At 32.6% G+C, this 70,860-nt stretch overlaps 2 protein-coding genes, 2 long non-coding RNA genes and 1 pseudogene across 6 annotated transcripts; 1 reads left to right on the top strand and 4 right to left on the bottom strand.

Annotated features, from left to right (window-relative positions):
- Positions 1-34,884: 34,884 nt before the first annotated feature.
- LOC149884391 (uncharacterized) lies at positions 34,885-37,244 on the bottom strand. Its single transcript, XM_090099194.1, has one exon. The coding sequence runs from the start codon at positions 36,733-36,735 to the stop codon at positions 34,993-34,995; it is 1,743 nt and encodes a 580-aa protein (XP_089955320.1). The 5' UTR covers positions 36,736-37,244; the 3' UTR covers positions 34,885-34,992.
- Positions 37,245-42,415: 5,171 nt separating this feature from the next.
- On the bottom strand, positions 42,416-47,425 carry LOC145195034 (uncharacterized; annotated as a pseudogene). The gene is made up of 3 exons (XR_016456030.1): positions 46,583-47,425; positions 46,200-46,458; positions 42,416-45,276 (listed from the first exon to the last, which is right to left on the bottom strand). The product of XR_016456030.1 is annotated as an uncharacterized LOC145195034 (transcript).
- Positions 47,426-47,847: 422 nt separating this feature from the next.
- Positions 47,848-49,463, bottom strand: LOC149884390 (uncharacterized). Its single transcript, XR_016455740.1, has 2 exons — positions 49,201-49,463; positions 47,848-48,923 (listed from the first exon to the last, which is right to left on the bottom strand). It is a non-coding gene; the product is annotated as an uncharacterized LOC149884390 (long non-coding RNA).
- LOC149884388 (uncharacterized) lies at positions 48,426-62,860 on the top strand. Of its 2 annotated transcripts, none has more exons than XR_016455738.1 (3): positions 48,426-48,542; positions 62,222-62,338; positions 62,453-62,860. It is a non-coding gene; the product is annotated as an uncharacterized LOC149884388 (long non-coding RNA). The 2 variants fall into 2 exon arrangements; XR_016455739.1 differs by lacking the exon at positions 48,426-48,542 and adding an exon at positions 61,888-62,015 and having other exon boundaries at positions 62,453-62,781.
- LOC149884389 (uncharacterized) lies at positions 53,390-54,514 on the bottom strand. The gene has a single exon (XM_090098391.1). The coding sequence runs from the start codon at positions 54,512-54,514 to the stop codon at positions 54,158-54,160; it is 357 nt and encodes a 118-aa protein (XP_089954517.1). The 3' UTR covers positions 53,390-54,157.
- Positions 62,861-70,860: the final 8,000 nt, after the last annotated feature.

Genomic DNA, 70,860 nt, shown 5'->3' with positions numbered 1-70,860 from the left:
CCCTAACCCTAACCCTAACCCTAACCCTAACCCTAACCCTAACCCTAACCCTAACCCTAACCCTAACCCTAACCCTAACCCTAACCCTAACCCTAACCCTAACCCTAACCCTAACCCTAACCCTAACCCTAACCCTAACCCTAACCCTAACCCTAACCCTAACCCTAACCCTAACCCTAACCCTAACCCTAACCCTAACCCTAACCCTAACCCTAACCCTAACCCTAACCCTAACCCTAACCCTAACCCTAACCCTAACCCTAACCCTAACCCTAACCCTAACCCTAACCCTAACCCTAACCCTAACCCTAACCCTAACCCTAACCCTAACCCTAACCCTAACCCTAACCCTAACCCTAACCCTAACCCTAACCCTAACCCTAACCCTAACCCTAACCCTAACCCTAACCCTAACCCTAACCCTAACCCTAACCCTAACCCTAACCCTAACCCTAACCCTAACCCTAACCCTAACCCTAACCCTAACCCTAACCCTAACCCTAACCCTAACCCTAACCCTAACCCTAACCCTAACCCTAACCCTAACCCTAACCCTAACCCTAACCCTAACCCTAACCCTAACCCTAACCCTAACCCTAACCCTAACCCTAACCCTAACCCTAACCCTAACCCTAACCCTAACCCTAACCCTAACCCTAACCCTAACCCTAACCCTAACCCTAACCCTAACCCTAACCCTAACCCTAACCCTAACCCTAACCCTAACCCTAACCCTAACCCTAACCCTAACCCTAACCCTAACCCTAACCCTAACCCTAACCCTAACCCTAACCCTAACCCTAACCCTAACCCTAACCCTAACCCTAACCCTAACCCTAACCCTAACCCTAACCCTAACCCTAACCCTAACCCTAACCCTAACCCTAACCCTAACCCTAACCCTAACCCTAACCCTAACCCTAACCCTAACCCTAACCCTAACCCTAACCCTAACCCTAACCCTAACCCTAACCCTAACCCTAACCCTAACCCTAACCCTAACCCTAACCCTAACCCTAACCCTAACCCTAACCCTAACCCTAACCCTAACCCTAACCCTAACCCTAACCCTAACCCTAACCCTAACCCTAACCCTAACCCTAACCCTAACCCTAACCCTAACCCTAACCCTAACCCTAACCCTAACCCTAACCCTAACCCTAACCCTAACCCTAACCCTAACCCTAACCCTAACCCTAACCCTAACCCTAACCCTAACCCTAACCCTAACCCTAACCCTAACCCTAACCCTAACCCTAACCCTAACCCTAACCCTAACCCTAACCCTAACCCTAACCCTAACCCTAACCCTAACCCTAACCCTAACCCTAACCCTAACCCTAACCCTAACCCTAACCCTAACCCTAACCCTAACCCTAACCCTAACCCTAACCCTAACCCTAACCCTAACCCTAACCCTAACCCTAACCCTAACCCTAACCCTAACCCTAACCCTAACCCTAACCCTAACCCTAACCCTAACCCTAACCCTAACCCTAACCCTAACCCTAACCCTAACCCTAACCCTAACCCTAACCCTAACCCTAACCCTAACCCTAACCCTAACCCTAACCCTAACCCTAACCCTAACCCTAACCCTAACCCTAACCCTAACCCTAACCCTAACCCTAACCCTAACCCTAACCCTAACCCTAACCCTAACCCTAACCCTAACCCTAACCCTAACCCTAACCCTAACCCTAACCCTAACCCTAACCCTAACCCTAACCCTAACCCTAACCCTAACCCTAACCCTAACCCTAACCCTAACCCTAACCCTAACCCTAACCCTAACCCTAACCCTAACCCTAACCCTAACCCTAACCCTAACCCTAACCCTAACCCTAACCCTAACCCTAACCCTAACCCTAACCCTAACCCTAACCCTAACCCTAACCCTAACCCTAACCCTAACCCTAACCCTAACCCTAACCCTAACCCTAACCCTAACCCTAACCCTAACCCTAACCCTAACCCTAACCCTAACCCTAACCCTAACCCTAACCCTAACCCTAACCCTAACCCTAACCCTAACCCTAACCCTAACCCTAACCCTAACCCTAACCCTAACCCTAACCCTAACCCTAACCCTAACCCTAACCCTAACCCTAACCCTAACCCTAACCCTAACCCTAACCCTAACCCTAACCCTAACCCTAACCCTAACCCTAACCCTAACCCTAACCCTAACCCTAACCCTAACCCTAACCCTAACCCTAACCCTAACCCTAACCCTAACCCTAACCCTAACCCTAACCCTAACCCTAACCCTAACCCTAACCCTAACCCTAACCCTAACCCTAACCCTAACCCTAACCCTAACCCTAACCCTAACCCTAACCCTAACCCTAACCCTAACCCTAACCCTAACCCTAACCCTAACCCTAACCCTAACCCTAACCCTAACCCTAACCCTAACCCTAACCCTAACCCTAACCCTAACCCTAACCCTAACCCTAACCCTAACCCTAACCCTAACCCTAACCCTAACCCTAACCCTAACCCTAACCCTAACCCTAACCCTAACCCTAACCCTAACCCTAACCCTAACCCTAACCCTAACCCTAACCCTAACCCTAACCCTAACCCTAACCCTAACCCTAACCCTAACCCTAACCCTAACCCTAACCCTAACCCTAACCCTAACCCTAACCCTAACCCTAACCCTAACCCTAACCCTAACCCTAACCCTAACCCTAACCCTAACCCTAACCCTAACCCTAACCCTAACCCTAACCCTAACCCTAACCCTAACCCTAACCCTAACCCTAACCCTAACCCTAACCCTAACCCTAACCCTAACCCTAACCCTAACCCTAACCCTAACCCTAACCCTAACCCTAACCCTAACCCTAACCCTAACCCTAACCCTAACCCTAACCCTAACCCTAACCCTAACCCTAACCCTAACCCTAACCCTAACCCTAACCCTAACCCTAACCCTAACCCTAACCCTAACCCTAACCCTAACCCTAACCCTAACCCTAACCCTAACCCTAACCCTAACCCTAACCCTAACCCTAACCCTAACCCTAACCCTAACCCTAACCCTAACCCTAACCCTAACCCTAACCCTAACCCTAACCCTAACCCTAACCCTAACCCTAACCCTAACCCTAACCCTAACCCTAACCCTAACCCTAACCCTAACCCTAACCCTAACCCTAACCCTAACCCTAACCCTAACCCTAACCCTAACCCTAACCCTAACCCTAACCCTAACCCTAACCCTAACCCTAACCCTAACCCTAACCCTAACCCTAACCCTAACCCTAACCCTAACCCTAACCCTAACCCTAACCCTAACCCTAACCCTAACCCTAACCCTAACCCTAACCCTAACCCTAACCCTAACCCTAACCCTAACCCTAACCCTAACCCTAACCCTAACCCTAACCCTAACCCTAACCCTAACCCTAACCCTAACCCTAACCCTAACCCTAACCCTAACCCTAACCCTAACCCTAACCCTAACCCTAACCCTAACCCTAACCCTAACCCTAACCCTAACCCTAACCCTAACCCTAACCCTAACCCTAACCCTAACCCTAACCCTAACCCTAACCCTAACCCTAACCCTAACCCTAACCCTAACCCTAACCCTAACCCTAACCCTAACCCTAACCCTAACCCTAACCCTAACCCTAACCCTAACCCTAACCCTAACCCTAACCCTAACCCTAACCCTAACCCTAACCCTAACCCTAACCCTAACCCTAACCCTAACCCTAACCCTAACCCTAACCCTAACCCTAACCCTAACCCTAACCCTAACCCTAACCCTAACCCTAACCCTAACCCTAACCCTAACCCTAACCCTAACCCTAACCCTAACCCTAACCCTAACCCTAACCCTAACCCTAACCCTAACCCTAACCCTAACCCTAACCCTAACCCTAACCCTAACCCTAACCCTAACCCTAACCCTAACCCTAACCCTAACCCTAACCCTAACCCTAACCCTAACCCTAACCCTAACCCTAACCCTAACCCTAACCCTAACCCTAACCCTAACCCTAACCCTAACCCTAACCCTAACCCTAACCCTAACCCTAACCCTAACCCTAACCCTAACCCTAACCCTAACCCTAACCCTAACCCTAACCCTAACCCTAACCCTAACCCTAACCCTAACCCTAACCCTAACCCTAACCCTAACCCTAACCCTAACCCTAACCCTAACCCTAACCCTAACCCTAACCCTAACCCTAACCCTAACCCTAACCCTAACCCTAACCCTAACCCTAACCCTAACCCTAACCCTAACCCTAACCCTAACCCTAACCCTAACCCTAACCCTAACCCTAACCCTAAACCCTAACCCTAACCCTAACCCTAACCCTAACCCTAACCCTAACCCTAACCCTAACCCTAACCCTAACCCTAACCCTAACCCTAACCCTAACCCTAACCCTAACCCTAACCCTAACCCTAACAGGTATCCATGTAGTAAAGTACAATCAAATAAACGATAACTGATTTAATGAGCCATTCGCAGTTTCACAGTACAAGTGCTTATACTTAGACATGCATGGCTTAATCTTTGAGACAAGCATATGACTACTGGCAGGATCAACCAGGTAACTATCGTCAAGAGCGCGCGGCAAAGCCGTCGCTCTTTGGCAAATAGCGGACAAAACGATGAAAGCGCCTGAGCGCCTCTTCGTTTTTGCCGTATTCGTCCGTAAACCGATATGTGTTTAACATCGAAGCACAGCAGAGTCGTCGCAAACGCGAACGCTTGTGCAGCTCTCTGCGCTCATTCAGTTTGCCCGTCAGTGGCAATTCTAACAGGGAACAGGGACTACGTCTCGGTGCGGTGTAAACACGAAGCTCACACCGACGAGGAACAATCGACCTGAACCACGCTAGAAAAGAGAATCTATTCGATCTCTCGCCGCTAAACGCATTCTGGCAAGCCCATACAACGCACAACGCCAATTGCAGAGGACGAATAATACTTCCTCTGGACTCTCGAGTCACTTAAACCGCACGACACCAACGCATCTAGAACCGTCCGCCGAAAAAGCACTGTCAAACGTCTCAACAGCGACAACGGAGCGCTTCTAATGCTTTACACCAACACCAGAGAAGCTACCAGCAAACTGCTAGAGCTGTGCTGCGTTTGCTCTCGTCTTCTCCATGAACATTCAATTTTTAATGGGACAAGAGTTTAAGTTTTTAAAAAGAGTCCGACTTGTTTGCAAAACGTCCAAGAAACATTTGCAAAGTCACAAAAATCGTAGAAAACGCTAAGTCAGTTAAGAAAACGTGTTCGCCTATAAAAATGCTCAGTTACTTAAGAAGATGCATGCTCGGTTAAAATATCGCTAGGCAACTCAAGAAATTCCTCTTTCGATAGTAAAAAGGCTCGTGCGGTTAAAAAAAGTGTTCGTTTAATAAAGTGTTCTTTCGCCTAACAAAATAACCCTAACGGTTAAAAAAACTCTTAAAAAGTTCCTCGCTCGGTTTAGAAAATACTCAGCCTTGCTCGATTAAAAAAAAACGCTTGTGCGGTTAAATTTACAAGTGTTCTGTTAAAAAAAAAAACCTGTAACCCTAACCCTAACCCTAACCCTAACCCTAACCCTAACCCTAACCCTAACCCTAACCCTAACCCTAACCCTAACCCTAACCCTAACCCTAACCCTAACCCTAACCCTAACCCTAACTAACCCTAACCCTAACCCTAACCCTAACCCTAACCCTAACCCTAACCCTAACCCTAACCCTAACCCTAACCCTAACCCTAACCCTAACCCTAACCCTAACCCTAACCCTAACCCTAACCCTAACCCTAACCCTAACCCTAACCCTAACCCTAACCCTAACCCTAACCCTAACCCTAACCCTAACCCTAACCCTAACCCTAACCCTAACCCTAACCCTAACCCTAACCCTAACCCTAACCCTAACCCTAACCCTAACCCTAACCCTAACCCTAACCCTAACCCTAACCCTAACCCTAACCCTAACCCTAACCCTAACCCTAACCCTAACTATAGTTGCGTCACCCTGTGGTATTGTATCGGGGGTGATGATCAGGGTGATGAATGATGAATGGTCTAATTTGGTTGTTTAAGTGATTTTAACCAATAGGTATTGTTATACATGTAATGAAACCACTAATCCTTACGTTTATATTTGTCAATTTTGTCTTTTATGTCCTTTATTTCAGGTTTGAAAAAAGGGGCACTGGCATCTGGGGTACGTTAGGGCTAAGGTCAATATTTTCTTTTCTCCGTTTTCTCTGGCGTTTTTTCTCCGTTACTGTGGTTTTTCGGTCTAACATTCCTCTAAACCATCAAATTCCGCCAAGATCTGATTAGGTTTAGGACTATCTTTTGACTTTCGAAGAATCCAAGTTAGTACTACTGTACATATGTGAACGTTCATAGTCGTTTAAAAGTGTGATTTCTGATCAATATGCTGTATTTGTATCTCGGGAACTATAAGTCCTTTTCAGTTCATTTTTTTTTTGTTTTAAAGATTTATTTGTACTGATAAACATATTGGGGAATGGATGTCAATGCAGGTCAAAATCTTGCTCAGTGACCCTAATCCTTTTTGGGGCATAGTGGTATCGGGGGGACGATTTTCAAAAATTATTTGCGGCAGTTTGAATTGTTAGTTTTCATAGTTGCACGTTTCCTTTTGTGTCCGTTTGTATGAATTACTCTAAACCATCTTTGATTGCCTTCTTTTAGCGTTTGTTCAGCTGGAATCGTCGATCGAAATTCCCCCCTCTGCCTTGCACCTGGGGTGACATGAGTGGTTTTGGACTAAAAGTCAGTTGTTTTTTTATCGGAATAGAAATTTTGAAAAATCTTGTGTCCGATTTTTCATTTTTGTTTGAACTTGCGAGTTTAGTTGTTAAAACCTTGATTAAAGCGTTTTTCTGTCCTATAATGACGTTGCAAGTTTTCAGCAGGATTAGTGTTTTATTTCGCAGTTTTGAATATGCTCAACTGATGGGAGCTGTGCATTTTATGTTTTTATCAGTTAGTTGACTTCATTGTCATCTTGCTATGATTGCATTTTAGGTAGAAAGGGTAGTTTTGTGTAAAAATGCTAAAACGGTATCTGGGGTGATTGGGATTTTTAATTTTTTTTTGGCTTCTCATTGTCAGCATATTTGCAAGCGGAAGAGCTCTGCGCAAGTGTAGAATGTCTTAGCCTTTGTATCTACGAGATTCGCTTTGCAAATAGAGCTACCGTTCTCAAATAATCACACTAATCCTTTTTGAATCACCCCAGATACCGTTACGAAAAGCGTGATAATTCGAAGCGTTACCTGTGACCTGTTTTGACTGTAAATATATTGGCTTTAAATTTGGCTGAGTTTTCTGTTTCAACGTTTTGTATTCGTCGTTGATGCGTACAATTATTACTTTTGTAGTGATTAAGTAAGGCCTATTTTTAAAGCTTTTAGAGCTTCCTAAAGTTGACTAAATGAACGTAAAAGTGCAACATTTGATCGACGTTCTTTGGCCCCAAATCGTTTTGTTTACAACCTGTTTGGTGCCAATTGATAGCTTATCTGTATCCTTGTCATCACTTTTTAGCTTGGGTCTTAGCTTTGTCGTTTTTACCATTACTAATTTTTACAAATTTGGCTCTTTGGTGATGCGTTTTGTACCCCCCTCTCTATGTTTTTCAATCCTAAACTTTATATTAAACCGTTTTTCATGATTATCTTACCAGTTTGGCATAGTTTTTTCCAAACGCGACATGTTTTTAAAATTTTTCCCAACCCCCCGTCTTTTACCCCCTGAGCGGATTAGCTCGATCGCACTATATTTCAAAATTTTCGAAAAAATTTTTCTTTTCACATCTGTAAGAGACAGGTTGCACACCTGCATTTTCTTTTCGTCGACTATTTCTTCCGTTTTTTTAGATTTTTGTTAAATGTTTCTTTAACTTCTTCTGTTTTTTAAACAAAACCTTTAAATATGGCTTCTTTTTGTTTACATAATAATAGTTTTTCCGATATATAATACCTTTTCTTCCCATTTTAGGCGCGAGCTTCGAGAGAAGAGAAACAGTAGTTCTTAGGTTATCTTTTAGAAAAACGATATTAACAAAATGTAAGTTACCGCTGTTGAACTTCGACTTTTTACCATGCAGCACCTAGTAGGGTAGGCCAGGGAAGGCGACGGTGGCTTATTATGGCATTGCACTTCGCCTATGGTTCCTTTTCAGGAATACGCCACCACTTTCCCAAATAGTGCTTATCTAGAACGGGCATGGTAACGAACGTTGTTTCAACAGCAAAACCGCAAATGTAATTTTAATGTAACTTTAATGTAGTCGGTAAAAGTAAATAGTGTCATCATATGGGACAAACATTATTTTGCGTTTTTAGTTAAAACATGGCTGAAGAGTTTAAATGCAAAGTATGTTCCAGCACTGCTCTAGGTAACGTTTTCCAACTGCGTGGCAGATGTCTTAACTGCCATAATGAAAGTCTTTTTTCATACTTAAACAGACTTAACCGCTCAAAAATTGAGGAAGGGTGTCAAGATCCTACTTTGTTAAAGCGCTATTTAGCGTCACAGATCATTGCCCTCAAAAAGTCGAAAGGAATCACAGTTGACAAAAACAACTTAATATCCTCTAGTGAAGAAGAAAGTGCGGAGGATGAGAAAGACGAGGACTTTATTCCAGATACGCCGTCTGCTAAGGAGGTTTCGTCTCTTACCGTTAAAAAGTTACCTGTAAATTTGAGGTCTAAAAAATCTGTTCAATGTTCTTCTACCTCTGTAACTTCTGCGAAAGACTCGACTGCCTTGTCTCCTGAACACACTCAGCTCTCTACGGCAGGCAAGCATCCTTCACAACCATCTTCTCCTTCTGATAGTGAAGATTCCTCGAGTTCTTCTGCTTCTCCTCCCCATAGTACTCAAACTCAAAAAAATACCTCAGAACTTTTTACACCCGCTCCTTCACCAACAAAATCTGTAAGAAAGCGGAAACTTTACTCTTCTCCGACCCAAACGCACCATTGCGCTAAAGTTTCCAGGGTCTCAAGAAAGCGTTCCCGGTCTCCTAGTTTGTCCTTGTCTCAATCATCACGTTCGCCTTCTCCTTTAAGAAAAACGGATGAGCAACAAAGAAACAGGACGCTGTTCAATCAAAACTGGATTGGGGATTTGCAGTTCTTTCCGACTGAAGCATTCTCTATTAAGTTTAAAGATGGACTCAATGAAAACGAAAAAAAAGTATGTCTAAGTGAACTCAAGATCCGCCAGGATGAAATAATAAGAAACTTGAAAAAAGTGTTTTCCAACAAAGATCGGGTATGGTTTGTATGTTGCTTGCTTCTAATAAAAGATAACCTTTTTTCATTTTCAAAAGAATAGCGTAATACGTATTTTTTTTAGGTTGTGTATCACCTAACGCCTGAGGGAAAACCAAACTATAGAGTCAAGTGCCCCAAAGCCGGTTGCATAGCTAGATCGTCACGATTGGCTCGACATCTTCAAGAAAAACATAAAATCTCACGAGAAAACAGTGCTTTAACTGTTTCATATTTTGTGAGAATGTTCAAGTTTCTAACTCGAGTTGTTAGAGACATCCATCATCCTTACATGTGTGAAATATGTAAACTCTTTTATGACCGATTAGACAACCATTTGGTTAGTATTCATGGACTGGACCGAAACAGGTAAGTTGTTAAACCTTAGTGTGATTGCTACAATTGCCAGTTGAAAACTCAAATGTTCTTGATTTTTAGTGAAAGTTTTAAAAACTTGTATCGCGATATGAAAGAGAAAACGATGCAATTCATTGAAGATAACTCAAAAGAAGTTGCTGACGAAAGTGACGATAGCGATGGTAATTTTTAATTTTTTTTTTTTAAACTTTGTTCATACAAATCTTTTTACAGTTTTAGACATGACTTTGTTCATGAATAGACCTGAAGTAAAACTCCATTTCTTTTGATACAGATAACTTAACTCGGAAGCAGAAGAGTCTTGCAAAAAAGCTGGGTCTTCTAAAAAAGAAACAAACACCTTTCGTTAAACAATGTGATGTGATTGGTAAGTAAATAATGCGTCTTGTATTGTTGAGAGTAAAACCAAAGCTGTTAAACTTATCTGGTCGTGTAACATTTTGCTTCAGAGTCATATCCTTTGAATGATAGTCCGCAGCCTGGGTTCTCCGGTACCGTGACTGAAAATTTAAAGAACAGACTTGGGCTTTTAAAGCAGTGTGATTCGGAAAAGATCTACAAGAGTAAGTTTTTGCCATTTTTTGTAAATACCAATGTAACCTGAAGTAATGTAAACTCCCTCAGCTTTTTCGTATTGTGTTGCTTAACAATCAATTTCAGATTTGTCGCCTTTAAATGAAAATCCTCAACCTGGATTCTCCAATGATATGACTCAGAATGTTGAGAAATTGCTAAAGCAATTAAAAAAGTCTACTTCGGAGAACAAATCTACAGGTAACCTTTATTATGATCAACGTTAATGCCATGTTCTTTTTTCTTTGTCATTAAAAACCAAAGTTTTTACCTTTAACAGGAAAAGTCTGCGTTTGGGACAAAGAAAGCTCCCCAGTAAAGTCGCAACCAATGAAAGAGATGTTAAATAAAGATTATAAGAAGGGTTTTTCTGTCAGAGGTATCCTAATGTTTATCTTTATAAATCTCTATTTTCACAAAAGCCTTTATTACAGCATCACAATTTTTCGCTTATGTATTTGCAGCAAAAGAATCGACTGCACCAATGGTTGCGAGGGAAAGCATTCTTCTCAATGCTAAACAGTTGTCCTTTACTGAGAAAAGACAGTACAATATTTCAAACGTACCTTTCTTGTTTTACTATTCTAATGCATCGAGCGTTTTAGAAGACTTTAGAAGATGGTTAACCAAAGTTAAAATGCAGAGTAAAGAAAACGCAGCTGCACACGTCAACAATGTGAATTTCATTTGGATAAAAATTGATCCATCGCAAAAGGTTTTACCCAAGTGTCTGTTTGTTGATCCAAACTTGTTGTCTGATTACTACGCTGCTCCTCTAATTAGAATAATGAAAGAACAACAGCGTCTACCTTACGAGGAGCAATCAAGCCATATTCAGCCAAAGACGCTTGCCACCAAGTTAGGTTCTCTAAAACTTTACTTTACCTTTCTGATAACCAGGCGAATTTTTGCTGGTATGAACTTCACAGATCTGGAAATGGCTAAAGCTAAGATCAAAGAACTTTTGGACACCCTAAAACCATTTGTCAGGCAACGTGAAGAAGACCTGAAAATTTACAAAAAAAGTAATGTCTTGACGCCATCTCTTATTGTGAGATACTTTAACAGCAAGCACGTAGCTGATATCCGTTCGCGTCTGATGAACACTGATTTTGTGCCCTCAATACTTGAAGTCGTTGATGTCAGAGATTATTTAATGATAATGATTTGCTTGATGAATGCTACAAGAGCCTCAAACTTAATTAGCATGACTATCGGTGACGTCGAGAAGGCATACCAAGACGAAAACTATCCGGATGCCTTTTGTATTCTTTCAACGCGCTACAAAACGTCTATGCTTTACGGTGCCAAAATTATTGTTGTCGACCAGCCTTTGAAGAATGAGCTCGAGGTCTTCATCAAAAACTATCTTCCTGTTTTGGTTAAGTCAAGGGAAAGCAAAGAAAAGACTTCAAAAAATATATTTCAAACCAACAGAAAATCTTCTATTTCCCATTCCGCAATATCTAACGGAATGACGAACTCCTTTAAAAAGGCTAACGTTTTTGAGAGTTGCAAAGGTTCGATGTCTAGTGCAAGAGTTTGTCCGACACGCATTAGAATGTCAGTGGCGACCGAGATGTGTGGAATAGGTGATGAAAAACTGGAGGAGTTTGCCAGAGTAAGCTTTTTAAAACTTACCACTTAATAAAAACATCTTTTTTACATGCAATAAATGCTTTTATTAAATCGTTTCTCATTTAGCATTTCATGAAAAACAAGAACACCACCACACAGAAGTTTTACATGGCTCATTTTGCAAATCGTCTGGCAACCTCCATTAGCTTGCGAGTCGGAAAGCAGTTCTCCGTTCTCCGTCTTACGAGTCAACCATCCTCGAAAGATGTGAAGCACTGGCTCGAAAAAAATTCAAAAAAAATCAGAGAAGAGTTTCGGGAGGAGTATAATGACGAGGAGTTGATCAACTATATCAAAGCCAGTCACTATGCTCCTCAGTCTGCTGAGTTTTCTTCAGAAGAGGGTAAGGAAACATTTTCTAAGGCTGTTAATTTAAAATTCATTTACAATTAGTTCAGTATGTAATGTTTGTTAACTATACCTTTAAACTAGAAGTGGACTTTGGTATAGAAGCCACCGCTCAAGGAGAAGCCAACATCAAAATCATTGATGTTGGTTTAGAAAACAAAACTGAGCCTGAGAATGATGAAGGAGAACAAGTTCAAAGGGAAGTGAGTGCTTTAAATGAAGAGAGCTGTAATGAAACAGCAGTGCTTGATAGTAAAAGTAGACCATTACCAGCACCTGCAGAGATGCCGCTTGATGACTTAGTGCTTAAAGGTTGGTTAATAAAAATCAAACAGTTTTGGGTTAGTTACACAAAACTTTTTAAAAAATTAGTCTAGTTTCTTTTTTTTGCAGAGGTAGAACAACCAACGTTTGAAGATCTTAATAGTGAAAGGAGCAATGAGGCTCATCAAACAAGAGACGATATTTTAAGAGGTATAATCAAGAAGTTTCTAAAAACTTAAAAATTCTTGCTTAAACAAAAAATCAAAGCTTAAAACCTTTATAAACTTTTATTTCCTAGAATTTGAAGCAAGCTCAACCAAAGATTGGTATTCATCAAGAGCGTCTAAGCATTCTCGCTCCATGTTGCTCGCTGTGGCATTAACCGGCCACAGAATAATCATTTCTGGGGACATAACCAAAGCTGAATGGGATCATGCTTGCCTTGAGCGAGACCAATCGTTGCTTTCTCTCTTTCAAAAAATGGAATGGCAGGACATTCGCTGCATTTTAAGAAACATGGTCAAAAAGTACCAAAAGGAAGTTGATCACGCAAGTTTTCATACTTTTATTGCGGAAGCCATGGCTTTATTGCGAATTTTATCAAAACAACAGTGATTGTAAATTGTTTAAATTAGCGTCTTGATATCTAATAACGTTTTTGTCTTGCAGTTTTGAATCTGTTTTTGTTTGAGAATACCTAATAATGTTCATTGTAACCATGAGATGTTGCAAAGTGATCAGCTTAACTTACAATTTTAGTTTTTCAAAAGCATTTTAAAATCAGCGACGGCCTTTTATTTAGTTAAGCAGCTTTGTTTTGTTAAATGTTTAAGTAATTTTAATGGAGTATTTTTTAAACCATTTGTCTAATGTCCATGTTTGATTTTTTGTCATTGTTGTTGTTGTTTCTTTGTTGCATTATTTTTAAATGAAACTTACACCATACACACAATTAGAGCAATAGAGTTATTGAACATGTTTAGTTTATGAAGGAAATGTTTCATGCTTTTTCATAGTTCATTTAAAAACATGTCCAAAGAGTATTGTTGCAAATTATGCAAATGCGTTGTTGTTGGCAACTCCTTCCAGCTTCGCGGAAGATGCCTAAAGTGCATCAACGAAAAACTGGAAGACCAATTTAGAGACCAGTTCATCAAAAAAATAATGTCTTTAAAAGATGACTGGATAAAGAGACAGTTCCTGTTGGAGCAAATAAAGCATCTTCAACAGTTTTCCGCATCACTTGAAAGTAGCGAGGATACAAGTGCTTCAGAATCAAGCCTTGTATCTTCAAGCTCTGACTCATCAGCAGAGCCATTGTCGAAGAAGAAAAAGCTAAGCTTGGGTAAAGCAAAATTTTTTTTGCACAATAAAACTATTGATTTTTAATTTGAAAGTTGTTTATTAAAATAAAGTATACATAAAACCCTTAGAAAAAAGAGTCATGGCTGCTTTGAACTCTGAAAAACCACAATCAGCAATCACTTCTGAAAATCAAGGTACATTTTAGAAATAAAGCATTAACATGCTTCTGCATTTGTCTCATTTTGATTTGTGCATGTATCTTAGGCTCAAATTTATAACGGTCTAATTCTTATCTTAACTTCTTCTACAAGCTCCCAGAGCTTTTATTTATTCATTACATTACTTTCAGAAAAGAGCAGTCTCCAAACATCCACCAGCAAGTCAACCCCAGAGGAGGAAGTCAAAGAAGGTATTTTACATCCCAAAGTTAATAGTTATAAACGAAGTTGACTTATGCTCTTTAACGTTAAAGTTAATCACTTATCTGCAAAATTTTCAGAGTAAAACAAAATTTAATTTATTTAACTAAATTTACAGAAAAAAGCAAAAGAGCTGAAGGTTCCGGGGTGGTCTTGGTCGAAAACGTAGCTCTAGGAGGTACCTCATTTAATACCGCTAGTTTTTCTAACTTTTCAACTCAAAACAAGGACTATAAAACTTCATTAAAATAAATCTTTATTTCAGATTTCGATAAGCAGCAACCAACAGATTGGTTTATGTCGCGTTCAGGAAAGTTTCCTCGCACTCTCTATCTCGCAATTTCTTACATTGCAAAAGAAGTTATTGTCACTGGAACAATAAAACGTAAAGACTGGCTAGATAACCTAAATCTCTTCAGCAGTAACGTTAAAAGCCTGTTCAGTAAAATTTCTTGGGAAGAACATAGAACTATAATCAAAAACATGCATATTAAATATAAAAAAGAGACTGACCACAAAAGCTTTGAAAACTTTATTGATCTTGGTGAAAAATTTATCTTATCTTGTAAATAGCATAAAAGTTGTTGAAAATCTTGTTTTATGAAATAAAGAGAGTCCTTGTTTGCAACAAAATTGTATTTCATAATAAGTTTTTATTATCATAGTATAATCAAAAAGCATTTCAAAAAACAAACTTACATGACTTAAAAATGAAATTTGTTTGTAAAATACAATAAAGACAAGCAAAATAAGAAAATGCTGGCCAAAGCCCCAATACTTACCAAACCTTTAAAAATCGAAAAACTATAACAAAAACGTTAAAAGGGTGAAATAATAACAATTATAACCATCAACATATAACTAATATCAATCAAAAAACAATTCAAAACTGTATATTAAACAAAAAAACACAAAAAATGAGGAATAATAACATTTATAACCATAAACCACTTAGTATAATCAATTAAAAAACAATTGAAAACCCAAAAGAAACACCAATAACACAAAATTTGGAAAAAAATAACATATATAACCTTAAACCAATAACAATAATTAATTAAAAATCAATTAAAAATAAATAACAATCCAAAGAACACAACAAAAGCAGCTTAAAAACTTATCTAACCATAAACCACTAAGAAATACTAATGAAAAAACAACTAAAAACCGAATAACTATACAAAAACCTATATAAAACCATGAATTTGAAGCATTAAAACAAAAAATGAAACACATATAAAACCTTAATCCACAAAAAAAACCCAAAAACCAAATACTGCGTAATAATACATAGATAAACCATTAAAAATAACAGGGTGACAAAACTGGTTCATAGGGTTACAAAATTTTCACCCTGGATACCAGTTTTAACAAAACGCACCCTCGATACCAGTGTTGTCACCCCCGATACCAGTCTCGAATCACCCCGTACCCCAGATACCAGTCTTGGTACCCCCGAAACCAGTTTTTTTCTCGCAACTATAGCCCTAACCCTAACCCTAACCCTAACCCTAAACCTAACCCTAACCCTAACCCTAACCCTAACCCTAACCTTTAGTAAATTAGCTGCATATATAGTTTTTGGTATAAAATTGATGTACACAAGCAACTTTTTTTTTCCGAAATTTGACTGAAAATGAAGTTTTAAATCGTTTGATGTTTTTATTTTTTCTCATCGGAGTAAATACAATTGTTTCCAGACTGACGAAAATGAGACAATGTAAAGAAGGGTTTCACATCAAGTACGAAATTGAGATCTCGATAATTATCAAGAAGCTTCCTATACTTTTGTCGGGTTGCTCTTTTTCGAAGTTTTTATAACAAAGGTCTTAAAGATTTTTTGTAACATCTACCCAAGTATGCACAACTTTTATTTTTTGATGGCACTTTAATTATAAAGGGGAGTAATAAGAATGCAAAATCCATTTCAATTCCTGTTTTAAAAAAAAAAATTTGTTAGTGAAATCATTTTATTAATTTATAAAATATTATAATGATTTTACATATCAAATACACCCTGCCATATTGTTTAATAACACTAAGATACCTATAGAAGGGTAGTCTTGCATATAAAGCTCAGCTAGTTGATGTAATAATAGCTGTAATATCTTTTGTAATGTACTCTAAAACATTGGACACTTCTTAAAGATATTACATTTTCTTTATATTTATATCAAAAAGCCAATGCAGTGTTCTACCATGTTCCTGAATTTATTGCTCTAAAGGGTATAGCATTGGAGATTTTTAGTGAGCAATCAACAGAAGCCTTGCATTCAATCTTCAGTGCGCAATGGGCTAGGTACAAAAGAAACCCTGATCACCCTGGTTATGAAGACCAATTACTAAAATGTGTTACTGACTATAACAGCAACCATCTTTGAATTAGATTTTTTAATTAATTCATTTTTTTTTAAACAGTCAAACTTGATATAACATTTGTTGATAAGAAATATTCTTGTTTGAAGTTTTTGTTTATATTATAAACAATATTCATTTCTTTACAGTTTCATAAAATATCATAAGTTTACAAAAAATTAATCAGAAGTATATATCTTATTTTGCAAGTACTAAATAAGAAAATCTCAACAGCATTTAGAAGAAAAAGTAATAAACATCATAACACCACCATAAAGTAGTTTTTTTTTTAAAGGAAATCATTTCATGTCTGTATGTATGTGTTTTTTCAATGGGAGATTAACGTTAAATGGGATTTTCTTTTGTTTCAGTAAAGATATATATTTCTTATTAAAATTAAAAAAAGTTGTTATATATTTTGTGCATTTCCAATATTTGGTCAATCATTTTAAACAAAAACAACAAATCAAACTAATGGGTTTAACAACTAAAATATACAGAGGTTTTATGTGTTTTAAGTTCAGAACAATTAGAAAAGATGCCTCTAGCTATGCGTTTTCAACCCCATATTTTATACAAACAAGGGCAAAAAAAGCACTCTTTTTGCAGACAAAGTACACAAAAATGTGAAGTTTAACTACCATAGAATCCCATATCCTTTAGTTACATGATATTGTTACTAAATTAGTTATTTGATGAACTTTGAATCTTTAAAAAGCATAAAAACCACAAAAAGCTGCTGTATTTTAGCTGTTTTATCAAAGGCGAGATTCCCACTTTAAGAACTATATCTTTGCACAGATAAAAGATATCTTGCTTCTACTTTTTTTGCCTGAAAGATACATGTCAAGGCTTCATTCAATTAAATTTTGAAACTTAATGCCCCATTGGTCGTTTTTTTGGTCTCAAAATTGAGGTTGGGACCATTTTTGGATAGGTGTGTACCTAAAACTTGCAAAAATTAAAAAGTACCATGCATAAAATATGATGTCAGATTTGAATTCAGCGTATTATAATTAGGTAAGAGCAAGTGTTAAAATAATGCAATAAATTTTTTTCTTTATCTCCAATTAGATACCTTAAATTTAATAAGTTTTTCCACCATACTGATTAAAAAATGTACTGGTCCCGATAGGAACTGAACGAGACCAGACCCGAACGAATATCGGACATTGATAAAAGCTAAAAATAATTCTATCGGATTCCAATTACCCGAACTGGTATTAGCCGATAACGCCGATGAAATCGGCTCGTTGAAATTTTTCATACCCGACCTGGCTAAATCTTTCGGATAGTTTAAATACTCGATACCCGAAAGTTATTGATTCTATCGGTACCCAAACCCAACTACCCTTTAAAAAAAATAGTTCCCGAACGGTTCTGTCGGGTATTCAATGAAAAAGGTCCACTTTGTTCAAAAGTAATTGATATTTCTAAAAAAATTACCAAAGTGGAATAAAAATAAATCAACATATTCCACTTTGGTAATTTTTGTATATAGTTCAATATACTCTTTTAGTACAAATACTCTACAATACTATTTTAAATGTAATATCAAAGTTCATAACTTTTAAATTAACAGCATTTAAGGATTAAGTTGGTTGAAATGTACATTACAAACCGTAAGCTATGATTTCCTGCTCTTTAGCTCTAATAACTCAAATCATGCTAGCAGATCTTTAAAGATGCTTACTTTTTAGATCAGTTATGCACACACATTGTAACGGAAAAAAAAACAGCGTTTTGCGTTTGCGTTCCAAAATAAAAACTCACACGCAAACTCAAACGCATTTGACGCAATTTATTGCGTTTACTTACGTAAACGTAAACGCAATTTACGCAAATAACTGCGTTTACGCACGCATTTAATACGCAACTTATGCATATAAAATGCGTTTAAAAACGTAACTAAAACGCAACTTACGCGTATAAATGCGTTTACAAACGGAACTCAAACGCAACTTACGCGAATAAATGGGTTTGCAAACTTGACACAAACGCGACTTACCTAATCTATTTTGAAAAATTTGTCTTTTTAAGAAAACGCGAATCCTTAAGTAATTACTTTTTACTTTTTAATTCAAAGATATAATATAACTTTTTATTTAAACCGTTGTGTTATTATTGAAACTATTGCATTATATATTCATTTTATTTTTGTGCTTTTCAAGTTCAAAAAATATATTATCTTTATATGATAAGTTTACATTTCACTATCTGAGTCATCGTTGTCCGAAAAATCATTTTAACTTTCAAGAAGTTTTAAGTTTACTTTTAACAATGAACGACTGATAATCAGATCAGTTGTCATGTTGCCTCGTCTCTTTTCACATACAAAACCAGAAGTACTAAAATATCTCTCTATAAAAGCTGCTGATGATGGAATATTTAGTAAGATGACAAATAGCTTTCGTAACATTGGCATTTTAGAACTTTTGAACCAAAAACCATAAGAAGGATACACGGATACAGCAAGTCCTTTCTCTTCAATTTGCTTAAAAAAGTAAAGTTTTTCTTTTTCGATTTCAAGTAAATAGAGTTGTAAATTAGGCTCCCGAGCTTCTGGGCAATAGTTATCATCTAGCATAAATCTGCTGAGCGAATCAGTTTGCTGATCATTTGAACTCAATCGTTCTTTCGCTTGCGTAAGCTCACATCCTGGTTGCGATTCTAAAACACTTTGATAAATGTTACTTGGCGTAATGAATTTCAGAACTTCGTGTAGCTTTTCTACTGCTCCTAAATAATTTTAGGTTGCAATACAAACTTTAATATAATAAATTGATATATAACAGTAGTTAAATTTTTAAATTAGGTTTTTAAGAACTAATTTTTAAACTAAGTTTTAAAACTTTTTCTTTGTCTTAATTAAATAATAAAACCTAATAACTAAATACCTTTAACAATAAATTGACAATCAGGTCTAAAGAACCACAATTTAAGCTTTGAGATATTCAACAGTGATGCTACTTGATAAATTACTGAGTTATGTTCGTACTCAAACTTTAATTTAAAAGAAGAAATTAACAAGTTCGCAAATTCTTTTCCATTTCCTTGTAACTCTATTCTACTCCATTTTGAAATCATAATAGTTAATGCATGCAAAACATCAGCAATCGATGAAAGATTTTTTTGTACAATTAAGTTGAACTGGTAAGCGGGAAGAAGGATTTGTAGGTATAGTTCAATCTTATCTAATTCGATTGGGCATCCTCTAACTTTTCGTTAATTGTGTTTGATAATTTTGCCATCGTTTCTGGTATCAAGTTTTCTCTAAAACTTTTTGCACAAGAAAGTGAAACTTTGACTATTTTCCTCAAAAAGGGATTATTAAATGCATTAATAGAGCAGTTTGATGTAATAAAGAACTTGATAGCGTTCAAAGTATCGGCATCTAGCACGTTTCGCTTTTTATTTTATTTATTTAGTGTATCGTATGAGTCAAACCACTTACCCAAAATGTCATGATGTTTTCTTTGTAAATGCTTCTTAATGTTGGATGTTCGACCAATACGAGCTATAAACTTTTGATTACACAATATGCAGAAAAACTAAACATCATTTTGTGATTTATTTATTTGAGTATCAGATGTAGTGAAATGAAGATATGAAATATACTCCTAAAATATTTAAAAATCATGCGCTACATTGTTCTTAATAACATTTTAAATCTAAGAAAAAGTAATTTAATTACCCGTTCAGTTAAATTTACAATAAACTTCTTTTTGGGAAAAATGTTTCTTTGACCAAATTCTTGCATTTTCTTTATCAAATTACACGAGTCTTCAGATAATTTTGCCAAAAGACTAAAACCCTGAAACCTTAATCTCGGGTCTTGCTGAATAGAAGGAATAGAAATATTGGAAACTGAAGTATTATTTGAAGACTCTCCCGATAATGATGTCAACGCAGCACTTGTTGTCTATAAAGTAGATTTCGTCGTTTTTGTAGGATTTACAGATCTTGTTCTTTTTGAAATTGCTTCTCCAGATTTAGATACAGACGAACTTTGAGATAAATAAGGTTGGAATTGCAACTGTTGTGATTGCAATATTTCTTCTTCATGTCGCTTTTTTGAACTAGATTTTATGATATCCTCATGATAGATTTTACTCTTGCGAGATTGATGTGTCATATTAAATTAGATATTTATGAAACGATTTAGTAAAACTTGGTTTTGTTTCCTAAACTAATTTTTTTTATACTTTTATGTATAAGCTGCATACCATAAGGAAATGCCTATAGGAACTTTCTTATGCTATAAGAAAATGCCATTAGACATATCCCTTAAAACAAATTATTACGTGTTTTTAGGTCATTTTATAACAAATTTAAAAAATAATTATTAATTAAATTCGTTAAAAATGATATTTAATTTCTCATTATAATGGCTCCTTTTAAAATGAGTGTATTATGTTTTTAAATTGAGTGAATATAGTCAGATTTTAATAACAATTGTATTGAGCTTGCTAGTTAAAGGTATTAAGATATACTTTTTTCTAAAAATAGTTTTGGTTAAAATAATAGTACCGTATACAACTGAGTATTATTGTGTTCAACTTGTGAGCGGAAAACGAGTTTTCCTTTGTTTTAAGCAATTTTTAAAGTGTGCTCGTGCGCTGACCAATAACATAGTGTTTTTGTGGTTAATTGCCCAATGCTTGGAAAAGATCTACAAAACAAAAAAAAAATTATAATCTAAAAAAAAATTTTACAAATAGAATAACATAGTATTTAGTTAAAAGAGGAAAATGGCCTTTTATGCGTCAGGTAAAACTCCCTGTATATATCTAGTTTTATTATTTATGTTTTGTTTCAAAAGAAATAAACTTACCTAAAAGTTTTTAACACTAAATAATCACAGGACGTTTTGCCCTCCACATAAAAGGGCATTTTTCTTAATCCAAAACCAGCGAATTGCAAATAAACTAGTTTTATTGATTGAGTTTTGAAACTTTTAGACTTGGAATATTGTGGAATAAATTACCCACAAAGCAAATATTTCTTTATTATAATAACACAAATAATACAACTAGTTTTCTGTAACTTTTAGTGGAGCAAGATGTTCCTAAAGTCAAGTCCCTTATGCATTTGTGAGACCTAGGTAAATTAATAATGTTGACTTTATGGACATCTTGCCCCACCCTATCCTAAACTTGAAAAAAATAAGAAAGCAAAAAAAGAGAATAAAATCAATTGTTAAAAAAAAAATGAAATAAAAAAATTAAACTGTAAGATGCAACGAACGAAGGGGGAGAAGACGGAGTCAAAGTAAGTAACTTTAGTACATATCGTACATATATATGCTATATATACACGATCTTTCTTACTGTAAATTTTATGATACGGAACAGGAAATGGAAATATATATATATATATATATATATATATATATATATATATATATATATATATATATATATATATATATATATACATATATATATATATATATATATATATATATATATACAGTACTGTGCAAAAGAAAGTAGCACATAAGAAATTTTAAAAAAAATGCACATTTAAATAAATATAAGTAAATAATATTGAGTTTTTATTAAATTAAACTAAGATATTCTCTTAAAGAAAACTATATTTATTTATTTTAGTTAATGATTTCGTTAATAATATAATGTTTTTATTAATATTTATTAGATGGTTTCAACTTGTATCATTTTCCACTCACTTATGTTTGCTCATTTATTGCGGACAAGGATCAACACTACAAATTGATTACATCAATCACTGTACTATTTATTTATTTTGTTTAAATTTATTATTGTTAAATATTTTTTGATAAATAAGAATGTGGCGAAGAATTTTTAGTAACTGTTGAGTTCTCGCGTTAATTACAGATTTTTTCGTCTAAAAAAAATTTTTTTTTTTCAAAAGTTTTGTTTTATAATAAAATTACTTTTCAGTACTAATAAAATGCCAAAGATATCAATAAATGACAGAAATCGCATCATTGTTTTACATGAAGAGGGCTATAGTCAAGTTAAAATAGCCAAACGTGTGAATTGTTCACGAGCCTCAGTTCAAAAAATAGTTAAAAAATATAATGAAACTGGTGATGTAGTGGATAAAAAGTGGTCTGGTCGACCCAAGAAGTTAAGCCTGTGTGATGAACAGTTTTTAAAAATAACAGCGCTACGAAATCGCAAGAAAGTAAGCGCAGAACTCGTTCAAGATCTTAAAAGAGCTAGGGAAACTTTAGTACATGCATCTACTGTGCGACAATCTCTAATAAAACCATTACTACGCAAAGGTAATAAAGAAAAAAGATTAAAGTTCGCCAGAGAGCACAAAGAGTGGCAGAAAAATCAATGGGACAAGGTATTGTTTACAGACAAATCTAAATTTCAAATATTTTGGACGAATAAACGTCAGTATGTTAGGCGAAGAAAGGGAGAGGCATTGAAAGAGCCATGTCTAGCATCAGCTATCAAACATGGTGGGGGGAATACTCAAGTTTGGGGGTGTATTTCAATAAAAGGGGTAGGGGAAATTGTTAGAACAACAGAAAAGCTTACAGGTGAAAAATATAAAGGCACAGTATGATAAAATAATCCCCGATCAGTTGTAGTCCAGAAGGCACAGTATGATTATGTAAATATTTTACATAATCATACTGTGCCTTCTGGACGATAATATATATATATATATATATATATATATATATATATATATATATATATATATATATATATATATATATATATATATATATATATATATATATATATGTTGTCCAATCCCTCAAAACTAACTCAAAGTTTCAGTTTTTTTCTATTTTTAAATAGAAAAAACTGAAACAGAATATAACGGGGCCTCACGCAGCTAAAATTTCAAAATTTTAGCTGCGTTCGGCCCCCTTATATTCTGTTTCAGCACCCCCACTCCTTCCAAACTTTCTTCATCTTTCTAGGTCACACTATGTATATATATATATATATATATATATATATACACAGATATATATGTAAAAACTATTGAAGAATCATTTAACAACATTATTTAAATAATAAATAATGATATTTTTTTGTATAACAATTTAATGATTGCTTTCGAGTCTATTCCGTAAGCGCACATTCCGAAACGCTCCTTCCGTAAGGAACTGTTTCGAAAGTATTCATTCGAAATGCTTTGTTTCGCAAGTTTCTTTTCGTAAAGAGTTATTACGGAATAATAATTATTTATTTTTTTCGTATAACGCATTACGGAAGGTAAATTTGCGCAAGAACAACTTTCGCAATAGCAACTTGAAATACGGAAGAAAAAAATGCGAAATTTTCATAAGTTTTTGTTTGCGGCGAACAACCCCAGCGTAAACGCAGTTATTTGCGTAAATTGCGTTTACGTTTACGTAAGTAAACGCAATAAATTGCGTCAAATGCGTTTGAGTTTGCGTGTGAGTTTTTATTTTGGAACAGAAATGATAAACGGCAAAAATCTTCTCGCCTCCACGTTTCTTCCGCAGCTATTGGCGGCCGCTTCCCAAAACTTTTTTTGCCTGTAGAATGTTCTGGCTTCCACCCCCAGATGTTTCCGCTTCCCGTTTGGCGGCGGCAACCAGAAGTTTTATTTGGAGGCAGAATGTTTTGGAGGCCACCGCCAATCGGGAGGCGAAAGCCATTGACGGTCGCTGTTAGAAGATGTTTTGGAGGCAAGATGATTTGGAGGCCGTCTCCAGTGGCTTCTGCCTTCCAATTGGCTGCGGCCGCCAGAACTTTTTTGTAGAGGCAGAATGTTTTGGAGGCTGCCGCCAATCGGGAGGCAAAAACCAATGACGGCCGATATCATAAGTTATTTTGGAGGCAAGATGGTTTAGAGGCCGCCTCCAGTGGCTCTTGCCTTCAAACAGGCTGCTGCCGCCAGAACTTTTTTATAGAGGCAGAATGTTTTGGAGGCCGTCGCCAATCGGGAGGCGAAAGCTTTTGACGGTCATTGTCAAAAAATATTTAGGAGGCAAGTTGATCTGGAGGCTGCCCCTAGTAGTTTCTGCCTCTCAGTTGGCTGCAGCCGCTAAACTGGAGGCGAAATTTTTGCCTTCCGCCGCCTGAAGTTAAAGACAAAGGGGCAAAACTTTCATTAAAAAAAATTAAACCTTTAAATTGCTTGTTTATTTAAAAAAGTTTGTTTTTAAATTAACAAGCAATTTAAAGATTAATTGGATTCAAATATTGAAAAATTGACATCAAAATTGCGTTTTATATGAAATTTATTGCCAAACTGACTATTTAAAAAAATTATGATTTTGTCAGAGTGGTTTTTTTTTTACAGCTATCAACAAAATTTGAAGTTTTTTTTTATTTTAAGTTTTATTCAAAACAAAAGTTGGAATTTTATGTCCATGCCATAGGCTAAAAAATCTTTTCCACGAATATTAATAGAAAATAAATTGTCAATTTTTGATGGGATCAAAGTTTGAACTTTTGAACAAGTCGCTTATCAGTTGAATTAAAACTGTCACTTTTCAACCATAACAATTAATTCCTAATTTTACTCATTAGATATTGTTAAAAATTTTGAAAATGGAAAATGCGCATTCGTCGAAGAATCAAATTTTATACTTAGGAGATTTTTTTTACTTGCTGAAATTTCCAGTTTGCTATAAAATTTTTACTACTACGTAATTTTCAACTCCCCCAGTAAAAATCTCATAAAGCTTTTAGGGTCATCCTTAGGTATTTATCCCGTAGTTAGAATATTTTGCGGCAAACATGTATTTTGTGGCTAACGTGCATTTAGCGGCAACAAGTATTTTGCGGCAACGTGTATTTTGCGACCGCGTTTATTTTGTCATTACTTTTAAATCGCTTTAAAGATTGTGGTTTCTTGAAAAGCAATAAAGATACGATTCCATTTCGTACGAATAATATTAAAATTTTCTCTTTTAGATTTTTAAATGCATTGTATTATTAAAAATTAAAAGCCGCCTACTGAATTAGTTGATGTTTGTAAATTTTTAAAAGACAAAATAATCCAAATACAGCTATTAGTAAATGGTGTTGATAAATCGAATTTTCGAAGAAAAACAAAGCTACTCATAATTAATAATAATGAGATGAATCATCTAGGTAAATCTGGCGATAAGGTAAACAGTTTATATATTTATAGTTGTTTATACTACTTATATTCATTTAATGTTACCAATTGTGTGATACTAGCATAATTTGTCCTGCACTTTTGTTGTGTGGTGCAGTTTTTAACTTTAAAGAATTCGAAATTTTTGAAAATAACATATTACTTTTGGCAATCGAGTCAAATCAATCATAACTTGCTTTATGTTAACTTTCTGAACTGAAATGATTTGTAACATGTTTTCACTTGAAGGTTCTTTTTTTTAGCTTATGGAAAGTTCTTACATTCTGAAACAAAAGTGGCAATGTAATTTGCCATTCTTTACCAAAAAGTTTTTGAATATTTTCTGTGGTTGAATTGATGCCTATGCGGCCAGATAATGCATTTGCCTCATTGGAAATATCAAAAGCATCATTCAAAAACCTAATTATGTGGTGTTGCTCTTCTTTACACCAAATAACTTTTCTCCGAACAAAAATTTAAAAAACGCTTCTTTAAAAATTTTGAATTTTTTAAGTTGAAAACTGCACCATACAAAATAGTACATCCAAATTAAGCTAGTATCGCACCTCTATAAAAGTATCATACAATTGGAAACTCAATGCAATTATTTTAAACAACTATAAATATATAAACTGTTTACCTTATCGCTTTCTTACTAATTACTTATCCTATAGATTTCCCCTCACGATGCAACGTTTAAAAGTATTGACAAAATACGTGGTCGCAAAATAAATTTGTACATAAAAATACAATAAAAATTTAGTATGAGATTTTTACTAAGTAAAAAAAACGTGGGAGTAAAAATCTCGTACTTTACCGGTATGATAAAGTTTTTTTTAAAAAGCATCTCTAGACGATGAAATTTTCATTGTTCGAATTTCTTATTCATTAAGATTCGAGTAATAAGCAATAGTTTTTTTTTATTATTTTTTTTTAGTTAACCTTTTTTTTTTGAGATATTGATTAAGATGATTTAAGCTTTATGTAGAGAAAAATGCAAAATACACAAGTGAAAGAATATTTTTTGACTGAAAATAACAGATGGAAATGCAAAGTGTGCGCAGAACAAAAGCCAGCAATTCTTGTCGGAAATGTTTCATCTCAAAAACCATTTGCATTCAAAACACAAGGATATTGCTATAGAACTAGGAATTTCGGAAAGGAGGAGAGTTCGAAATAACAATCATTATGAGGGTAACGGTGATGAAAATGCTATTTTCGTTTCGCGTAAAAAAGTTAAATTTGACTTCGATATAAACGATACAGTAAGAGACTTCATAAAATCGATTCTGATGAGAAATTTGCCTATGACAGTCGCTGATGACATGGGGAAGAATGAGATGATTAGAAAGGCTTTTCAAGCTTTTGGTGTGAGATGGAATCGTCAAAAAGCAAAAGATTTTATTCTTAAAGCTGCTGACAAAATTTATGAAATTATTGCAAAGGATATAGAAAATGTATATCCATCACTAATGTTTGACTCAGCGTCTCGTTTCAATACAAATGTTTTTTCTGCAAGTATTCGGTATACAAAAGATGGAAAATTGCACGATCGAACTTTGGGAATTCTCACTCAGCACGGACGGAAATTTGGAGCGGTTTTAGCTGATCAGCTAATTACTCTGATTGCGAAAGTAGGGAAAGGGGCAGATGATATTTACTCAACTTGTTCGGATCAAGGTAAAAACATGATCAAAGCTTCTAATGCTATCAGAGAAATGCAAAATCAAATGATCGTTTGTAATGAATTTGTTGAGGAAGCACAACAGTTTGATTTTGAAGATTTCGATCTGCTTGACCGAGTCAATTTTGAAGAAGAACTTGTAGAAAATTCTGAAGATACAGACGATGGGATCGAAAGGCTATCACATACTCAAGAACAAGAGAGAAAAATAAATGTGTTAGAAAACAATATTGGTGCAACCTGTACCAAAATGTTTTGTGGAGCGCATGTTTGCCAATTAGCTGCAAAAGACGTAACAGAGCCGTTTGATGCCACTCTTGCTGAAATAAGAAAATCTATAAGAAATACAAAAGCGCCTAAATATGATGCAATTTTTGCTGATCTCAAGAGGCCACGCAAAGATATTGCTCCGAGATGGAGTAGTACTTACATCATGGTATCAGACATGTTTGAAAAACTCGCGATATATGAACAAATCGGGACTAATCGAAATAACCGCGAACTAAGACTAAATGATGAAACCTGGAAATTTATTGAGGAATATGCAAGAACATTCGAGCCGATATTTTATGCAATGAAGGATTTTCAAAGATCAGACTTTACCATGTCGGACTTCTTTTTACGATGGATGAGAATGGTGATGAATTTAGAAAAGATTGCCGATGGACAAAATAATTTAACATCTAAACTTCTAGAAGCTTTAAATTTACGTTCACAAAGGTTTTTTGAATGTGATACTTTCATCGCTGCTCTCTTACTGGATCCTCGTTTTGCATGGAATAGTGCTAGTCATGAAGTTTTCAACAATTTATTGAGAAGCCGTGGAGTAGATCTACTCAAGATTCATCACTTTGTAAACTCACAAAGACAACTTGCTGGAATTGCTCGACAGCCTGAAAATTTACGAGATGAAGATGAAAAACGTTTGACTCAACTTTTAGGTAGAGATTTTACTATCATTCAGTATATGATATTTAACCAGTATTTGATATCAAACGGTTCATTAAATAAATTTTATTCATTTACATTAAAAAAATCAAGAGTTTCCACACTGTGTACCAATAAAAGTTCAATACAACTCAATAACTTGATATTAATGATTTTCATCATCATAGAGTATTATTCGTTTCTTCACAAATCAAACGAATATAGTTTAACCTTTTTTTGATTTAAGGTCAAAAAGTCAAATTTTAAAGAAAAGTTTTTATCTTTTAAGTGTTTGAAAAACTTTGAAACTTTTAATGATTCGAAAATCAGTTCGATTAGACTATACTTTTTGTTTGATAAAACAAATAATTAATATCTCTTCTTTCAGGAGGAGGTCAACGTCAAAGCATAGATATTATACAAAACACAAGAATTCACCAGCAAATAACAAATATTGTATATAGTGAGCCACGTATTGGTGTGAATGAAAATTTTAATATTCTTGAATATTGGCATTTAAAACGTGATGATCCTAACTGGAAGGAACTTTACAATATTTCTCAAGTTGTTTTTGGTACTGCATTTTCTCAGGTCAAAGTTGAACGAGATTTTAGTAGCTTTGCAATGGTCTACACCCATTTGAGAACTCGGCTTTCGGATGAAACATTAAACGCGATTTTAGTAGTTAGACAAAATTTGGATTTGCTTGACAAAGTCAAATTCACTTTATTACGTTAATCATATATAAAAAAAGATTCTATTTAACGTTAGTTGTTTTAAAATGGAATATAAAACACAACCCAAACTTTAATTCTCATCTTTGAAGAATCAGTAAAATTGACTTGTTTCGATGATTAAATCAATTTTTAAGTTTAGTTAATAAAAAAAAAAAAAAAAAAAAAAAAAAATTACGAATGAAAAATGGTTGTGAAATATTTTAAAATTTAAAAAAATTATCATACCAAAATATTTTATTCGATAGCTTTTAAAAAAAACCAATCTCTGACAAAGTCATAATTTTGTTAAAATACTCAAAATTTGGCAAATAATAAATATTAATATTACAAAACGAATTTCATATTTTGGGGAGGCGGACGCCATAGGCTGCGAAAGAAAAGTGTAGTCGAGAATTTCTCCGTCTTTTATAAACTCTGCTGATAGCTAAATAACTATATTCAACATTGCTAACTAAATAACTATATTCAACATTGCTAACTGAAACGTTCGGCTTTTCTAAATGTGTTTCTTATTCACATGGTTTTACAAGCAAGGTCTGCAAGCAAATTTGAGCTGAAAATTTTTTACTTTTTTAGCCTTTAAGGAGAATTGGCGTTATTCTTTGTTTAATTTAATTTGTTTAAATATAGTAGTTCTAATAAGTAAATGTTTGTTTGTTCTTGGTTTTTTATTTATCTGTTTTCAGATTCTTATAAACTAGGCAACTCAGCTAAGCAAGTTTTGTTTAATTTTTTAGTGCAATGGGAAAGAGCTGAAAGTTATTTTTTAGAGCAATTGAAAATAATTGAAGTGTTTTTTAGTTACTTCAAACAGTATAACTGGTACTGATTTGAGTAGGTTTACTGTTTTGTTTTATTTTATATTGGATTTATTTTATATTTGATGTATTTTATATTAGATATATATATTTTATGTATTTAACATGGAAAACTGACTGTAATCTGTTGACATGAATGTTTATAAACATAAATCTGCCTATATTTCAGTATATTTTACATTTCTCTGTATCTATATAAATATTCTTTCTTAGAAAAAAATAACAGTATAGAAAAAATTAAAAAATTCCTTTTAAAAGAAGTTGAAAAAAAACAATGATATTTTTCCATTGTGCATTGCAGTCAAGATTCTTTGTTAAATTAAAAATAATTGATGTAAATATAGTCTTTGATTAGAAAAGATCACAATTTGTAAGATTCTTTTACGTTCATTTATTCAGTTGTATGTTTAATGATAATAGTGAAATTGAAATAGATAGTATTAGGCTCAACGAAGTTATTAATGTAAATGCTAATAGGCAACTTGAAAATAGTTGTCAAATGAAAAAAATAGATCTAGGCAGGATGAAATTAATCGTTGTTGAAATGTAAGAAATGCTGCTTCGGTGAGCAGAAAACTTACTCGACAGAATTCAGTGTCAAGCAGTGTTAATATCTGTGAATTTGATTTTAATTTAGACACTTTAGAACAAAGCAAAGTATGAGTTTAACTATTTATAGTAACAGTTAACACTTTTAAATTTAAATAATTTAAATTTTTTTATAATTTCTATCATAATTATGTTCTTTTTTTCATTTTTTTTTTTTTTTTGTTTGTTTTCCCTTTGTCATCTCTTGATTAGTTAGCTTACTGTTGAAACATGGTTTTAATTTTGTAAATTTAGTATAATGTGATATTTACTCTATTAATCATTAATCAACAGTTACAGAGAAGCTGGAGCTTAATTAAGAAATGCTGGAAATTTAACTATAATTGTCCCTTGATTTTTCAAACATTGTAATAAATAAAATTTTTTTAGTCCAAGTATTTAAGTTAATAAAATATCTTATTAAGTTGTGGTGTTATTTGGATTGTGTTCTGTAGCCTTTTTATAATCTATTTTAATTATTTTGTAGACACAAAATATATATTTTCTGTTATTATTATTATCTTAATTCTACTAACAATAAAATGCAAATAGTACTTTTGTAGTTAAAAATTGTAATTTTTTTTCATTTCTTTTTTTAGGTACTTGCAGGCTTTACTTTCAGTTTCTGGTACCTGTGTTGTGACAGATTTTAAAAAGAACTCAACTGATGTTAATGCAGTCTTTATGTCGTTAACTATAAGCAATGACGTTGCTGATAGGGAGTCAAAGTTAAAATATTTATAGATAAATTTGTATTTATTTTCTTAGATAATATATCAAGTTATTAATGTGTTTTTATTGTTATTAATGATTTAATAACTCATAACCCGTATTACGGGTTGTTTACTGCTAGTCATTATCATTATGTTATGAATTCATATCAGTTAATAAAATTGTATTGAATATTCTCTGGTTATCGTGTTTTATACGTGTTTAAATGCGAGTTTGGTACTCAGTAGGCGTCGTATTGTATACTTGTCTTTATATGCATCTGATGTTTTTAATGCGCGTTCGACACGATAAAATGGCTAACATATATTCGTAAATAACGCGTATTCTGGAAAGTTTTAAATGCGCATGTAATACCAGGAAAATATCGTATTGAATATTCTCTGGTTATCGTGTTTTATACGTGTTTGCGAGAGTTTAAAATGCGAGTTCGATACTCAGTAGACATCGTATTGTATACCTGTCTTTATACGCATCTAATGCGTGTTTCTAATGCGTGTTCGACACGATAAAATGGCTAACATACCACAACGATACGTAATTAAGCGAGTTTCTAATGCGCATTTACAACTAAATTTGCCGACTGGGCAGAGTTTTCTTCTTTTTTATTTCCAAGAGAGTTTTTTACGACAGCCTCAAACGAAAACCAAGCTGTTTTTTCCCTTGCTATCGATTGTTTTAACAAATTCTTTATCACTTTTAAAAATCCAGAGTTTATGAGCAATCAAAAACTCCTGCTACTTTTCCTTTATTGACAAACATGGCAACATCCTTTTTTTTCATGTCTTCTGGCGAAGGGAGACTAAAATACCAACTTCAGTATGGCTTTCGCCGCTAGTTGGGAGGCAGAAGCCACTGGAGGCGGTCTCTAAACCAACTAGCCTCCGAATTATCTTCTGACGGCGGCCGCCAGTGGCTTCCGCCTCCCTATTGGTGGTGGCCTCCAAAACATTTTGCCTCCAAAAATAAGTTCTGGCTGCTGCTGCCAATTGGGAGGCAGAAGCCACTGATGGCGGTCTCTAAACCAACTAGCCTCCGAATTATCTTCTGACGGCGGCCGCCAGTGGCTTCCGCCTCCCGATTGGCGATGGCCTCAAAAACATTCTGCCTCCAAAAATAAGTTCTGGCTGCTGCTGCAAATTGGGAGGCAGAAGCCACTGGAGGCGGTCTCTAAAACAACTTGCTTCCGAATTTTCTTCTGACGGCGGCCGCCAGTGGCTTCCGCCTCCAAAAAAAGTCGGCCTTTCGGCAGAAAGTTACTTTGCCGCCAGGAGGCGTTATCAACTCTGTTTTGGAACGCAAACGCAAAACGCAGTTTTTTTTGCATTCCAATGTATAGTTATGCACCACAACAATATTTCTTTGTACTCTGGATGATCATTGTTTCACTTATACCTTGACCAATATCGATAAAAATCCTGATGAGCCTGTTCAACAGCCCAAGTAGCAGCGCTTGTATGGGCCAGTGCCGGCTATGCCAGTTCTGGCGGTCCATTTACGGGACATTAAAGTTCCATGAATGACATGCCGGAGCCAATATGAACCATTGTTGTACCGTGAAAGATTCACCAGAGCTGGTTTGCCACATAGCAATTGTCATGTGGTCCTTTTGCGGCATCCCAGTCCTGAATATTCAATAATGGGCCAATATGTATACACAGATGGCACGCCAGAGCCGGTTAGCTGCTCAAAACATAGCTGAATAGCATATACGGCAAATTTTTTGAAGCCTATTTTGGACTCTCAAGATGGCGACGGAATAAACGAACGCCTATATGAAAATTACAAAACTAATTGTAATGAAGTTTTATATCTTAACTTCAAATATTGATAAATATATAAGTTTCAAATAAAAATCTGTTCTTTTATTTAACATAACATTTTTTTCTCTAATATATTTACATAAAAATATTATATTATATATATATATATATATATATATATATATATATATATATATGTGTGTGTGTGTGTATTTATATATAGCAAAACATATTCTTACAATAGTTTGTTGTATGTTACCTTTTCTATTTTTTGTTTTTTAGAATAAATATGATAAAACAAAGTACAAGTTCTCAGCAAGACAAAGTATAGGTACGCGGAAATCGTGATTTACGAAACCGATTTTTATGCTAAAATTTTGGTTCTCGTTTTTTTAACTACTTTTTAGGTAGCGTGAAGCAGACGTAGTTTTGTGAAGTTTTTTTTTTAGAAACATATATACACATAGACACTTTTGGAAAGAAGAAAAATTAATCTTTTTTTATTTAAAATTTTTATGTATGGTTACTAAACTTTTTATGTACTGAATATTAGGTTAATGTTCTCTCTTGAATTTATGGTCCAAGAAATGTAGAGTCCGCTTTTTTATTGTTAAAAAAGTTTCATGCATTTTCTACGCACATGTCAAATTTCAAGAAAAAATAATTATAAGCAATTGGTTTAATTAGTGTTATACCAAGTATACCACTTTTTTCAGGTTGCCCTAGGCAAGCGGTTTTTTGAGGTGGTTCTTTTTAGAAACATATAAACCTTGACAACTTTTGAAAAAAAGAAAGGTTAGGCTTGTTTTTTATCTAACTATTGTGTATCGCTACCATACTTTTTATGGAATATCTTGCTGAGAATTTTGCATGAAAATTTGGTCGATGTTGTCACATGGATTTAAAGTCGAAGAAATCTAGAGTCCGCTTTTTTTATTATTAAAATAGTTTGCTTTATGCACTTTCTATGAATGTCAAATTTCAACGAAAAATAATTATAAGCAGTTACTCTAATTAGTGTTGAACTTTAGATACCTAATTTCGGTTTTTCTGTTAAGGTAAGCGAAATCCGGGTGGGGCCGAAATCCGGATAAGGGGGCGATTCAAATGAAAGTCTTATTTTGAATTATTTTGATTTACATTGTTAAATTTCATTTAACATGGACAATAGTAATAAAAATCTTCTGGCTACACCAACAGATAATAAGTTAAATTTTTTTTATTTAAATTCAAAAATAAAGATTAATGTACAACCTTAGTTGCTTTTTATGTAACATAAAAAAAGAATAATGCTTCAGATTAAAACTGTTGGCAATAGGAATAGTTTTAATATTTTAAAACATTAACATTTAATAGTTTAAAAACACTAAGAAGTTTTTTGTTAAGATTAAACTAATGAAGTATGTAATATACTTATTTATATGTGTTCAATGATAATCATTGTTATTGTCTTTTATCATATTTGGATTATATACTTCTTTATCTGTGGATTAAGGGGCAACTACCCTCAAATTTCAAAACTACACATATAAAGTAACTTTCTCTTTAGTCACATAGGAAATATTATACTGACATTAAAAATACCAAAAATAAAATAAAATGGTAGCTCGTTGCTATGGTAGCCAAAAAAACAGCTGAAAATACCACAAAAACTGTGTTTACGCCGTAAAGAAAATAAAGACTTGTAATAAAGGAGTGTCAATGAAGTTTTGCAGAACTGTTCTAAATATCTAAATTTGTGATATGAACGAAGCAGATTTTTGAATAAATTTTTTTTTTCCATAAAAGGCTACAGACAAATTAGGTTTTTCAAAAAAAGGTCAAAATGCAAAGAAAAAAACTTAATAACTCAAAATCTTAAGTCATATAAGAAATTCTACTCCGATCATATCATAAATATTGGCAAAATGAACAATTCCTGAAAAATTCATCATGATAGCATGTATACTTTTCAAGATTTTTTTACCGGCGTGTTTAAAAAGCAAAATCTCAGAAAACGCAAAACAAAAAATAAAATCATAAATTATTGTTCATTTCATAAATTTACCTTTTAAAAACTTACTTTTTAAAAGAATATTTTAAAAACTACCAGATTCATAATATTCCCTGGACTTTTCCATTGAATTTTGGTAATCATTCTTTGAAAATCGTTGACAACGTAACAACTTTCGTTTAATCTTAAAACTTTCACTCGATTTAAATGATGATAGATTTATTCGTTTTTTGTTTATGAGTCTGCAACCAGCTAAAGTAAAATGTCCTGGTTTCATATTTAGTTTTTCATAAATCAAAATAACAGACTTCATACCAATGTTATAATTTGCAACAGCATCATGCACTCCGAACTCTAAACTGGCTAAACCAACATAATTACTTTTTGGTAATCTTTTCCATATTAAATTATTAAAACTCTCATTGCAATTCTGGGTTTTTCCATGCAGACACTTTACTAATTCAGAATCTTTACTTAAATCAGCATATATTGGCTTGATTTTGTGAATAATATCAACAGGAATTCCTGGTCCAGGTTTGTATACGGAAGAAGACTTAGCTTTATCAATGTTGAATTTGCACCAACTGTCGCCTCCAGTTGGGCAGTAAATGTGATAGTTATATTCCTTAGAAGAAGCTACATGGAAAAGGCTAGCTAATACTGCTTTTTTCATTTTATTTAAATCATTTATATTGCTCCGGATAGCTACACCAAAAAAATTTTGCAAGCGATCAATAACTGCATTGGTTAGTCGACCATGACCACCTAGACCCTTAACACTTTTTTTTAACTTGCGTAAGCGAGTACCAATTCGTTTTTGGTAATGTCCTACACACTCCAACTTTTTTACCTCCATGTTTGGGTATATATCTTTGATAGAAAGGTGGGATTTACTATCCCCATCACCAAGAAATTCGGTATATCTTAACTTGTGCTTTTCAATGGAACGTTTAAAAACTCTCACTGCACCAACAGATTCCATACCACCAGCTGTACCTTGATAATTGTACAAGCAAATATGTTTGTTTTTCCAATTAGCATATGCATCAGGATTTGATTTTCTTAATTTTTCCTTCATACAGCATGCTTTACATGACTTATTCATAGGTTCAACATCGATTACTTTTCCACTATCTATTAAAATTGCGGTAAAAACACCATTCATTGACTGATATCCTCTTTTCTGCCACGATCCATCGCATGATACACCAACATCAACAATATCCTCACCAGTTGCATTTCCTTTTATTTCAGTTGCAGCATCTGACATTGTCTCGTTTGCAACACTTTTCACAACGTTTTTTATTTTTGTTGTTATTTTTGTATAGTTTTTGGGTGTCATGGGTTTAGGCATATTCATGAGCTGAGTAAATTTTTTAATTCCAGTATGACCATGTCCTAATACTCTCATTGCATAAATTGTTCTGTAGTTAATATCAAACCCTTTATCACAATTATCTGATGTGTAAAATTCATGTTTATAATCACAAGATGGTGTAGTACACTTCAAATAAAGAAACGATGCTAGACCTTTCTTTTTTTCATGGTGATCACCTAGGTACAGTGCACAGTTTTCACATTGAGGACACATTAACAATGAAAGAACTTTAGATAAAATTTCAGTGTCTATAATTCTGTAACCACTAATTTTTTTAATGTTTTTACTTGGTACATTTGTAATGAATTTAACTTTCTTAGCAGATGCGCCTAAAATATTACTGTGATTTAACTCACATCCACTTACATTACATGCATTTTTATTTTTCTGCACATTAAATACTCTTCTTTTTTTGTGGTATTTTGTTCTCTGCTTTACTCTATCACTCATTTTTATGTGTTTCTGCTGTTGGATAAATTAGCTTTAATAACTTGATAAAATCGTAATTGTAAATAGCCTATGTTTGAATATAATAAGGAACAGAATATTATTTAGCAAAGATGATTTAAATCAAAACATATATTTGAAACAGTTCTCCAGGATAAGTTCACCAACAAAATATTCACCCCCATAGCAACGCGTTGCTATGCAAATATTTTTCACTTGAGTTCACAAAAACATAAATTAAACAAAAACTTATTAAGAAATCTATAATTTTTTTTGCAGATTCAAAATCTACATAAAATTTTGGTCAACAATTATTAGAGAAAAAAAAATCCAATTTTTGAAAAATTTTGAGGGTAGTTGCCCCTTAATGTTTAAATTATTATACAAGCATGTCTAATATTTCTTTCTTATTTAGATCCTACCCAGCTTTTTGTAGATTTTTTAAGATTTCGTAAGTATAAGTCACATAAACATTGGGTTTATTAATTAAAAAAGCATTTGCATAATCACAAAGAGAAAATAGTTGAAAATATGTAAATTTTAATAAAACATTTATAATATCTTCCTATATATAGAAACACTTAAAAAACTTAAGTTAATGTTTTTTACTTATTGTATACTATCTTTATCTGTCTTTGTTGTTTAGAGTTAAAAAGGTAAACAAGAGATTACAAGACAGAATTTCCACTCTTACTGGGAAAAAGATGAGACAGATATGGAAGCTGTTCAATAAAAGATGAAAAAAGTACAGCTTGCTGCTAATGTTATAGCAGGTGAATTAATATTTTCTTAAATGGAATGTAAATATTATTGATATGCTATTTTATTTTTAATTTTGATAATTTCAAGTATACTGATAAGTAAAATAATAGATAATAATCGTGACATAATAATAATAATAATAATCAATAAAAATTAATAGTGAAAACATAATAATTTTAAAACAAGATATTCATCAAAAGTTAAAACATATCAGCAATAACAGAAAATTAATAAAACAAAGTAAAAAAATTATATATAAATATATATAAGTATGTATATATATATATATATATATATATATATATATATATATATATATATATATATATATATATATTGAACATATATAAAATATATTAAATATTATATATAATATAAGATAATTTATATAGTATATGATAATTTATATTATATAAGGTATTTTTATTTTTTATAGATTTAAAGATTACAGACAGAGTACCGCAAGCTTTTTAGCTTGCAAATATGGTACAGCAAGTTGGGTAGCTTGCAAAATATTTTTGATAGACGGCTCTGGTTTACCTTCACATGGTGTCTATTGTTAAAAATGATGCATTTAGTTTCATTATTGGAATTTTAAATAATATTATTTACTAAAAGCCAAGACACAAATTTATTATATTTTGTATTTTAAAAATTTTTAAAATATAGTTTTTAAAATTAATTTTATCTTTGGCTTATTTTTAGGGTGGATACTCCAACTTGCATCTTGTAATGTGGTAAGATTTGTAAAGTTATGTCTCTCTTTTTAAATAAACACAATTTAAAAACATTTTCAAGCTTGGATAAGAAAGGGGGGGGGGGTTCGTTGGGCGTGGTACATGCCCCTTTTTTAACTAACACAGTAAAATAATCTTGAATACTTGTTTCTCTTTTTCCATAAACTCTATTTAAAACCTTTATTAAAATATATTTAAAAAATTTTTTTTAGGTTGGATTAGACTGGGCGGGGGAGGGGAAGGGTTGTTAAGCTTGGCACATGTCCCGCCCTTAATGTCAATTTATACACCACTTGCATGTGCTGTAAAGTAAGAAAATATAATTTAAATTTTTTAACACAAAGTATAATCAGTGTTTTTTAGGTTTAAGTATGTATAAGAATGTTACATTTCACTACGAGGGTGTTAAAACATAACAAAGACATCCACACTTTAACCTAAAGAGGACCACTAATTTTTGGAAATGGAATGGAACCAAATTAGATTAACTTTTTGTTTATAAAGATAACATATTTTATCAGAAAAACACTCTTTTGCGTGAAAAACTTGTATTTTTTTAAGGTTACTATGGTGTTCCAGTACCCCCTCTGGCCATCTGGACACCCCTTTTATCTGTAAAGTTATGTGAACTTGTAGCCTACTCCTATGTCTATCTTTTGATACCAAGGTATAGGCATTTGGATAAGATTTGAGAAAGTTATAACAATTTCAGTGAAAAAAAAAAAAATTTGGAAGCAATTTCTTCAATAAATCCATATATCGGAACCTTGCTACTAAAAACTGTTCGTTTTTAATAATTTTTTCACCTTTAAATTACTGTATTGAAGGGCTTTCAAATGATATATAACATTTTAGTATATCCTCAATCTAAAACAATTAGTCCACGTACCTACTAAGTATAATTTTTATTTTTAGTTTGTTTAAATTTATTTTGTTAAATAGCAGTGAAGAAAAAATCTAAGTTTTAAATTTAGATCAAAGAAACCTAGTTATTATATAGATCTAAAATGATAATAGCTAACCAACATACAACTGTTGGGAGCTGCCTACATAGTAATTTATTATATGCTTTTGCAGAAATCTTTAACTTCAAATAATAGTAAGTATAACCATTCAGAGACAATTTTAGCCCTGTGACATGGTGCATTGTCTTGCTGAAAAATGAACGGAACGCTTTGCTCAAGTGCATCAATTGACGTTAACAAGTTGTCGTTTAAAATATCGACGCAATAAATAGAGTTGAGCCGACCATCAAATAATTTAAACATACCGAGACCATGGTATGTCGTGCAGCACCATATTCCAACCGACCCGCTACCTTGCTTTGTTCTTTGAACGATACAATCGAGATTATATTTTTCTGAAGGCTGCCTGCGAATCATAATTCGGTTTTTTCGGTTATCAACCTCGATATTCATCTCATCACTGAACTTTACTATCCTCCATATATGTTTAGACCATTCTTTGACGCTTTAGCAAAATTCTTTTCCCTTTTTTATTTGTTGTTGGTAAGTTGCAGCTTTTTTCCATAACATATTGTTAGCTAATAGTTTCTTATGCACAAGTGATGCTAATGCTTGATGTCCATTTGAAAGCTTCCATTCCCTTCTTAATTCATGTGACGGCATGGTTCGATTTTTCTTTGCCAACCTGATTAAAAGGCGATCATCATTGGCTGTCGTCAAACGCGGTCTTCCAGAACGATGGCGATCAACGTAATATTTTGTCTCTTTGAATCTTTTGATGAGTGTTAGCACCGAACTATGCGATCGCTTTATTATTTTTCCAATTTCACGAGCGGATTTACCTTTCAGGTGGAAATACACCACTTTTACACGATCTTCATAGGTACTAGCTTATCTGCTCATTTTTTCAAAAGAAAATTTTTGTTGGAAATTAAATACATTTTTTAAAAACTTTTATTGGTTTTTTGGTAATGACTCAGGTCATTAATAGAAAATTTAAACAAAAAAGGTAAAAATTAATTAAAAAAGAAGTTTTCGCCGCATTTAGCACAAAAAATTCTTTGTGGTTCTTAACTTTTTCACACAAAAAATATTAAAAAAAATTAACACATAATATTTAATCCTTATTTTTATAGGTTCTATTAATTAATTTTTAAAAAAAAAAAAATCTTCTTTTTTCTCATGTTCTATTTCATATGTTTGAAAAAAAAAGAACATTTTATTATCTTTAGAATAAAAATTAATTAAATTTATTTGAAAAAAATATTTCTTTTCATTTATTGGTTCTTAACTTTTTCACAATACTGTATTAATAAAAAAGTATAGTAGATGATTTAAATATTTCTTTATTCAAAAGATTATTATATAATACATAATGAAAAAATTTAAGGTGTTCTATTATATTTTTCTTATATTTGAAAAGTGTGTGGGATTGCAATCCCTAATCTTTACAACGAGTACAGGCATTTTGAACACGAAAATAAAATTCGAATCTTAGTTTGCTTATATTCCATTAGATTTGACCGGTATCGAATGTAATAGGAAATATGGGATTGAATTTGAAACATTACTTTCCTAAAATTTCCCTTTGGTTTCTGGATGAAAAAGTGAAAAAATACCACTTATAAATTAGACAAAGAAAAAAAAAAAAATTGGTACGAATCTTGTCACACCAGATTTTTTTAAAACTATTAAGGCCGTTGCTACTTAAAGCGCAATGCGCTCAATGCAGCCATATGCTGCTAGGAGCGCAATAATTTGTACGCATGCGCTTAATTTTTTTTTTTTTTATCCCTATCCCTATCCCTATCCCTATCCCTATCCCTATCCCTATCCCTATCCCTAACCCTAACCACCTATCTAACCAGCTTTATTGTAAAATATAAATCGCACTGTTATAATAAAATAATTGCGCATGCGTGTACAATATTGCGCTCTGAGAAGCTTATGGCTATGTAGAGCGCAATGCGCTTTACGAAGACACTTCGAGTTATTTAACGGAGTGATTTAGCCCAATAAAGCGTCCTGATATTTCTTTTGCGCTTATCTAGTAAAATAGAAATGAGCTAAAAACTTTTTATCAATACTTCAATCACTTTTTGTTATGTTTTAGTTTAACATTAAATGAGAATAATAATAGTGACATTAATTTTAATATTCTGCAATATTAAAATGATCATTCTAGCATTCTGCAGAATATTAAAACTACTGAATTTTTATCCAAAGTTTGGTTGTAGGCAACATTTACACCAAATTTTATCAAATTATATAGAGTGGTTCTCATTCTACAGGTATTTTATTAGCGCACTATGAAATCAAAATTTCACTCAATTTGAAAATTCAAACGAAGTTATTTTCCGCGGACAAAAGAAAATGATTTCAAAATTTGCATCACAGGGTACCTTGATGTGTATGCTATCACCCCATATAAGTGGCGTTCTTGGGTCAGCTAGGTTGGCATTATTGTTATCCATGCTAACTGTGCACTATAATAATAAAGTTTTATGATTACTAGAATGTCAAGAAACTTGTACGGAAACAAATTTTATGTACTCACATTGATAATATAACCTAAAAAAAAGGTATGCAGGATTACCAGAAAAGCGGAAAACCCTAATTAACATCAATAAACTAATTAAACAATCTTGTTACTTAGTCCACTTAATGTCAATTTTAAAAGGAATGTTGTTATAGGCTAAAACTTGAGAAATAAAGCTAGAATGAATTGATCACCTTATAGAGATGGTAAATCTTAAAATAAATATTTACACAGCGTGGAAGTTTTAGAATTTGGCTAGAATTACACCTAGCACTTACATAGTCCTCTTAGAAATGTTAGTTTCAGAGCGAAAATCTACCCAAAGATGAAGTTTAATGATTACGCGAAAACGAATCGATCATTTAACAGAGATAGTTGGGTCTGAAAAGAATACTGATACTGGCTGGAAAATTGAGAATCAGGATAGTATTACACCGAGCAGTTACTTAGTCTGCTTAGGAGTATCAATTTTTAATACGAATATTGATACAGAGGAAAAATTTGTGAATTAGGCTAGAATTACACCAAACAGTTGCATAACCTGTTTGAAAAATCAATTCAAAAATCTGTCCCATTTTTACTATTCCTGATTATAAGACTTATGCTACTTCTTCTCTTAGGTTTTCACGAATCAGTCTTGACCAAGTAACGCAAATATGTTTGCAAATAAAATGAACCAATTTAAAACTGCTAGGAAATTTGACTGCCCAGGTTAAACATGTAAAAATTCTGATTTTAAAATCGCTACTAACATATTATAATAAACAATGAAGTTTGAAATCAAAATCGTTTGCTAAGTATAAAACAAACTCACTTTTCTATTCATATATTTTACAATAAAGATTTCTCTCCATGTTTAAATTTGATTGATATATGGAGTTTCCATTTTATTGTCAAAGATTATTCTTCTACGTTTGAACTATAAATTTCCTTTTATAGGGATTTAAAAATGTCAGCAAAATTGTTGATAGTTGTTTAAAATTTTGGCTTCAAATCTTTTCCAAAAGCGACATTACTGATAAAAGCTCGCAAACAGTTAATTACCGTTAATATCAGATGTTGGTATATTGAGGTTTCCTGTATTACTGATTGTTCGAGATAATATTTTTCAAGTATTTATTGGAGTTATTTCCATTCTTTTCAATTCCGTGGTAGCCTAGAAAATTAATATGATGACAAGGAAACCAAATTAATTAAAACCAAAACAATAATACTTTGCGTTCCAACCGCTCCCATCAACAAGTGAAATTATAGTGGAGCTATCTTATGAATATTTAATTTTTCAGAATTCTTTTTCAAATAAATCAATCTTTTACTAATTACATTGTGATAATTTGACATTTTTTGTGGGTGGGCGCATCCATCATCTTTATGTTTCTGCGCCCAGTAATCAGGTCTTCCAAATATTTTAAAATTTTTTAGACCTAAAATTTTTTAGAAAAATTAAAGAGAGTAATCCTGTACAGTATAAAAAGGGATGCTTCCCTGAATGCAAAGACAAACCCAGTACCTATTTTAATTTAAAGGCCATATTAAAGTGAACTTCCTCCATCTTAAATTTCGATCTAATTAGTACTAGATTCTAGTTAGATTCAGAAATGTCCTCAACTATACAGAAAATCTGGATATGCTGAACTGCACTATCTTGATTCTTTGAAGAACAGGAAGCATATTTTCAGGATTAAACACATGACATGCAACCTTCAGGAAACCTCCTCCTCCATCCTTAGCTAAATTCACAAATGCTTTATAAAGGTTTTGTGTCCTTTTTTTTATAATATGCATTACAAAATCTATTTTTGTAAATAGTATTATAAATGAAAGGAAATTAAAATTTTTTTTATAAAAAGTCTACTTTTGACTTTGCTTTTCCTCTAAACTTAGTTAGTTCTGCAGTATAAAAGAATTCAACATGACTAAAGCTCTTCAAATATACTTTTGGTGATGCAATTTGGTCTACATTAACTCTTTAGACAAGAAAACAACACCTGAGTTCCTGCATCGGAAAGCTCCAAAACAGTCTGTAAACTCACCAGCATTTGAAAACGCATCTCATTTGCAGATTTGGTTCTTTCTGATTTTAAATCTGAAACTCTTACGGTAGTGTGACCTGGGTTGCCACCTGTTGATAAATTGAATGTTTCCTTTTGTATTAAATTTTCTTTCTCTGTTTTGATCTTAAAAATATTTGAAGCTAACTGTTCTGACAGTAAGGAACCAATACCAAAGGCTAAATCAGTAAGGTTTACAACTACCTGACTTTTACAGCAATTTTGAGGTCTTCCAGCACCTAAAAAAATTAATTTGACAAGCATAAGAGCAGAGATCAAATTTTTTGACTTTTTAAAATTTTTTGCTTTTCTTGTCAATGTATATAGTATAAAGTATATAAATTGTCAAGAAGACGATATCATTGTAGAATATACTTCTAAGTTAGGATCATATTTCAAATTAACAAAAGCATTTATTTTTTAAATAATAGGTTCAGAAACTGTAATTAATTACTTTGATCTTGCTCCTTTATGTTCCTGACAAGCGCAGCTAACACTGAAACTTGTCGCGATTTTCTGTAAACTTTTAATTTTTTATAAACTTTTTCTTTAAAATTTGTAAAAACTGTGAAGTTCCAAGGGGTTTATCAGCGCATTTTACAAACTTTTAACAAATAAAAGTAGATGGAATATAACATTTATTTTTTGAAAGTGCTCTAATGTAACACGTGATTTTGATTTAAAACTCAATTGTTTCCCAAAGACTATGTTAAATCAGAATTTTTTAATTGAGACAAAATTCAACCCAGTGGTCAAATTTCTCAACGATGATAGTTGAAAGCTTCAAATGTAAAAAACGTTCGAAAAACAGCAGATTTTTACACAAATGAAAGAATTATAATGAAAAAATTGAAATATGATAGATATTTGTGAAATGTGATAGATATTCGTGATAAGCAGTTAAGGTTCTATACAGCCCTAATTCTATTTTTCCATTTCAAAAAACACTGTTATCTTCTAGATCTATAGTTACATAATTATATTCTACTTTAATAAAAATATTAACTTAATAAATTTTTTTTTTTAAATATATACTAAAGTTTTTATTAACAATTTAGTATTAAAATTTTATTAAACATCAAAAAAAATTGTCGGTTTAAAATTATATTACAACAAAAATGGTCAGCAAAACTTAGGAGAACTTCTATGATGCAGTAAATATAATAACAACATGCAGTAAAATTAATAACAACAAACTCTTACTTATAAATATTATACTAGTAACAATATTAGAGGAACGCTCCAACTAGAAATCTAATGTTGGCAAGTATATTAGTAAAGTTGGGATCACAGAATTGGGATGTGCAGCACAGCAGGCTCCTGAACTATTTCTCTATTTAACAAAACCTTTCTATTTTCTTCATTGTTTGACTCTTTGGATATGGAGTTGGTGGAACCAACTCCATATCCAAAGGTTGGTTCTTTTTGACATTCAAAGGAATCTTCATGGTTTTTGGAAAACTCTAACTGGATTGTTGATGAATGAATTCCTAAAATTAAATTTTGAAAATTTTAAAAAATTTTGAAAATTGAAAAGAGTGTTAACTATAAGAGTATATAGAAAAACTCTAGTCAAAACAAAGCCAAATTATAAAAACAATCCAGATTCTCATCCACATCGGTTGCCTTGCCATAAAAAATAGTAAGTTACTATAGCCAAGAGACTACTTAAGTAATACGCTTGATTTATGGATTGCATTACTGGTTTTTCTTAATTGACGATAAACTGCTTAATTAAGTTTAGCATCGGTAATAAAAAAAACCAATAGCAACAGTATTAACAACAAGAGCAAGTAATACCAGAAGGCCTTATTACAATAGTAATAATAAGAGTAACAGCAATAATATTAATAACTAAAACAATATTGATAGTAATAATTTACGAATGTTAACCAAGTTGGTTCAGTAATAGCTAATTAGGAATAATATTAATAAAAATGAAAAAAACATAAAAAAATTATGAATTTATAAATAGCAACACCAAGAACATAAAAAAAACCGTGAACTTGCTTATGCTCATTGAGTCTGTGACCAAATTTATATGGTTGCAAACACTTAGCACTACTTTATTAATGGCATAGCCTATCTGACTAGCACTTTTGTAAGGTCTTCGGCCAGATCGTAGATTTGGGTACAGCATTTCTTTGATTACCCTAATTGCCAATCTGACCATTGCACTTTTGTAAGCACGTCGGTCATATCACCGATCTGGCTATAGTAGTTAAAGATACAGTAACAAAATGCGTCTAATGAGTTCCTTGATCGATTTCATTATTACATGATTTTTTTAATACTATTATAAACTTTTAGCTTAATTTAAACTTGTACTTCTTTGAACTCTTTGCGTAAGCAGCATTGAATGTTGGTAAAAATTAATGTGATGAAAAAACTATTACCAAAATATTTTACTCACCTTCTTTGTGTAGAATTTCTTTCAACTGATTATAAATCGACACATAGTCATCAAAAGTATTACACACCACATGAATAGAAGAAATTATTTTGTCTCCAGTTAACTGCCAAATATGGAACATGGGGATGCTAATGACACATGGCATTCGTTCTAAAATACGCACTTCAATATCTTTTACCTTAATATTTTTGGGGGCAGTTTGCATAAGAATCATGATTGATTCTTTCAAGAGAGAAAGTGATGAAGCCAAAATTATAATCTGAAAGTGTAATATTATCAATTGCATCAAAATATTCTTTACCAAAATCAAAACTTGTGTGTGTGTGTGTGTGTGTGTGTGTGCGTGTCTGTAGTGAACGTAAAAAAATTATTTGGATATTTACCACACTTATGATGCTCATGGCAGGATCAACATAGCAAGTCCATGTAGCTTTCACAAACATAATGATTAGGGCACTCACCACAACAATCAATGAGCCTAAAGCATCTCCAAGAATACTTAAGTAAACTCCACGCATATTTAAGCGAGATGCTTTTGATGTTTTCTTATCATTTTTTTTTTTTGACTACTTCAAGCTCTTCGGAGTTTTTTTTATCATCAATAAGAACAATTGCAATGCTGCTATTAGCTAGCGACATTTCCGCCACAAAATTTTTTATAACCTCATCGTTTTGGGTACCTTCTTTTGGATCATTAGAGTTTGAATGATCATGTCCTTCACCTTCCTGATGAAAAAGAAATAACCCGACTATATTTAAAGATAAACCAACTACACCAACAATAAGAACAAGTTTTGGCTGCTCTACTTGTTCTGGAACTGCAAATCTTCTAAGTGATTCAATAAGAATGGTGAAACGAAGAGCAGAAAGAAACACAGAGTTCACCAAAGCTCCGATTACTTCAGCACGAACCCAACCATATGTAAAACGACTAGTGGTTTCACTGCGTTTGGAACAGTGTAATGCAACTAAGCCAACAATCATTGACACAATGTCTGATAACATCTGAAACGAATCAGCGACCAATGCCATTGATTTAGTCATATAACCGACTACAAGTTCCACCATAAAAAATGACATCGTTAATATCAGCATTGAAATAAATGAAGCCTTTCGACTAAGCTTACAGCACGGCATTTTGTTTAAATTGATGCTTCTGTTAAGTTTTTTGGTATTTAATAATCCCTTGAAAGCGATCTTTAACTTAAATTCTACTGTAATCCTGCACTTAAACAGAGTGAAAAAAAATTATTATTTAGCTATTAGCGCTCTCGTTCGTGGAGGTTTAAAAAGGTAAATTTAAAAGTTGTTAATTGCTTGTTGCTTTTTTCTTGAAACACTTTTGATTACTTTTTTTATTATTTATTTTTGTTGTTAATCATTTTAAAAGCTATGTAGCTATGAAAAGAGCCGTTTTATTTTTCAAATACATGTTGATCAACTATTCACATAATAAAAACGAATTATTCAGTGCAGAATAAACTAATGAAGTTAATTTTAATATATAATGTATATAGTGTAAAATATAATATATATACATATATTTTTATATATTAACTATTATATGTATAACAGTACAAAGGAGGTATATAGTATAAAGGAAACATGAAGTATATATCGTAAAAAGGAAAAAATAAAAAAATGATAATTTCTTTTTTTCTCTTTCGAATCACGCTTTTCTTTTGGTTTTTGGTTTGCTTTTACGTTTTGTAACGTAACTTTCAGATTAATTGTTTTCATTTTCACCTCCGTAGAGTTTATTCCAGTTAAAAAAAAGTTATTTTTTGTCGCTAAACTGAAGGATTACTGTCGCTTCAATTATTCACTAAAGGTGAGTTTCCACTCATCCAATGTAGCTACGGGAAAGGGAAAGGGATGGAAAAATTAATCACGTGAGCATGCGCAGTTTGTAATTTAATTTTGAAAATTACAAATCGCGCATTCTCACGTGATTAATTTTCCCGTCCATTTCCCTTTCTCGAAGCTTAATCAGATGAGTAGAAACACACCTTTAAATCCCGTTAAGACACAGAGTTATCTAGAACTTTTATATCTTAAACTGTTTTCTTTAGTCCCTTGAAAATTCAATTGTTGAAAAAACTTCGCCTAGTCGAATTCCTTGGTCGCCTAAAGGCTCGACTTATCGGGATTAAACTGAAATTGAAGCAAACGTTTGATATTAGGGCCTTCGGTTTCGGTTTCGAGCTGGTAAAAAGTTTGATTAATTTACATTGTGTTCAGTCCTAAAAAAATATCTTAATAATAAATAGACTCGACAATATACATTAATGACATTCTTGTTTATCAATGGGCAGCAGTTATACAACGTGAAGTCACTTCATTGTAAGTTATTACGTCAGTTTTCTGTTCATCCTTCTCTACAAAAGCTCTTCAGCGCTTAGTGCATTTTATCATGCGTTTCACTTAATGCTATCTGCTTTTTAACTGACTCAGTACGCCAAACTTGATAAACTGGTGTGACTAGAATTTACGTTTTAACTCGTGAGCTTCTATTTATGTTTTAGTTTCTCTTGATTCTTTCTTAGATGATATTGTACATCTAATATACAGTGATCGTTCCATTATCAATGCAGGTGTTCCATGGTAAAATGTAGTCATTGAAAATGAAAAAAATTCATTTTAATTTAGTAAATAAACAACATGGAATGCCACATCCTTCCTCTAAAACGCAGGCTTTACTGATCTGTAAAAATGTATAATCTTCTGAAATAAATGAACATAATTTTTAATAAACACATTAATTTTTGAAATTAATCTATCAAAATTTGAACCATTTTTTAAAGACTGACTAATATGTAAACAGTTTCTTAAGTTTTTTATTGTAAAATATAAATTTTCCGCAATCTATAAAGTTGTATTTAGATTATTTCTAATTTTGTTCTAATTTACAAGGTTTAAAATTCTATATTTTCTTTTTTCTTTTTTTGGCCGATAAAATGTTTTCTTTTCATTGAAAACAATCGTTAAATAAATTACTCACCAGTCTGTGTTCAAGTGCATCAGTGATGATGCCAGCGGATTTGATTTTCTTTCATTAAAATAAATTTCATATTCTTACGTAATTTAACAAGCTGATTCAGGTTTTATTAATTTTGATGATGCTTTAAACCGAAATAATAAATGCATATTTTTAAAATTTGCGTCAACTTTTTAACAAATATTTGAAGAGCTCAATTGATACTGTCGCAGCAGCGCAACTGAAATTGTACGGCGTAAAAAAATTCCGATGACAACAGAAATTATCGAAAACAGAAAATTAAATTTGTAAATTATCTAAATATTTAGAAAAAATATGGTATGGAGTGCTTTGAAAGACGTACTGCTGTTACGAACAATCTCAGATTCTTTGCTTCTATTACTTAAATCAGTCCCTAAACTGTTTAGTTGTTTAAGATCATAAATAAACTCTGAAAAAAATCCGTTGTATACAATGAATTGAGTGACAGATCAATCCGACGCTAAGTTAACTGATTAAAGTTTTAACGGATTGAAGTCCGTTGATATTTTTCCGATAAAACAATCCTTTTAAACATAGTCACAAGAATATATTTGTGACTATGTTTTAAATAAAGAATATTCTTGTAAATATATTTGTGACTATGTTTTAAATAAAGGAGTTATTACGTTAGTGCATCAAATTATCCGCTGTTTTTATTCAGTTAAAATAACGTTATTGTCGGGAATAATCAGTTAAAATCACTCCATTATAATTAAAGATGAATTAAGCCACATAGTATTGTAATTTGATAAAACAATCCTTACATTTTTTGATATATGGATTATTTCATTATGATATTCTTAATACACATTGGTTCTTATCATTATAAAGGTAATAATTACCACCCATCTGATACAACCAGTACTAATTATACAAACTAATATGGTTGGGAGAAATATAGTGCTCAATTTGTTAGCAAGCTTCAAAAACTCTTTGACTGGACATTGAAAACTAATCAAATACTTATAATAATGTTATTCAGTACACAAATTTTTAACTACAATCAAAATAGTTTTTAAATATATTTTTAATAGTCATTATATTTGAGGTTATAAACTTCTGTATAAAACACACACACACACACTCTTATACACAATAGATGTTTAAACTAAACCAATTGCTAGATTTTAGGTATTAACGCTGCTGTTCTTAGTACATGTTTCACGCTTCAATTCCAGCAACGTGTTGTCAATTCCTAAAGGTAAATATAACATAAAATACAATAAACAAAATATGGAACCTAAATGATATAAATAGTATGAAATGAAAACAAAATTTTACTAATTAGCTTTAAAAAATATTGTTGCTGCTAATTCTTTATTTATAAATTGATAATAGAAATTTTTTTGTTTCATTTATTTCTGATACCATTTTCTAAAGATAAGGTTCAATGTAACAACTAAATAATATCTTTAATAAAAATATGTAGCAAAAGATAATCTTATCTGATAACTAAAAGGCTCTTCAAGAGCAATAAATCAAAACAAGAATAAATAAGCATACCAAAATAACAACAAATCAAAACAAGAATAAATAAGCACACCAAAAGAAATGAAAATTACAATATTAGAATTTCAATTTAATACCATATACCTCATGTCTAAAGTAGTAAATTCTAAACGAATATAAACAAGACATACTGTCTCATCAAATAATAAATCTCTTCTTAATTGTCATTAAGTGTGTCATCAAGTATTATTAATATAAATAGTTATAAGTATGTTAAATGTTGTACTTATTAACAAGTGTCATTAATAATTGTTAACAACTTTCGCTAATTTAAATAACTATAAGTATATAAATAATTGAAAGTCTGTTTAGTGGATTGTTACCCAATATAAACTTAGGTTAAGTTTTGTGAAAAGCAGAATTTGATTTAGTAAAGTTAGATTTAGTGAAATAACAAAATGCCAAATCAAGCAAAGATTTTAGGTAAAAATTGAGTGTTCGTGTGCTTGTTCTGTCAGAAAAAATGTTTAAGACAGCTTACTGTTTTCCAAGTAGATTGAATATGCCAACTGTACAAGGCCAAGATCTAAATAATTGATTCTCGGGTACCGTAAGGACTCTGCGAATCGTGCAGAACTACCTTGTGCAGGAAACGAGAGGGGAAAGAAGTTTCACTCCCCACCCCCACCCCCTTTGTTAGGCTAGCAATTGATGGTGGCAAAAGTTTTCTCAAGTTTTGTCTCAGCATTGTCGATCCTGCAGAAAGCTTCTTTAAAATGTTGATGTGCTACAGCAACTTGGTGATACAAACTTGGTTCCAAGTGTCTTTCACATAATTGAAGTTTAAATTTAGTTGTCAAAGCTTGATTTAGATTCATCTTACGGCCGGTGTCGCGTGACAAATGTTCTCCCCATATTTTTGTCCCGCCGAAAGCATGTACCGGGATAAACTTTCCCACCGGAAAGTATATTCTAGTATAAACATTCCGGGGGGATACATTTTTTTTTCCCAACCCATAATTAGTATTCCCCCGATAAAATTTTTACTAAACCTTTGGTTTTTTTGATAAAGCATTAGTAACTATTTTTACGCTATTTTATTTATTAAATAACATGCCTGAACGTTTATTATGACCGATACCAAGGAACATTAATATGCATGGCGGATCTTATGCAAAACTTTCACTTGGCCCCAAGTATTTTATTTTTAAAAAAAATCGATCAAAATAAAATAAAAACGTAATTTACCAGTTAAAATACAGCTTAAAAATATTTGATAACATGTTCTAAATGTTGATAATTTCCATCGCCTTCTTTCGTTCATGTTTACGCGAGACGGTTTTTGGAAAAGGTGTGATGATTGATGTTTCCAAACAGCAAATGAGATGAGAGCGCATCATTTTGTTTTTAAATGTTTACGTCATACCATCTTTTCCATAAATTGTCAACTGAAATGCAAAAGCAGCTGCATAAACACCGCTGTCCGATGCATTCGGTTGTAGTGCGCATGGTACTACTGTTACTGAAAGAAAACCTTCGGGATTAACAGGTCTAACATAGAGTTATCTTATTTGAGCTTTAACATAGTAACTGAGCTGTTAAGGCTAATACAATGTTTAAAGCTATTTGTCTTAGCAGACTTTCTTGTGGCTCTTTGTTTTCTGCCACCATTACAATTAGTAGCTCCTGCAAAATAGTGAAAAACGTCTTTTTGGATGTTACTTTCGGATGTATTTTTGGTTGGACCATTGTTTCTTAAAGCTCCTCTGAATATATATCATCCTTTGTAGTTGAATAAGGCATGTTATCGGAAAAATCTGCCCACCTTTTGCGGTGTGGTAAAGCTAGTAAACGGTCGTTTTTTGAAATTATTTTTTTGTGTGTGGTAGTGTTTGTATAATAGAACATTTTGGCAGAAAAAAATAATTAAAAATATTATTTAGTTTCAAAATGTCAACCGAGCAAACGAAACAAAGATTTTTGATTGTGGACAAACACTTAAAAAATCCAACTTTATCGAATAGAAAGTTGGCGAAATCATTAAAAATATCAAGAAGAACTGTAGATACTGTTCTTAAACGGTTTACAGAACAGAAAATAATTCAGAGAAAACAAGGAAGTGGTCGAAAAAAACGCACCTCAAATCCCAGAGCTCTTGAACGGTTGGAGACTTCATTGGAAGAACATCCTGATTGGTCTAATAGATATCGAGCAAAAAAGCTGAAGGTTTCCAATTTATTTTGTACACAAATGACGACAGAGACTTGGATAACAAAGTTTTATAGTTAAAATGCCAAATCGACACAATAAACAAAATTCAACCGCAAAGATTCGAGCTGGAAAGTTGTATGACAACTTGTTAACAAAACATAAAGGATGCATTTTGATGGATGACGAAACTTATGTTAAAATGGATTTTAAACAAATTCCTGGGCAGTGCTACTATGCTTCTAAAATAAGAGGAAATGTGAGTGATAAATACAAGTATGTAATGACTGATAAATTTTCGAAAAAACTGATGATTTGGCAGGCACTTTGCTCTTACGGCAAAAAATCGACAATTCATGTTTGTTTGGGCACAATGAAATCTTCGGAATACGTGAAATGTTGTCTTTCTCGTATAAAACGACTAATTAAAGCTCATAGAAGTACTTCAGTATTGTTTTAGCCTGATTTAGCCACAATACATTACTCAAAAGATGCTCAAAAGTTTAACGATAATAATGGAGTGATGTTGGTTCATTTCAATTTATTTTACATTAGTATGACAGCACAATGATTTATTCATATAACTACTCAATTAACAAATAAGTGTACATCAAATAGTTTTATAAAAAAAAAAAATTATGCTCAATCCAATTCAGGTAAATCATCAAAAACAAATAATTTCAGGCAATAAAAGTTTTATAAAAAAGAAGTAATGAGGTGTTCACTGTTATTTATAGATAAATACACGCTTTTTGAAACTAAATCATTTATGTTATATATAGAAAGTTTATCTTCAATTTGAGACACTTTAAATGGATTTTACTTTTTTGAGTCTAAAGGATATTCATAAAATGAGTTTGCATTTTGAAAAAATTTTACGACTATAAATATATCGAAATCTCTTTTAATATTAATTTAAGATAAACTTTTTTTCTGAAACTCTTCTAATAACTTGTTGAAGTGGTAATGATGGTTTTCGAATAAGTTTTTTAACACTTCGTAAGTAGTTTTCAAAAGGAAAAGCACTTATTCCATCTAATGCACCAAATCGACGAACATCATCTGGTAAATGAATTAGGCAGTGAACATTATAAATAAGAAACTCAGGTCCATATAAATTCTATGAATGCTGTACAAATATTGTCAATAACTTTTGAGCATAGTCGCATAACTTTTGACATAGCTTGCTGCTAACAAGACATGAAATGGCTACATGAAGAAGCAAAAAATGCTTGTACAGAATAGGATGCATATTGTTTGGAAGAACTACTGGACCGGTATACTACAATAATAAACGAAACTCAGTTGCCTTCCAATGATCTAGTTCAGTAAGGGAACGTGGTTTGCTTGCAAATTCATTTGGTATTGAAGGACACAACAACTTCTGATGTTCACATATTTTCATAACTTGTTGTGCAGTTAATCTAGTTTTTAAAGGACCCTTAACCCAAAACTGTAATAACTTTCTCATAACGCCTACACAGACAAGATGCATGTAGTCTAACACAAAGTCAGTTACCATGCCAATAGACAATTGTGTAAGTGGCGATTTTACATTGTTTTTATAATGATCTTCATACAACATATCATTAAATGCTTCATTAGTTCGAAGAGGACTATTCACTTCTGGAAAGGTCATATTTCCTATATGTTTTCCAGATTGAATGCAACGATCACAGCTATAATATCCACTGTACAGTTTTGTATTTTTTAAAAAGATCGAGCAGGAGCATCACAGACAAAACTATGAATACGAAACTGATGAAGTTTGTCTTTCAGTTTTATTCCATTTTTTTCCAATTGAGAGGTTTCAATCAAAAATGAGTTCAAAAATTCAATAACATTAGAAGGTTTGTTGTAACCAGCATATATTCCAATTAGAAAAGGTTTGCTTGTTTCACTTGGCTGTTTTAATAAACCAAGAATTGGCCACAGCTGTAAACCAGTGCTGTTAAATAAAGGCAAACCATCGATATTGCATTGCATTAAAAATTCAGAACAATCTGATGAATTTAAAAATATTTTTTCACTTTCAAACAATTTTTGCAAGCATGAGGCAATTCCAAAATGATGATATAAACCACCACTACTCAACTTTTCACAACTCACATATCTTGGTGTTGTCAATAAAGTCCTGGGATCAAGTGGCAAAAAAGAATGATGTGGTTGAAGTATACGTAACAGAGATTTTATTGACTTGTGAGAAATATTTTCATCAACAGGCCAACATGCAAGATCAACAACCAGTCCTTCCTTACCATCACTGTATCAGTATCTGGAAAATTATCTGATTCAGAATTCCATTCCACCCTATCACTGTCACTCATTTGGAGATACACATAGTCATTTGATTCGAATGGCTGATTATTAACTTTTTCACTCAACATAAAACTATTATGTGGAACTTGATTTGCGTTAAAGACATCTGCAATTTTGTAAGCTTCACAAGAATCAGTTTCTTTATTAAAATAGACTTCATTACTTATATCGATTAATTTATTAGTAAGGATTTTACTGGAATGCTCAATTGATAAAATATTATAAATTAGAACATCATCTTCATTTATGGCACTTGAAGTTTGAATGTGCTGTTTGACGCTTCAGAGTTTTATACATTGTCGGCAAAGTGCTGCGTGAAAATGTTGTTTTGCTGGGAATGTTGTACTGCGGAGCAGCAATTTTCATCAGTTCACGAAAGCCTCTGCTCCCTACAAAATCGTATGGTAAATAGTCCAATGCCAACATGCATTCCACAGCTTGCGTTATTTCAACTGCTTTAGAATCACTTGAGGGCCAGGTAGCTTTCTTGGCCCAAAGATCTGTTATCGTCACCGTAGATTGCTTGGCAGACTTTTGTTCTATTTTTCGTTTCTTGGCATTTGCTTGATTTTCTTCACATTTTTTTGACTCTTTGGGATGATTGCTTTTTAAATGGACAAACAATAGAGTCATCGTTTGTTCATCATTCAAAATTATCCTCCATTCTGCAAGAATAAAAGAGATTACACTTATACTTTAAAAGAATTTCGAACTTTGATAACCAAGGTTCGAAATTGGAAAAGTTTTAAATGACAAAAAACCGTTCGAATTCAAAAATGTATTAAGTTCGAATTCGATTCAAAATTTCAAATTTCGCACACGTTCTAGAGCTTGTGTGTGGCACGATAACTTTTCTAAAAGATCATTTAGTTGAATGTAAAGATCTTTTGCCTCTTCCAGTTGCTCATTAGTGAGCTGCATCGCTTGTGGTGGCATCACTTGAGCTGCATCGCTTTTGGTGCATTTGAATGAATATTTTTATCTATAACCCTACGTTTTGCACCTGGCAGGTACCGAGATTTGACTATTGCGCTGCACATATGCCTGCTCCCATGAAGGATAGATAATGATAAACGACATAGGGTCACAAACACTCACAGTGAATGTCGCCTTAGCATATAGAATCAGATGTTGGTCCATCCAGATCCTCAAACAAATGACGCAGTGGAAGCTCATACTAACTATAAATTATAAATTTAAATTATTCTCACAAACCTATTTTCAAATATAAATTTACGACTCCTGGTGTAACAATAAGTCTGAAATTTATAACTTCACCTTCATTAAGGTGATATCGAAAATAGTACAACTTTTAACATTTACTTGTAATGTTTCATCATTTACATTTATTTGAATAACTTAATCAGCGCTGTTTTCATCATGTTTCACACTCTTAATATTCTCCCTGTTGTTACAATCGGACAAATATCAACATTACCTTTTCTTTTTTCATTATCATTGTTTGCAGATAAATAGACTCTTGATTATCTGTTTACATAAAAGTTTGCAACATATTGTTAGTCTACGTTTATGCTTGTAACTAATTAGCTGTTGAATTTGACCTTGTTAATTTAACAAGTTTCCGCATTGATCAGTCAATCCAATATCTATTTCATTGATTATATATTGAGAGACTGGAAGGAAGACTTGGTTTGATGGAGGTTCAATAACTTTACATCAAGGAGATACGTTTGCGAAGAAAGAATTAAAAAACATTAAATATTGAACCATCTACATAAGATCCTGAAATATTATCCACATAAACCTGAATACTATTTATTTAAGAATATTAACAGGTATTTAAGATTCTGAACAGGATTATTTGGATTTGATTTTGTTAAAACTAAAAACTGATGAAATGGACTTTGTGTCCGTCAAACATAGTTGATAATTATTTTCCAATATTAGCATAGATTATAAAGTACTTTGATTTGGTGATATGGTTAGATATCATAGATCGTTAGTACTTTTATAATGACCATTTATCTTTTGTATACCATTGTTAATAGATGCCAACTCATAACTACTTTCTGGAATGAAAATGACATTTCATGATACTTCAGCATGCGATGAATACTTAAAGCAGTTTTTTCTAGGCTCAATGTCAGAAAATGAGTCGTAGGTTTCCTAGTTATCTAATGCACATTTTTACTTTTTATTTTTGTATAGCTGTAGATAGAATTAATTTTAGTTCAAGTTCTGTGTCTTATTATCAGACAATACTGTTTGAATTCTCTTTTTATATGCTGCATTATTAACCAATTTAGCATTAGTACAACTAATCTCATCTATGTTTGTTAAGATTTTATAGTTCTCCATTTTTATTCATATGCCAAACATTTTATTACTCAACAAAATAAGATTGTAAAAAAAAATAAGGCATTAAATCCATATCTACACTTTCCATTTGTTACTTTACTAGTTTGATCTAGAACTACAAATCCCTCTAGTTTCTTCCAAGCCATTTTACATTACATTCTGATCTCAATAACTGGCATATCTTGACTGGTATAATAGATTTGGTTTATACTTTTTCCATCTTGTGGTAATAGATAAAGTTTGCATTTCAGGTATTGTTTGTCTTGGTAGTTTAAAATAATACTGAGCATGGATAAAATCTATATTATTTTGCCATCAACGACAGTAATAAGTCTTAGGTTTATTCTGCTTCTCTAATGACTCATCGTCATAAGGGATAAGATTTTTATTTTCTGATGATAATTCTCTAGAATCTTGAAAATCTGATCCTGACTCCAAAAAGCTACAAATAATATCCCATAGATGTTTATTTTTTTATTGCCGAAATAGTGGGGAACCAAATATACCTGTTTGCAATAAAGCCTTGTTTTTTTTTTTTTCAAAAAAACCTTGCAATATTTCTAAAAGTTATCATCAAACGCTTGATAACTGTAATACATCTGTTAAGTCAAAATCATATATGTGCTGAAGATCGAAAAAATTGTTTTAAAGGTTGTAATTTGTTCGAAATAGTTTTCAACTCATTCCATGCTGACAGTTTTTGTAAATAAACTTTTTCATGACTAAATTATTTTTTAACTCACTTTTCTTTATAAGTTTCTCAACCCAAACAAAACTGATTGCGAAACAAACAAACATCAAACACCAAAACTTTTTTATACTTTCTAAATGTTTTGAATACTTTCTCGCCGTGTAAAACTGTCTTATAATTAAGGCCAGTTGGTAAGTGGCTGAAACGGGCGCAATTTCAGTTCTCATACAAAGCAAAGTTAAAAGTACATGTTTAAACAATTAACGTAATTACATGAATATTTAGCTTAAACTTATATACTGTTTTTTTTTAAAATAAACTCCTAGTGAAAATTAAATGTTTCAGAAAACATAAATAAAAGTTTTGCTTATTACCAAATTTTCAAAGTAGTATAAAATTTTAAACATTTGACTCATATTAAATTGCACTGATTCTAAAAATAAAAGCTTTATAAAATGCCTTGTAACTGCTGCCCTCTTATAACTGTCAAGGATTGGATTTATAAGAGATTCAATTGAGTAACCAATGATCAGCTTCAGCTGGATATAGAAAGAGCCATGCTAAAAAAAAGCATATGGTGACACAAGTATCTTGAATACAAGACAATTAAAAATATGCTTCCTACTTAGAAGTCACCAAAAATATTAGTTTTATTACACTGTTTACAATTTAAATAAAGTTCTCAGATTTTACCAACAAGCGACAAGCATTAGATGAGTAGGCATTTAGAACGTGATAATTTAAAAATGGCAGGAGTTTCTTACGAAGGCAAACGTAAAATGTCGAAAAATAATTATAATTTGAAAAGCAAAAATTTACACAGAGTTAAACTATGCAGATTGTGCTTGGTTATAACCCTCACAAGAACACACTCTACGATCTCACATTTCTCAACAATTTCTTTTCGTAGTTGCGCTATTCGCAGCCAATCCGTATCAGTCAAAGATAAATTTGCTTTGAAGGAATAGAATTGTTTCAAAAGACGTTTACGTGGTTCTGGATATTTCAAAAGCTCCATGACCCATCATTATTCCGGACAGGCATTATAATCTCTTGTTTATAGAAGTTAGGCATTATTAAATTAGATTAGAAATTAGATATATTAGGTAATATTATGTGAGGATGAGCTGTATAACGAGCTGATGCATATGCGTCGTTAGAGAATTAAAATTTTTTTTCTCTCTGTGCATCTTCCGATTCTTCATCTACGTGAGTCTCTAAACAACTCTAGACACCTGTCCGAACATGAATTTACTACTCCTTAACTATAGGGCTTATACTTTATCCTCCCTGAGAAACTCACTGCTCTGTCCAATGATATTCATTAACTAGATATCTAACTCGCGCTTCTGCAGTAAAGAAAATTTTTTGCCAGCCCTGGTTTGTTTTGCCAGCCCGATTTGATACAATGGTAAATCAAAGCAAAGCAAAAAACGAGTTAATGTCAGTTTAAATAAAAAGGCTACCGGCCCTAAAACCTTTATAAACTTGCTTCACTTATTCTTAAAGATTTTTTGTGAAGTTAGACATCTTGTAAATATATATATCTTTGGCTCGGTCTTGACCAATGTGTGCAAATACAATCTAAATTACTAGTTAACTACAAACTTTACGATGAATCCAATATTCCGGTATTTATCAAAATTTTTGTCGTGATAAGTTTACACTCATAATTAGATTGTTTTGTTTGAAAAAGGAGGTTTAACGGATAAATCAAAAAGCATTTCTCCGCTAAGCCTGGAGCCTTTTCTGTGTCTAAGTAAGTAAAATAATTTCAATTCAATTTGTTTCAGAGGCTAATGTAGAAGTTTGTATTTATATGCAATTATTCGTTGTTATCGGAAAAAATAACTGTAACAAGCTTTAGAAGATGCATGATTTAACATTCAATAACTTTTTCCACTGAATGTATTTGCTATTATCATCAACAACTGACATTTCCATGAAGGCTAAATTCTTCTTCACACAACTAAATGCAGGCGCGGGTTTAGCTTTTCAAAGAAGTTAGCCAAGAAATGTTAACGCTTCTAGGTATAGAGAGGGGTGGGGAAGGGAGCCTAACTTGGCCTAAAGTTACACTACCGAACGATGAAAATTACCTCTAGTTAAATGAACTTAATAATATTGGACTCTCGTTTGCCGAATAAACGGGCAAAGTTAGGCGCAAAAATGTTTTGCCTAACTTGACCTGAAGTTACGTTACCGGAGGATAAAAAGGAAACAATTTAATAAGAATTTATACGATTTCGAAACCTCGTCAGCCCAATCAACGGGCCAGGTTATGCGCGCCAAATATGGTCCTAAATTACGCTACCGATAACAAAATTAGAATCCACTTTACAAATATCTTTTAAATTCGGAAGCCGGTAAAAAAGGAACAAGACGGGGACTTTATACTTATAAAAATTCCTTAGATATCACTAATTTACACTCAAAAAATCACAAAATAAAATTGAAGAATGTATTTTTTTAAAATAAGAAAGTTTTTTAATTAAAAAGTGTTTACCAAAAAAGATGTTAGCCGACGCACCTAACAAGCCTAACCCTAAACCCGCCCCCGGAATGTTGCTTGCAGCTACTTGGGTTAATCCCAATAAGATAATAAGCTAAAGTACAAAGAGACTCGCAAATCTTGCAGATTTCATTGTCGCAAAGTTACAACACTTTTCTTTTTATTTTACCAAAAGAGATAACATTTTCCCCAAGCGAAAAAGCATTAGATTAAGGCAAAAACGCTATTAAAGTTGCATAGCATTAACCCAATGACTGATTGCACAGACTACCATGGATTAATGGCTTAGAATAAATCGTAAGGAAAGCCAGATAAGCGCGTGTTACTCATATCTATTGTAAAATTTTTAAAATTCTTTGTCAACAAAAATATATCACGGGTTGAATTGAAACTAAATATGACGAGCCTGACTGTCTTTAACAAATTTAATCGATTAAAATAAAAAAAAAATAAATGAAAAGCCATAACCTTACAACAGTGTTGGCAGCGTTGTTTATTTTAAGCTAGTAACAAATATTTTAAATGTAACTGTTTCAATTAAATCCTAAAATTCCATTGACCTTTACGAAAAATTCTTGTTTTTGATTTGAAATTCTTTACTTGAGCCAAAAAGTTGATTGATGGAAAACCTGCGTTTTGTTTCTTTTTTGCTGCAAGTTTTAATCATTGACTGAAAGTATTCATCAAAACTGTTCCATTGACAACAAATAGTTACAAAAGCTCTGGAAAAGTAAAATTACTTTTTGCTTTAAAAAAATAAAGTCATTAAATATTCTCAAGCATCATTAAAGTTTTTGGGTGGTTTTAAGAACTGGTATAATCAAGTCCAAACTGAGAGTAGCCAAGCTGGATTTTACTTGAAAAAAGTTCAAGCTTTACTTGAAAAAATGTTTGTTGTTCGAGTTGCCTATGCCTAATATCTCGCAGTACTCACAATCTAAATATGGCAAAGTTCAGTAAAAAAGTAACTCCTAATTCGGCACAGAAACACAGACCCAATAAGCGTTTTAATATAAAGTTAGAATGAGTTATCTATTAGCTTTAAACTGCAAATAAGATTAGTTTTTCGTGAAGTTAAAATTTTTAGAGGAAAAATGTTACATATTTTTCAATTTTTAAAGGAGCAAAAGAATATGAAAAAAGTCTGCATTTTAATGAAAACGGATCCGACAGACCGCGCGGATTAAAGAGATTGCTATAAGTTGTAAGGTAGCAACTGAGTGTTAATAAGCTCAAGAAGTTTCAAGATGAAGGTTCTACTAATTGTGTTTGCTGTCGTTGCTTTTGTGAGCGCAAACAGTAAGTCAGAACGACGTTTTACTTACCGTGTTTGGTTAAAAGAGCTGAAAGTTTGGATAAAAGACTTTGAAACACGAAAACGCCATTTTTCTTGTCACCGTTATACTTTTTGTATTGCCATTAGATTTGGTATTCCCAACACGCTTATTTTTTTCTTTAGCTTTTCAATTTCCTTTTCATACACAAGTAAAGAAATTTTTTTGTAGGTATTGTAAATAAACAACGACTAAAGAATGAACTTGTGAAAGACATTGAAGCTGAAATTTTAAAAAAAATTCTTACAGATGATGATGACGAAGCGGAGGAAGATGATGATATCTCCGGTGATTTTTATATAAATAAAACTTTTATCTTTATAAACTTAGTAATCTAGTATTATATACATAAAAAATAGAAAGTAAAACCTTCTGTTGCTTAAGTCCTTGAATTCCATTTAGATTTAGGAGAACGTCGCGTGAAAGATTTGTTCACTATTCCAGAAATTAAAATCCCGAGCGTGAGTGTGCCAAGTATCCCTTCAATCAGAATTCGTATCCCTGGAATTAGACGTCTTGGAAAAAAATAAATGCGACTGCATATTTAAAAAAATTTTTTTTTTCTGAATATAAATAATATTTTTTTTAATATTCCGATGATGTTAGAAAGTTTTATGCATTTGTTTTAGTTTTGAGCACTTGGTTATTGTCTTCAAAAATCCCTAAACGATACGAAATATAAGAACTAGAGTGTGTAGTTACCATATTTTACAATAAATAATTGCTTAATGATTAACTTGCCTATATTCATAATGAATCCTAAGAATGAGCATTTTTATTTTAAGAGTGCAACAGGCCGAGACATTCTTGGCAAAACACAGCGGATACTTTTGACCAAATGCTTAGATATACGGACACAAATAAATTCAAAGATCAAGGCAAATTTGTGAACAAATACGAATATAAAAGATATTCAGAAATACTCAAATATTTTATTATTACGATATTACAAATTACATTAAAGTCATAATGAAATTGTTAAAAAAAAATAGTATACAAGAAATTGGCAGGTTAGTGTTTAATTTGTGTTTGCTAATCGATTTTTAACTCATTGAATAAAAGCAGTTTATTTTGATATTTGCAGTGTTTTAGTTTAGGCCATGTTTTTCATTGTTTCGATCAGATGCAATTTATAGTAGGCAAGTCATTTCGTGGTAAAAATCACTTTACGTTACTTTACTCGTCTGCAGATTTCTAATATTGCCCTGAAAACAGACACAGATATATAATCATAATATAGCAATCAGACATTTAAGAGATAATGCAATGAATATACTACAAAAAATACTATGTAACACTACACTTACACAATATATCACAATAGAACACTAGCCTTCTCAGGCTTTACATGCGTCTTTTGAAGGTGTCTCACTACAAGCTTTTACCTAGAAATTCCTTTTTCATGTATGCCTACATGATAAATACAAATATAGTTTGCATGTTGAACATAGTTTTTACTGCACAAACAAAAGCATAACTTAATGTAATAAACTATGAAAATTCCCTGAAAAGGTAAAAAAGCTATAAAAGAGGTGAATAACTGGCATACTGATTCCATGCAAATTGTTGAGGGTTGTAAACAAGTATATGAAACATGTTTTTTTTCATAAAATAAATTACCAGCAAGCATATAAAGAACAAAAGTGATTTTCTTGCACATAACTAAAATTCCTTGATTTAGTTTATTACTAAACCTTTACTTATTTCTCATTAAAAATCCTGCACTATGTATTTTTGAAACCTTATATGCAAGAGTTTTTATATTGAAAGAATGTTTGTAAACAAAGAAAGTTTTATTGCTCAAACTGCAAAGATTTTCGAGTTTAAAAAGGAAGCATCTGCTCGACAATTTAAAGAATATATTTTCGAAGAAACTTTTTTTGGCTAAAAAGTTAAATTATCTAAACTCTGTAAAAAATATCTGAAACATCACTGTTTCTTTTTAACTTTTTTTACTCTTCTTAAAAAAAAATGCATAACAGTATATAATAATAGTATACCATAGTATAATAGTATATCATAGTATTATATTATAGTTGTATTTAAAAATTACCATTTCTTAGGGTAAATACTGTATTTTGATACAAAAGAATTAAAATATCTGATACATATATATCAAAATATCTGATACATACATATTATATATACATATATGTATATAAATGTAAAATAATATGTATATATATATACATATGTGTATATATATATATATATATATATATATATATATATATATTTCTATATACATATATATCTCTTTATACATATATATCTCTTTATACATATATATCTCTTTATACATATATGCGCCTTTAAAAATCCAAATCGCTATACACTAAATTAAAAGACACAAAGAACAAACTTTAAAAGCTCTTTCTGGACAACAATTTTTATGTTTGTATGGCATGTTTCTTTAAGCGCCCTTCCTTGTTCGTTTTTTCTATACTTTATTTTATGTTCCTTTCCTACTTTATTTTATCTTTTTACGGTTTGTGATTTTTTTTTATTTCAATGTATATTTTAAAAAGGATGTTTTGTGAAACTAATTTTACTAGCACTTTTTATAAAGTTGAAATGTTCTTATTACATTTTAACGTTACGAAAAGGATTTTCTTCTGTTCAAACATTTATTACAATAATAGTATAGTAATAAATAAATATAGTAATAAAAGTGTTAAATAATATTTCAGAGTTAGTTAATAAGGGTGGTAAATTAATCGGTATTTTGAATTAATCGATTAACGATTAATTTTAGCTAAATTAATCGATTAATTTTCAATTAATTCTTAAAAATGAGTTTTTGAAAGTTACAAAAAGTGTATTGCTACTTATTAAGGTTTTATTTCTCGTTTTTCGTCAGATATGATCTTAAAAATCGTAAGTTATTATTAGTATAACCATTTAAACTGATTTGAGAATTCCATATTGTTTTAATATCAGAATAAGCTTTAGCTCTTTTCCTAAATCAGATTTACAAATGTTTTGAAGAATGTAATTTTTAAGTGGTGATTTACTAAACTTCTTGACTGTTTTACGAACCTTTCATATAAGAATACCATAGTCCTCATTAAACTGGGTTCCCTCATCAACAAAACTACTATTTTCTTCATTCCAGCATTCTTCATTGTCATTATTATCATCAGGATCAGATTCAGCTTCTTCATTTTCATCATCTTCATCATTGATTAGTTCTTCTTGAGTTGTTTCACTTGCTAAACTTTTTTTCTTACAAAGAATATCACATGCTGCAAGATGAATCCCATGGCAATGGCAAAGTTGATAAATGGCCCCCACTTCTCGTCCCATTTTCTTTATAATTGAACCACAATCAGTGTACATCCGAAGATACCAATGATCAAAGTCAATCCGAATTCTTTCGACCAGGCTATTTGTACTACCGCACTGAAAATACTTCACAATCTCTCTAATTCGAATTTTGTAAGGAAAAATAAAAGTTCGATTTAAAGAGATTTTCGAATTATAGAATGTTGACTCTTCTTAAGCGCATTTCAATTATAGAATGTTGACTCTTCTTAAGCGCATTTCTTTATTTTCAGTTGAGTATAGCTGCACGCCCAACGCTTTCATATGCTTATTATAAAATTCTTTTCCTTTATCCACCCACATATTAGTGCACTTTCTTTTTTTGAAGATTTTACTTAAAGCACTAGCTACATCAAGACCAGGTTTACTTTTTAATGACACAATCCATCCGTACTTTGAAAATACATCTATAACCGTGAGTAATTGTTTTATAACGTTATTGAATTTTGAAAAAGATTGCATGTCAACTAAATCAGCAGCCCATATTTCATTGATATCACTTACAATGACTTTTCTTCTCCTGAAATGATGAAAAACTGGTTTATGAAGTTCGTTGGCATGTTGATCAGTCCGTTTTAGATCCTTTGGAACCATATGAATTAGATCTTCATTCTTGTCTTTTTCACTGATCGCTGGTAGTTTTTTTGAAAACCTAATCCAAACTTTGCTTTCGCGGATATGATAGGTTTGATTATTCCTCGTTCTATCTTTTTGCGCTGTGTTGGATTTTTTATTGAATCTATCTCTTCTATCGTCATATTATCGGCTTTATTTCTCATTTTTTTTTATCTGTAAAATACTTGTAGGCGAGATCTTGATAGTATGCTGCATTATCAACCCTGTCAACAGGTTTACTCCAATCTTTATATGCATCAGTAGAAGTTAGCCTTTCATCCAAGTTTGTACCTGGACCAGCAAAGTTCATACCAGGAAGGTGCATTTCTCCAGGGAACTTTGCCCACGGTAGTTTGAGTTTGCTATTGACAGAGTTGATTGAGTTGACCAAGTCACCTCCTTTTTTAGATCCTTTGGATCCATGTGAAGCTGTAGACACAAAACAACGCATGTTCCTTTAAGAATATCTTTATTGTTTTTGTTTATAAGATTTCTTAAGTTTAGTGTATCTGTTTTTCTTATACATTTGACGCAGTACATTTTATTTTATAAATAAAAAAATATCAAAAGATTTTTCTATGGTATTTTACAAGTAAAATTTTAAAAAAATTTCTTTTTGTAATAAAAATGGAAATATTAGATTTGTCATCGAATATAAATAAAAGTAAAAGAAATAATAACAAGTTATTTCCTAAAAGTATACGAGGTATAATTATTGGAAAGTCTGGTTATGGAAAAACTACTTTCCTATTGAATCTGCTATTAAGGCCTGGATGTTTGGATTATAATAGTTTACAAGTTTTTCGAAAATTCGCTCCAATCTTTTGAAATGTCATCAATAACTGAATCAGTTATTGATGACATTTCAAAAGATTGGAGCGATAAAACAGATATGGAGTGTAAGTTTTTTGAAACAACTGGTGATGTACCAGATCCTGAAGATATTGATGCTAATAAGAATAATATGATGATATTTGATGATTTGCAATTAACAAAGCAAAATAAATGTGAAAATTATTATATAAGAGGAATTCATTCTAATGTAGACTGTTTCTAGCACAAAATTATTTTTTGCTTCCTAGCCAGACGATAAAAGAAAATACAAACTTTATTTGCTTGTTTCCTCCAGATTCTAAAAATTTAGATCATATTTATAGAGATCATGTTTCTAGTGATATGAAAAAAGAAGAGTTTGAAAAGTTTTGTAAGAATTGTTTGTCTGAGCCTCACGGATTTGTAGTTATAGATCTATCATCTAAAAAGTATTATGGGAAATATACAGGGTGCGTAAAAAGTTTCCGCACTCAGTATTTACGACGTAAAAACACGTAGAACTATCATAATGCGCCAAAAGTTTAAACATTTGTTCTTGATAACATACTAAACAACAAAAACAAGTCCGATCTCAAAAAGTCTTCCTTTCGCCTTGATACACGCCCTGAGGCGTTTGGGGAATGCTTCAACCGCGGCGGACACCATATCATCGTCAAGAGTGGTCCATTCTTTTTCGATTGCTTGCCGTAGAGAGATCAAATTTGGATGACGAACAGCTCCAACCTTGGCCTTCATAATTCCCCAAATGCTTTGTAGGCTGGGGCAGAATCCTGTTAAAACGTCCAAAACCGCTGTCCGAAGTGTGAATTGGTCCAAGTTAATACCTCTGTCGTCAAAATATCATCCAGGTAGTTTTGAGCTCTGATTTTCACTCCTTGATCGACAAAAACCAATGGCATCTTGCCGTCTCCTGTAATCGCTCCAAAAACCATCACTGCTTGGGGGTGAGCTGTCTTTGAAGCAATTCCACCTTTCTGGTTTGCTTCTTGAACGCTTCCAGCGATTATCCGGTCATTCTGATGGTTCACGAACTGCTCGACAGTGAAGAGACACTCGTCCGTGAAGAGAACCGTCGAGGCGTCCGCAGGCTTCTTGAATCGCTTGAGAAGCTCCTTGCAACGGGCCAAACGAGTGGCTTTCATCCGATCAGTAAGTCCGTGAGCTTTTTGAATTTTGTACGAGTAATTTCCGAGCTTTATGTGGACGATTTACCGAACTGAACCTTCTGAAATCCCTTCATCCTTGGCCATTAGTCTCATCGATCGTTTTAGGTTGAACCAAATATTGTCGCGGATTTTTTGACGGTTTTACCCGAAGTTGCAGTTTTTGGTCTTCCAGAATGTCGACGATCATCAATGGAACCAGTTTCTTCAAATCGCTTCAAGCAATCATAAACCGTACGCCGCGGAACATTCAGAAGACGAGCGATCTCCAATGCTTTCTTTTTCTCTTTAGCTAGCCTCTCGATTGCCGGCCGCAAATCTCTTGATTTCGTCAAGGAACCTAAAAACTTCAATATTAAAACATATTCAAAGATTAGAGAAGAGCATAAATAATGCAGAAAAATAAACGGTATGCTTTAAAATAAGGGAAATATCTTCGTTGCCAGAGGAGTGCGGGAACTTTTTACGCACCCTGTAGAAGTGGGTTTGATGATTTTCATTTTCCAGAATCGTAAGAAAAAATCCTATAGAAATTTTAAAAAAATATTTGCTATAAAAAAATGTCAGGATTTCATTTAACAGTTATTGATTATAAAACGAGAATAAAAACTTATTTCCTAGATAGTATTGAGTTTAGTTAAGGGAAAGAGTATGAGATGGAGTTGGTTGGTTTTTTCTAACGTTAATGCTACATACAATGTTTTAAGATACAGTTTTGATAATGGAACAACTGATTATGAAATAAAAATTCATGAAGGAAGCTACGACATCCAGGAGATTAATGCCTACCTTCAAAAAAAAAAAGATTTAACTTCCGGTAGTAATGAAAAATATATCTAGTATGGAGACAATATTAGTTGATCAAAATGGAAACCTGCTTGATTTCTGAGGGGAAGATCTAACTATTAGATATCATATAAGAGAAACATCAGAGTCTATTTTGAATAGATTATATCCAAGTGAACTGCTGTCAAGATAAATTTTTTAAAATTTTACTTGTAGAATTCCCTGAAAAATCAAAATGATTTTTTTTATAATTTTTTTCTTTCGAATATAAAAAAAGCAAAATGAGCAGATATGAAAATATAAAAGTGAATATTTCACAGGGTCAGGCTGATAAAATCAAGAAGGCAATTCAAGACGGAAGCGCTGTTAATATTAAACTATCTCATCAAGATCTAGATGGTAATCACGTGCTAGCAGTGACTACTTCTCAATTGAATAAAATTATAAAAGCGTACAAGAATGGTACAGGTGTATTACTTATACTAGGCAAAAGACAGCTAGCGCTCAACTCAAAAGTAGAAGGTGGATTTATAGGAGCTCTTCTTCCTTTTATCGGTGCTATTGGTAGAGCTCTTGTATCGACTGTCATTCCGCCATTCTGGATTGTTGACAAGAGTTGGTTCATCTGCCGGTTCTGCTATGGTAGAGTTGTGTATATGAAAAAGAACGGAAGAGGAATGTAAATGTCGGCTGCAGGACCAGGTTTGTTTTTGAGACCATGGACTAATGGAGGATATATAGGAGACGGTTTTTACTTACGCAACGGAAAAGGATACTAATCAGTTGGAGCAGGTTTATTGTTAGCTCCAAACTCACCATTTTCAAGCATTCCGTTTTTGAATATGATTCTTTAAGAGTGGAATTTAAAGTGAGATTTTTTTTTACAAAAAATTTTTCTTTTAATTAAAATGTTTTCTTATCATAATAAAAAAGATTAGCACTCCTCAAAAGTTATTTAAGCATAATGGTGCTGAAACTCCACATTATAATTTGTTTAAAAAAATTAAACAATTAGAGAATCAATCGAAGTCTACCCAGCTAACAATTAACATTAAAGAAACGTTGCTTTAACGTCGGTTTAGGTTCGTTTAATATTCGCTGCAAACGTAACGTGAATTAACTTTTGTGAACTCCGATTTACAGTTCTTGAACGGTCGATGCGAACGTTCAATGAACAGACAGCGAACGTTATTTTGACGTTCACTGCAAACGTTATTTTGACAGCTCTTGAACATTCAATAAGGAACAGCGAGCAATGACCTAACGTTTATATATACATACATACATATATATATATATATATATATATGTAAACTTATTCAGTTGAACTTTTAATTTTATTAGAATAAGTTTAAATAGAGTTTACTAAAAATTAAAGTGCCATCTTTACTTTTATTAAACTTCTTAACATTCAACTAAACCAGCCAAATAAATGTGATGCTTTTTTGACCTTTCACAGATTTACTTAACAAGTACAAATTCAATAATTTTACCATCTGAATTACAAATCAAGCTTATTTGAAAGACTATGAATTATTTATTACATTTAAAGGATAATGGACACAACTGGCTGAACTGTTGACAATTTCAAAATATATCTAACACAAAATATCACCACTTGCAGTGAAAAAAATCATATATTATCAGTGTGTTTGTATATATATATATATATATATATATATATATATATATATATATATATATATATATATATATATATATATATATATATATATATATATATATATATTTGGTCTAGGAATTAATTCGTGCGGTTTGACAAGGGAATACGAAACTAGCTTATTGTCTCAGCGTTTCGTTTAGCAACGCATGCGTGCGAAGATCGCTGTTATTGCGCATCGAATTCATTATAAATCATTTGATTTAAGCGTAAACAACACTATTTTTAATTTAACTGATAATGTCGATTTCTGTTCCTGATAAAGTGTTTTTGCGGGGGATTCTTCTTCATTACTTTAACATGAAGAAAAGTGTTACCGAATGTCATCGTATTTTGGTTAAAGTTTATGGTGACCATGCTCTAGCTGAGCAAACGTGTCAGAAGTGGTTTGCACGGTTTAAAAGTGG

The sequence above is a fragment of the Hydra viridissima genome, unplaced genomic scaffold (genome assembly GCF_058129835.1).
Source record: "Hydra viridissima isolate aposymbiotic clone 2 unplaced genomic scaffold, HvirCarnegie_v1 scaffold_9, whole genome shotgun sequence".
NCBI classification, from domain to species: Eukaryota; Metazoa; Cnidaria; class Hydrozoa; order Anthoathecata; family Hydridae; genus Hydra; species Hydra viridissima.
Note: the sequence above shows the minus strand (reverse complement) of the source record. Positions and strands in the feature narration are given on the sequence as shown.

Excerpts from the sequence above, each read along its gene's own strand:
- LOC149884389 (XM_090098391.1), bottom strand. The coding sequence starts at position 54,514 with ATGACCTTTCCAGAAGTGAATAGTCCTCTTCGAACTAATGAAGCATTT.
- LOC149884391 (XM_090099194.1), bottom strand. The coding sequence starts at position 36,735 with ATGAGTGATAGAGTAAAGCAGAGAACAAAATACCACAAAAAAAGAAGA.